The sequence below is a fragment of the Microcebus murinus genome, chromosome X, assembly GCF_040939455.1.
Source record: "Microcebus murinus isolate Inina chromosome X, M.murinus_Inina_mat1.0, whole genome shotgun sequence".
NCBI classification, from domain to species: domain Eukaryota; kingdom Metazoa; phylum Chordata; class Mammalia; order Primates; family Cheirogaleidae; genus Microcebus; species Microcebus murinus.
The window spans coordinates 47,192,471-47,264,559 of NC_134136.1; the positions used below are offsets into that span (position 1 = coordinate 47,192,471).

General features: G+C 42.1%; 2 protein-coding genes across 3 annotated transcripts; one reads left to right on the top strand and one right to left on the bottom strand.

Annotated features, from left to right (window-relative positions):
• The first annotated feature begins 1,514 nt into the window (after window positions 1-1,514).
• Window positions 1,515-9,380, top strand: ZBTB33 (zinc finger and BTB domain containing 33). Its single transcript, XM_012739075.3, has 2 exons — window positions 1,515-1,815; window positions 4,243-9,380. Exon 2 carries the CDS (start codon window positions 4,245-4,247, stop codon window positions 6,267-6,269), a length of 2,025 nt encoding a protein of 674 aa, XP_012594529.2. The 5' UTR covers window positions 1,515-1,815; window positions 4,243-4,244; the 3' UTR covers window positions 6,270-9,380.
• Window positions 9,381-9,432: 52 nt separating this feature from the next.
• TMEM255A (transmembrane protein 255A) lies at window positions 9,433-59,531 on the bottom strand. 2 transcript variants are annotated; one of them, XM_012739104.2, is made up of 10 exons: window positions 59,322-59,531; window positions 52,587-52,729; window positions 43,460-43,522; window positions 41,153-41,242; window positions 36,724-36,792; window positions 35,191-35,262; window positions 34,694-34,782; window positions 27,682-27,844; window positions 19,062-19,205; window positions 9,433-11,816 (listed from the first exon to the last, which is right to left on the bottom strand). In XM_012739104.2, exons 1-10 carry the CDS (start codon window positions 59,377-59,379, stop codon window positions 11,658-11,660), a joined length of 1,050 nt encoding a protein of 349 aa, XP_012594558.1. In that variant the 5' UTR covers window positions 59,380-59,531; the 3' UTR covers window positions 9,433-11,657. The 2 variants fall into 2 exon arrangements, with proteins under 2 accessions (XP_012594558.1, XP_012594560.1); XM_012739106.2 differs by lacking the exon at window positions 35,191-35,262.
• Window positions 59,532-72,089: the final 12,558 nt, after the last annotated feature.

Genomic DNA, 72,089 nt, shown 5'->3' on the forward strand with positions numbered 1-72,089 from the left:
TATTTACTAAAGTTTGTTTGTTTGTTTTTGCTACTAAATTTTTGGGAAAGATAACTCAGAAAAATGATCATTAATCTGCTAACTAGTTTTGTTAAGTTCTCATTTGCCAGGAAAATGCAAATCTACCTTAGTTTCTTTCATAACAGAGCACTACTATTTGCCATTAGATGTCTTTATATTAAGCAATGAAAATTTCAAAATTTTAAGTCCTAATCTAAAACCAATAGTGCAATAATTTGCACATAGTTTGTTTTCCCACAATACAAAATCTTGGAGGAGAGCTTAAGGAATTTTACATTTCTGTGTGAAAATATTGCTGTATTACACCACTTTGATGTTTTACTATGTGGCTTTACTTTATTGAGGAAAATGTAGAATAAATTAGGAATTGATAGATGATGACACCCATGTCTGATTTCGTGTTGAAGAAAATTAGATATTGTTAGATTTGTTTTCACTCTGTAATATCCTGATGGGCATTTTCAGCAAGATTTTTGTAGGAAAGAGGCACAGGAATTGAAAGGTAAATAGGTACAAATTTAAGTTTTTGGAAACTGATGAAATGTTATCCTATATATATCTTTAAAAAATAAAATGAAGGTAGTGAATTGGTTCCTTAGTTGAGTATGATTGACAGCCAACCTAAAGGGAAATATTTTGCTCTCCAAACACCCATCCTGGTGCTTCATTCATCAGGGCACTTAGTTGGAAGGGTATTACCAGAGGATTTTTAAAAATTATGTAACTTGCAATTTATTTATTCAGTCATTAAACAATCACTGAAAACCTACTGTGTGTCAGACACTAAAGCTCTCTGAGGATGAAATACTATGCAAATAATAATAAATTAACAACACTAGTATTACTATTATAATATTCATCTTTCAAGACACAGCTCAAATGACAGTTTGCTATTCTCTTCTCAGTGCTTCTACACCTTGTACAAATACTTTGTCCACGTTTGTGCATCTATCTAATGAGCTCCTTAAAAAGGTGGAGACCCTTGGCTTATTTATTTTCGTATTCCACAGGGCCTAACATAGGGTTCATACAGATCAAACAGGTGGTCGGTAAACTTTAGTTGAAATGAGGGAATTAACTGCACTATTCAAGTAAGAAGATAGTAGTTGTCCAAACAGTAGATGGTCTTTCATAAAAGTAGTTACTATAATGTATTTGTTGTTAGCCTAGAACCTGAATTATCGTAAAGAGCTAATAATAATTTTATTTGGTTATATGCATTCAGATATTTCAAGATAATTTATCATCTAAAACAGGCTAATAGACCAGATTCAAACTTGCAAAAGAAATGTAACCCGTCTAGTCTCTAGAAGTTTGTATGCCCTGGAGGCTTACACTGAATTTAGATGAAAGTGACTTGCTTCCTTTCCACACCAGCTGCTTGTGACTGCATTACCGGATCTCTCCCTTTCCTTTTTCCCACCCTTTCGCCCTCCGGAAAGAGCCGAACACTTAAGAGCTTCCCAGTCTTCCCCCGCCCCCTTGCGGAAAGAGCCGAAGGCAGAGTAGGGCGCCGAAGCGGACCCTCGAGCTCGGGCCCTTCCGGACCGACCCGGACTGCGCTCGGAAGAGGAGGGCGCCTTTGACTTCGGCGCTGCGCCCCCGCGCTGTGCCCTCTGTTGGCTGCGTGGGGCAGCTGTAGCAGCGGTGGCGGCAGCCGCGTCGACGTCGGCCAAGACTGGAGCGACGTTTAAAGAAGGGTCAGAATCGCCGGGGAGTGCAGCTTTTTCTTGTTGAGGGACTTCCACCCTTCCGCGCGGCCCGAGGAGGAGACGCGGCGGCGCCGGGAAGCAGGTGAGGACCCGGCCCCAATCAGGGAGGGGGCGAAGGAGCGCGCCTGCCTCCTCTGTCCCTGGGCCGCGCCTGCGTTTGCATTCGCCTCACTTGAACCAGGAAGCGGCGGAGTCGGAGGCTCCGCTCCTCCGGCTCTTTCTTTGTGTGGGCCCGGGAGTGAAGGAGGGGACGAACCTGGAGGGCCGCGGCGCGGTCCCCTTTGCCGTCAGAGGCCGAGGGGCTGCCGGTGCCCTGGGTAGGCCCCGGGGCGTGGGGAGCCCGCCACAGAGACCCCTTTTCCCTTGCCCTTCTGCCTGCCTTTTTGTGCTGCTTTTTCTCCTCCTAGCCCCTACTTTGATTTAGAGCTTTTCTGCCAGGCCCATCCTCCCCTTCCGTCCCCTTCCCGGGGCATAACAATGCCGCCTGCTTTGCCTCATCCCCCCACAACACCCCACCCTACCGTTGGCCACCTTCTACTTTCCCTGGCACCCCTTATTCCTCCCGCCTCACTGTGCTGTTTGTACCTCCGTCTGTATTTGCAAGAAGCAGGCTTTCGCGTGAATTGGGGTTAAAAACCTTGGTTGCAGCTGGCAGGGTGTAAATGGGGAAGAGGGAGGTGGAGGAAGGGAGATGAGGTTCAGCTGCCGCAGGGAGCCGCGTGTCGGTTTGTTTCACTCCCTCGCGGATGGCTTTTATCTCTTTTCCACCTTCACCAGCCCTTCCGAACCTGCCCTCGGTATAGGATTTATCTCACAATAATGTGGAATGACTTTACCATAGTCAAATCACAAATCTCGGGGGGTGGGTTCACATCGACTTTGCTGTCTCTGGGCCCACCCTGACTGGGAGGAGGGGGACACCTAAACAAAACGAAACCAAGTCCCAGCGTCACCTGGACACGTATATTTGACGCATTCCCACATTGGAGAAACCCATGTGCAAACCACAAAAATCGTGTTACAGTATTCAGAAAACCTCTCTTTCCACTTGAAAGTCACTTCTGTCGAAATCCCCATATTTCGGAAGCCCTGGGTTTTGGCATGCTGTCCAAAGGTCACCCTTCCTAATGAATGCCTTTATGGTAACCTGGAATTCCTTGGTACTGTTAACATGCAACACCTTCTAACAGATAATGTTTTAAATCCTTGTTTTTTAGATTTTTTTGCTTTTTGTTCTTAAGCTATAATTTTGAAAAATGTAAAAGGTATTTGAGACATATTGCCTTCCACGTGTATATAACTTAAGTACTGGGACAGTGATACTTTTTTGGTAACTTTAAAGGGAGAATATTAATAATGTTTCTTTACTAAAGATAATTAAAAACTAAAAGTTGTTAATATATATCCATATTTATATGTATTTAATCTATATGGGAGTGTTTTTTACAACTCTGGGATCACTGTTACTGGAATATCTTCTGTGAAGTGCAAAAAAAAAAGATATATGGGAGTGCTACACAGCAATGCAATTTACTGACATTCCCCCTTTTCTAGAGTATTGTCTGCTCTGTTTCAATAAGTTAATGTTTTCATTTTCACTAACTCATTTGGTGTGAAGAAAGTTCTCATACCACTGCACAATTCTTTACAAACAAAATGAAATGTTTCGTGTTTTCATGCAAATAAGCATTAAGAGATGGTAAACTTTCCTTTTCTTTTGTCTTATTTTTTCATGATAGCGTCTGTTGACTTCACTTGGCAGTCTATTTAACATATCACCTCTAGAGATTGATTGTAAAGGTAGAGAGGTGAGGAAAAGGGACAAGAGGATGAGGAGAGAGGAAGGGTAAGAAAGATGTTTAATAGTTTATCAAGATGAAGCCCTTCAATTTAAGAACAGAAAAATAATGGGATGATGAGAGGTAATAATTGTTAGTGTTTATAAATGTCATTGGTTGCAGGGAGTAACTTTTGCATCTGTTCTTAAATATTAAAATGTAGTCACAGTATATATTTCAAACTCAGTATTGTGCCTACCAAGCTTTTCTAACATTTAAATCATTCATTTATGGATGAAGTAATTTCTATGCACTCATGATGAAGATTTTCTTAAAAACAATTTTAAGACAGTTAAAAATCAACTCTTACCTCTTCTTGAGGAGAAAACCCCAAGTTGGGACTAAGAAAATTAATTCCAGTCTTTAAAAAAATCACGTATTGGAGATGCACGTATCTGAGCTTCAAAGGAAGGTGACTGGAGATCACTGTTCAAATCTATATAACAATTTAAAATTTGCTCGACTCTCTCAGAAGGAAGTCATGAGATTTGATAAATAGTCCAAAAGCCAGCCTGTATGAACAATTTCTATAAAAGCCAAAAAGTTACACCAAACTTTGGTTAAAATTTGAATAAACTATTTAATTATGCTGTGCTTAAATTCTGAATGATAAAGTACTTTTGTTTTTCCTCTCTAATCTTCTCCCATTTCCTTCTCCCTTTCTATTGTAGGCATGGAGAGTAGAAAACTGATTTCTGCTACAGACATTCAGTATTCTGGCAGCCTACTGAACTCCTTGAATGAGCAACGTGGCCATGGACTTTTCTGTGATGTTACTGTTATTGTGGAAGACCGAAAATTTCGGGCCCATAAGAATATTCTTTCTGCTTCTAGCACCTACTTCCATCAACTCTTCTCAGTTGCCGGGCAAGTTGTTGAACTGAGCTTTATAAGAGCAGAGATCTTTGCAGAAATTCTCAATTATATCTATAGTTCTAAGATTGTTCGTGTTAGATCAGATTTGCTTGATGAGTTAATTAAATCAGGGCAGTTATTAGGAGTGAAATTTATCGCAGAGCTTGGTGTCCCATTGTCACAGGTTAAAAGCATCTCAGGTACAGCTCAGGATGGTAATGCTGAAACCTTACCTCCTGATTCTAGTGACAAGAACCTTTTAATACAAAAATCAAAAGATGAAGCCCAAGATAATGGGGCTACTATAATGCCTATTATAACAGAGTCTTTTTCATTATCTGCTGAAGATTATGAAATGAAAAAGATCATTGTTACCGACTCAGATGATGATGATGATGATGATGTCATTTTCTGCTCTGAGATTCTGCCTGCAAAGGAGACTTTGCCAAGTAACAATGCAGTGACACAGGTCCAGCCTAACCCAGGCCCTGTTGATATTTCAGATGTTGCACCTTGCACTAGCAATAACTCTCCCCCTTTAACAAATATCACACCTACTCAGAAACTTCCTACTCCTGTGAATCAGGCAACTCTGAGCCAAACACAAGGAAATGAAAAATTGCTGGTATCTTCGGCTCCAACACATCTGACTCCCAACATTATTTTGTTAAATCAGACACCACTTACTACACCACCAAATGTCAGTTCTTCACCTCCAAATCATATGTCATCTTCAATCAATTTACTTGTGCAGAATCAGCAGACACCAAACAGTGCTATTTTAACAGGAAACAAGACCAATGAAGAGGAAGAGGAGGAAATTATAGATGATGATGATGACATTATTAGCTCCAGTCCAGACTCGGCAGTCAGTAATACATCTTTGGTCCCACAGGCTGATATCTCCCAAAATACCAGTTTTGATGGATCATTAATACAGAAAATGCAGATTCCTACACTCGTGCAAGAACCACTTTCCAATTCTTTAAAAATTTCAGATGTAATTACTAGAAACACTAATGATCCAGGCTTAGGATCAAAACATCTGATGGAGGGTCAGAAGATCATTACTTTAGATACAGCTACTGAAATTGAAGGCTTGTCAACTGGTTGCAAGGTTTATGCAAATATCGGTGAAGATACTTATGACATAGTGATCCCTGTCAAAGATGACCCTGATGAAGGGGAGACCAGACATGAAAATGAGACACCAAAAACGTCTGGCAGTGAGACGGCAAACAAACGTATGAAAGTAAAACATGATGATCACTATGAGTTAATAGTAGATGGAAGGGTCTATTATATCTGTATTGTATGCAAAAGGTCATATGTCTGTCTGACAAGCTTGCGGAGACATTTTAACATTCATTCTTGGGAGAAGAAGTATCCGTGTCGTTACTGTGAGAAGGTGTTTCCTCTTGCAGAATATCGTACAAAGCATGAAATTCATCACACAGGGGAGCGAAGGTATCAGTGTTTGGCTTGTGGCAAATCCTTCATCAACTATCAGTTTATGTCTTCACATATAAAGTCAGTTCATAGTCAGGATCCTTCTGGGGACTCGAAGCTTTATCGTTTACATCCATGCAGGTCTTTACAGATCAGACAATATGCATATCTTTCTGACAGGTCAAGCACTATGCCTGTAATGAAGGATGATGGTATTGGATATAAGGTTGATGCTGGAAAAGAACCTCCAGTAGGGACCACCACATCTACTCCTCAGAACAAGCCAATGACCTGGGAAGATATTTTTATTCAGCAGGAAAATGATTCGATTTTTAAACAGAATGTAACAGATGGCAGTACTGAGTTTGAATTTATAATACCAGAATCTTACTAAACTCCTTTGAAATACCAGAAAGTTTTGGTTTGGATTGAGGGACAGGGGTTTCAGAAGACCTGTAAAACAAGGTGTAAGAAAATTTGATCTGCCACATCATCTGAAGGTAGTCTAGTGGGATTATTTGTTGATAATATTTAGAAGCAAATTTTTCTGAAAGTTTGAGTAGAGATTGAGAAGTCCCCACCCAAGTATTTGTTTATATAGTTAGCTTTCAGCTCATTTAAGAGGCAAACAAAAATAAGCTTGGAGAGATAGTTTTCTGAATAGAATTTGAAGCAGTCTGAATGTTCTTTGAAAATAACTGGAGTTACTAGCATACTTTCCCCTTCCGTGTTAGCACTTTACTGCTGAATTCTCAATTTTTTAACATTGAGACTATAAATGTGTGTTGTGTCTTGTATATGGCATAAAAAGTAAACAAGAACTTCTAAAGTTGTTCTGGAAATTTTCAGAATAAGTCTTCACTTGGTTGTGTATTCTGCTAGTCCAAATGGATAACCACCTCCTACCGCCCTCCTTTCATGAAAATAGCCATGCAGACAAGTCTCTCATCTGAAGAATGAATCAGATTTAGCTAATTAGAATTAATCCTAGCTTTTATTGCCATAGTCTAAAAGACTTCGGTGGCTAGTCCACTGTATACCTTTGCAGTGGTCTCTGAGCAAAAAACTAATGGAAAAACAAATCTCTAATGCAGGCAGGAGATGAAAAATTCTGTCGCACTTATTTTTAATTTTGTACTCTTATGTGATAGAAGATGGAATAGCATGGAGATTTCTTTTTTGCTTCTTATGGTTAAAAATATTTCTAAAAAATTTTTCAAATTTTGAATCTAAAGGCCACCAAATTGATCTTTAATTATATATAAATCTTTGTAAATGATAGAATTCATAGGTGAGACCTTTACATATTTTAGGTGGGAGGCTACTGGCATATATTTTTAAATGTTATTATTACTTAGAATCTCCAATAGTAAGTCTTTATTTGAAATAGTTGAATCAGTGATCTAGTATTTTCCTTTCAACAAGATCTTTTAGGTTTTTACCCCTTCTAAAATAAGTTTTATTCCATCTTCAAATTGCTGCGATATTATAGCAATCACAAACTACATCTGGAATGTTATATAGGCTTGTCAGTTCCCGTTTATCTTGACAACAATATAACCTTTCTTCCTTTTAAAATGACACATATTTAAACATTTAGAAAATAAGGTTAAAACTTACTGAAGTGCTAGAACTAAAAGGAAGCAGGTTGGAATAAATATATAGCCTAGCATTTGTAACAGAATTGTTGAACTTCTGTAAATGATTTTTTTTAGCAAAAGAAAAAATTTAATAGCTATTGGAAAAGATTGTTGTGCATAGTTATTAGTCATTTGTAACCTTGCTTAAATATTTCTTAGTTCAGCATAGATATTTTCTTTCCCCTTAACTATGTATTTTTAAAAATAGTCTATTTCTTGACCTTGAACTTAAAGCTTTAATGATAATTTCTCATGTATACATCATTCTTCTGATGGTAAGCTCGATTTGAAGATAATGGTTTCAGTGTTTCTTAAGTTGATAGCTGAGGGTATCAGGCATCAGTATATGCAATAATATAAGGAGAAAGAAAAATAATATCTTTTGCTTACCAAGAGGTAGAGTGATGTGCATTTGTCTGTTTTCTCTAAGTCTAGACCTTTAAACCATTTTGTAAACTAACCCTTGGGAAATTTGAAATTACCTTATAACTTAAGACTGTGACCTCTGGAATCACCATATCTGTTCCTTTCTGTGTAGATATTGATGGCATTACTCTTTGACTATAGGGTGCACTCTGAATTGTTCTCAGTGGAAATTTGAGTTTCATTAATGTTATTTCACCAGTTAGATACAATTCTACCAATGTGAATGATATTGATGCCAGCAGAGCTTCCAGACATTTCAGACTCAACTGCTAGATAAGTTAGTTTGTCATAATAAAACTTTGTGGTTTCTACAAGCCTATTATGACAAACCAGGAATTCTATAATGGAAAACTATCCATTCTGAATAATATGGATATAATTATTTGCTGCTGCTGTGCTCTGTACATTCTGAATATAAAATTTAAACTCTGTGCCTATTAAAGGTATCTTCTGGAGTTTTTTGGGAGGAGGAAAACTGGAAAAATAAATTGTATTTTTGCCAGAAGACTCTTACTTGCATGTGTCTCAGGGTCTTCAGTTTTTCTAGAAGTTTCCATATTCAAAGTTTAGAGTTCATGTGAAATACTCCTTTGGGGTGAAAACTCTTTACTCTTGGTATTTATTGGAATGGAGATCTGTAGCAAGATGCTGTTTAATATTTACCATGGGGTTTTTCTATTTTATACTTAGCTTTCTGGCCATTGAATTTCCTTTTTTCTTTCAAATTGGCTTCAAATTTGTTCCTATGCTAAATTACCTGTAAATATTCTGGATAGGAACTATTTGAAATGGTAATTTGTTAAGAGAAATGACAAAATGAAAACATTCAAACTAAGCAAAGATTTTAAAATGCCATAGCAATTTTGCAAGGCTAACTTTAAAATATACCCTAAATGATTATTATGATCTTGGTAGTAATGATCCCCCATAAACAACCACTATGAAGGAATGATGGCACATTTTTTCCATTGTACCAAAAAGGTAAAACAAATGGTAAACATTGATCAAGGTATTTTGTATGTCAAGGCATGTATATTCTAAAGAATTAAATGCTAATTCAACAGCACTGGCTTCCTGCCCTCTGTCAGTCATACGAAACTTTGTTCATTTCCTCCAATACTGCAGTGTTCATACTTGTACAATCTCCGTCATGATTTTTAAGTTCTACTTTTCATTAACCATCGCCTAATATTAGTTCATAGAGCTTCTTATGGCAAAAATAAAATGTTTAATTCTGATTTTTGAGTGTGTTTTTTACAAGATTATCTTTCAGAAATTATATAGGCTTTTATATTTTTTTCCATCTTTATAGCACAAGACTAGAGCTGTATTTCTGATGACAGCATGGCAAAATTTCCCAGTAGATTTTATATGTTGGTTAATCACATCTCCTTGTATCTTGAACCATAAATAGTCAAAGTGAGTCAGCTGCTGTCAGTTGCTTTAGAGTATTTGCTATACTTTTGTAGATACCTTGAGGACACAAGTGGGTAAGGAGGGAGGATGGTTTTATTAATTTGAAACATCACAAAAGCAGTCTGGGTTTCCAACATGGCAGTGATACAGATTTTAAGCAATATTCAGTTTATACAGGTTCTGGGTTAATATTTTAATGTTTCATGCCCAGTTCAATATTTTAAAGCAGAATTAGGAGTAAAGCAGTAAATATTACAAAATGCAGTCAAGATATATGTTGGAAATACAAATTCCTTCATTACAGCAAATGTTTTGCAAAAGAGTAAAGCAGCAAATATTAATTTTTCTAAGGTAACATGCACTTTGTGTAATTCAATGTAATAAAAAAAGCTCTTCAAATTAAGTGTTACAAAATCTATACTGTTTCAAGTTATTTTGTAAAGTAAGAAAAATACATAGAAATGGGTCATAGAATCTTAACACTTTAAGAAATGTGATAAATTTAGGATATACTGTGTAATGGTGCCTTTAAAAAATTAAATATGCACATTCACTAACGCAAAAAGTCAAATGTAAATGGCAAAAAAATTCATTGAGTATTACAAGTTGATATTTGTATAGTACTTCAATTGATTAGTCCCTTTTTGAAATCCAATAGAATTTTAATATGCTTAGAAGTGTAAAAAATCATAGTAATTTTGTGTAACACAAAAGGATTAGAGAGTTTTTCAGATTTGAAATCTGGATAAGACAACATCCATGATGCTGAAAATTAAACTGAATATTTTGCAAACATTTACTGTGAGCAGTGAGTGCACATGTTGTGCCTTGATTCTTGATGGCTGGGTGTCTACAAGGTAGATGGGAGCACCAGCATTTGTCTGCTACCTCTAATCCATCAAGTTGGGAGGTAGCGAAATTGGCTGGAAAATTCTCCAGTATCTGTTCCGTGTTTGCAGAACTGTCTAATTAGGTACCGTCCTGTAGCCCCTGTATTTTTATATAAGTGTAGGATTATCAATCTTCCTTTAGATCAATTCTCAGGTTAACATCAGATCACAATGAAAGTGTTCATTCCGAAGTGAAGGGTGCAAAAGTGTTTTAAACTCATCGGGTTGATGGTTTAAACCTATAAATAATAATAATAAAAAAACTATACAAATACCTTCCACAATGTGCCAGATGGATTTTAAATATACTGTAACACTTAAGTATTTGTCAAGTGGGCTACATATGAGGTTTTGCAGACTTGAAGCGGCATTGTAACACTTTCATAATCTTGAATGCTGTCATGATTGGTCTCAACAGAAAAAAAGGGCCAGTAAGAGCAGTGGCATTAAAATACAGATGATTCTTTGGGGTAGGGTGCAGGATACGTGCAGTTTGCTGGGGTTGAAGCACAATATTTGAAGATTAAATAGTCACAAAGATTAGTAACAGCTCATATCACGACCCCAGAACCTAATCTAATATTTTTAAACTGTGAATTTCAACCATGAGATTTTTATCTTCTGTAGCAAATGTATTTTGTAATAACACAACATGTACACCACTTTCTCCCAAGTTATCAGCTGTATTACTGAGATCTACTTAAACATCTCATGTCGTTCTGTATTTCAGTGCTTCCAGAACAATCAATCCTGTCCCCCACTAAAGATGCACGGATATTGCACTTTTCCCTTTAGGAAGTACCAATAACAAAAGCTGAGCTGAATGGTCACAACAGCCACTTTTACAATACTCACAGAGAAGAAAGGAGTAAGAGAAATGGGCAGCTTTTTTCAACATCCAGACATAAGCAAACAAAATCTTAGCCAGAACTCTCTGTATTAAAACTAGTGTGTAACCCCATTAGCTAGGACATTTTTCTTAGGGACTGACTTCAGTGGTAGGGAAAGATAAGGCCTATAAACCAGGTGCTTCAACCAAGGTGCTAGGGAGGCAAACTGCCAAGGGCTTGATGACAACACTCCTTTACATAAAGTAAAACAGATGGCAACCACGCTTCTGCTGAATACAGAGGTGGAGCCTAGGGTAATGCAGGTCCAAACACGACAAGCTTGCTGGGCTGTCTCCCCAGCCTTGCGTAGAGAGAGTGAACTGTTGGAAGTGCTGGGTTTGGCCTATCCACCCTTGCTTTGCACTGGTAACAAGCTTCATCCCTATCTTTCCCTAGCTTGGCAGGCCATTGTAAAACTTTATGCATAAGAGTCACACTTCAAATTTTGTACCCCACACACTCCCACTATAGCAGAAATACAAAAGCCACAATAATCTCAATAGCCAGCAGGCATTCCTCTTTAGGGACTGTAAGGTGGTGGCTTTTCGAAAGGCGGATAGTAGGGGGGAGAGTAACGGGGCGGTGCACTCGAGGACCACATGTAGCTGGGCGAAGGAGAGGCAGACTGAGGCTCATCAGAAAGTCCAGAGGGAGGGGAGGATGGAAAGACACTGGAGTGCTGTGTGATAAAAAACAAAACAAAACAAACACATGAGTGTAGGCAGTGAGTTTGCAAGTCCCTGAACAGTCATTACTATTTAAAAATCGATATAGACAAGTTTGTTCTGTTTGGAACAATAAAGAGCTTCTAAACCTCACAAAGGGGCATGAACCATGTGGTCCTATGTTCCCTCAGTCAACAGGCTGCAAGCCTCATGCAGAGACATCTTAGAATCTTCCTTACCCTCCCCTTGAAGCCCGAATCCAGGCAGTTACCAAATCCTGTTGCTTCTACATCTGTGTTGTCTATTGAATCCACCACTCCCTTTTCTATGTTTATAACTCAAGCCTTCAATACCCTTGAGCTATGACAATAGCACCCCAACTAGTCTTCAAAAAGTAGTTTGGATCTTAAGAACATTTAATGAGGTTAAGCCACTGATCACTGGGAGAGTCTTTGCTAAAAGAATATACCACGGGGAGATAGTACAGTGGCCAGGAGCCCATGTCACAGATAACAAACTAAAATCAGAGAGGTTTGCTTGGATCTGGAGTCTTCTGGCTCCAAGTCCAAATTTTTCTATTCCACCTTAACTGCTGTTCCATCACCCCCAAGTGCAGGGTAGGTTGAAGAGCAAAGAGTAACAAAGGCATGGAGGTGAGAATACCAAGGTAAGAATGAGGAGCAATATGTCAGGTCACAGAGACACCGCAGATTCAATTTTACTTTCTGTTGTTTAACTTTAGTAGTCTTTGGGAAAAAAACAGATACAGATTTGATTTTATTTTGAGACACAGTCTCACTCTGTTGCCCGGGCTACAGTGCCGTGGCATCAGCCTAGCTCACAGCAACCTCAAACTCCTGGGCTCAAGTGATCCTCCTGCCTCAGCCTCCCGGGTAGCTGGGATTACAGGCACGTGCCACTATGCCTGGCTAATATATATATATATATATATATATATATATATATATATTTTTTTTTTTTTTTTTCAGTTTTCCAGCTCATTTCTTTCTAATTTTTTAGTAGAGATGGGGTCTCGTTCTTGCTCAGGCTTGTCTCAAACTCCTGACTTTGAGCGATCCACCCGCCTTGGCCTCCCAGAGTGCTAGGATTACAGGCATGAGCCACCGCATGCAGCCTAGATACAGATTTTTAAAAACACCCAGCCAGGCATAGTAGCTCACTCCTCTAATCCCAGCACTTTGGGAGGCCAAGGTGGGAGGATCACTTGAGGCCAGGAGTTTGAGACCAGCCTGAACAATATAGTGAGACCCCATCTCTACAAAAAAATGTTAAAAATTAGCTGGGCACGGTGGCACACGCCTGTAGTCCCAGCTACTCAGGAGGCTGAGGCAGGAGGATCACTTGAGCCCTGGAGTTCTAGGTTACAGTGAGCCATGATGGTGCCACTGCAATCCAGCCTAGGCTACAGAGTGAGGCCCTATTTCTAAAATAAATAAAAAGTAAAACATGCCCAGTGAATTGGCATTTTAGGAAGCATTTGTTCCTCTCTTCCCCAGGCCCATGTATATCCCTGACCCTATTGACTTCCCTGCTCAAGGAGAATTGGCCTGTTTTGTTCACTGATGTATCCCCCAGAGCTCAGAACAGTACTTGGCAAGTAGCGTGTACTCAATAAATCTTGAAAGAGTGAATACAAGTTCAGGTGTGAATATTGTTGCCTTGTTCTGGTGAGGCCTGAAGGCTGGAGGGTACTGCAGGGATGGTGAGAGGCAGGAGGCCAGTCTTAGGCTCTCGAATAATCATAAGGCAACCAATATTGTGAGAGAACTGCAATTATTCAGTTGTGTCTTGGCTCTAGGAGGAGCTGGTATACATATCTAAAGAAGAACATGGCAAAAGTTCTCAAGAGTTCAAGTGCTATTTGGAGGGAGGGCAGTGGAGAGGTCACACCTTTACTTTGTTGTGCTAGCCAGAGTTGGCGTATATCGTGTCACTTTCCCACGCCTGTAGCAACCTAGAGTCAGCCTTGACATGAGGTTTCTGGAGCCTAAGACCAGTTGGCTGATTCTTGTTAGCACCAGTCCTGACCTGTGCACTCCTGGGAAAAGGACTTCCAGGTTTCTAGGTCTTGCTTGAGACTCTGAAATAGCTGCCATCATCCCCCTCCTGTGCAATCCCATCCATTATTTCACTCTGAGTGATGGAATGGCAGAGTCATAGAACCTGGAGAGCCTTTAAAGGCAAAATAACTTGAGGCAGTGGACTCAAGACAATCTAGAGTCCTTCCTAAAATCTCAATTTTTCTTATCCTTCCATGAAGATACCCTTTGCTAAAATATCAGTACAAATAATGTCCTCATTTTCTATTTTACACCCCCGAACTCTACCTTCCTTCTTTCTCTCCTTCCTATTCTGTTGCTTTCCTCAACTATGAACTCCCTCCTCTTAACCAGAGAAGACAGCAAAAACCCACCAGGGCCAAGAATCTCTGTGCCCGGGCATGTGGCACTCTGCCTCTCTAAATCCCACTACAAGGATGGTGACAGGCAGCAGGCCAGTTTTAGGTGTTCCCAGCCACAGAGGGAGGGGCAAGTTTCCTGCAGTACAGCTAAAGGCAGTTCTGTCCTGAGAGGCATTAAAAGGCTTCTGTGGGCAGCAGCTGCTGTGGGTGGCAGTTGTACACTTTGATAATAAAAGCGGGTGGCACAACAGCCCTCGGTTTTCACTTCTCAGTTTCGTGTTTGGAAAGTCTAGGGGGAAGGCGGTGGGATGATTCTCACTTCCCTTTGAGGATGCTGGAAGTCTTAAGGATAAAATTGAAGGGTTCCTGGCAGAGCTCGGGAGCTAACTGGCTGCAGTCCACACACCCTTTGGGTTTGGAGGGGGAAAGGCCCACAGTACTAGTGTGTGGTTTCCTAGCAACAGGCAGGCACCTTGAGAAAGATTTGGCTTTGTTGCAGCTGGGGAGCTGAGCTGGCCTGGTATATTTTGGTTCCTGCCTGAGAGTCTGACTTTACTAATGCCATGGGCGGCCCAGGAGAACAGAGCTTTCAGTCCTTGCACACCACAAAGCATGAAGAGCATCTCAATAGCCTACTGCTGGGCCTAGACAGCTCCGGCTTCCTGAGCTGTTTCTTAGGAGCTGGGGTGGCCGATGGGCTGATGGTGCTCAAAAAGGAGCATCACCCTTTCAGGAACACAGACAGCTCTCCCCTCCCACCTTGGCCTGCCTCTTCTCTGCCTGATGGCTGACCCACACTCCTCAAGATCAATCTGCATTTCTGTCAGGGCATGCTTCTCTCTTCAGGAGCTTTGTGAGACAGTGACTCTAATAAGACTCTAGAACTGGCTGGTGATAATTACTGGTTACAGATGCTGTGTCCCAAGGGTAAAATTCAGGACCTGTTGGTTCTTAGAAATCCCCCTCTGTTCTGCCCCCGAAATCAAAGGCTGGGGAGATAGAGAGAAGAATAGATAAAAAGAAGAGGAAAAAAAAGGAAGGCAGGACCAAAGGAAAGGAGGAGAGGAAGGAAAGACTTGGGAGGAAAGGGGAGTGAGGGGAAAGTTGAGTGACAGCAGCAACAGCCTTCTAAGGCTCACAGCAACTTGTGCCATAAACTGCCTCCCCCAGGATTATAGCAATCCTTTTATTAAATGGTCCTAATTTATAATGAGTCATTTTTTTAGTGGCTAAGGTGAAACCTAGTGAATTAAAAAGAGCATAAACAGAGGCATTTGCATTTTGCATAGGTTGAGACTTTTATTTTAAGCTTAGAGTCAGCAATTTACCAAATGGACAGGAAAGGGATCAGTCCGTGTTTAGTATGAAGTAGGGGGACTGGCCCAGAATGCCAGACTGGGGAGTATGGTGGGAACCTTAAGCGATTTATAAAAAGCTACACTGGGTTTAATGTCCTGGCAGAAGTAGAAACCTGTGCTTTACACCCTACAGATTTTGGACTGTTTGGCTGAGTCCGAAGCGATAGTGGGGAAATGAGTGCGAAGGGCAAGAGAAGTGAGTGTTGGAGACACAGTAGTTTCAGCTTATATCCTTCCTGCTTTGGAGTTAAGCAAGGACATCCTGGAGTCCAATGCTTGAAAGAGTCCTATTTCTCTAAGCTCAGCACTCGAAACTTCCTCAGGGCCAGCTAACCAGACCTAAGTCCTTGCTCATGTCTGACCACAAGAAATGTTTCCCAAGCTTCCTAACTGGACAGCTACCCTATAAGGGCCTGACTTTTAAGGGTTAAAACAAATCATATAAGTCTTTTTCCTCATCCTTCTATTAGCTTCGGGGTCAAAAGGAAACAGAAATCATTAAACCCAAAGTCACAGAAATAGTCTTATTTAGAAATAACCCAAATGGGGAAGTTGTTCAGAAGAAAGTCTAGAAAGGTCAATTTCTGGCTGTAACTTAGGTCATTTTACAATCAGAAGAGCATGAGGTAGTGCTGGACTTTTTGGGGCAGGTTTGTGATTCTGGTGGTTTTATTGTCAGAGTGGGTGTGTGTTTGTTGATTGCTTTTTATTTATCTGGGAACACAAGCAGATGTTCCTTGGCCTCTTGGCTTTCTTGGGTAAAGACTGGCATTTTCTCCTATAAACTAGAAGGGACTAGAACTTGGTGAACAACAACAACAAAAAAGCTCAGTTGAAATGCTAAAACAAAACACCATTTACTTTGGGAGGCTGAGGTGTGAGGATCATTTGAGGCCAGGAATTTGAGAACAGCCTGGACAATATAGCAAGACCCCATCTCTACAAAAATTTTTAAAAAATTAACTGGGTGAGGTGGTATACACCTGTAGTCCCAGCTACTTGGGAGGCTGAGGCAGAAGGATTGCTTGAACCCAGGAGTTTGAGGCTGCAGTGAGCTATGATCAGGCCACTATACTCCAGCCTGGGTGATAGTATGAGACCCCATCTCTAACAACAACAAAACATCATTTAAGTTCAAAAGATAAATCACTTAAAAACATACTCCTCAAGATCTGTGTCATGCAGCTATAAAGTCTCCAAACAAGAAATACAAAAGACAGCTTGAGCCTAGGGAAAGAACTGGGAAGTGGATAAGTGGTGTCTAAGCAGCCCCTGAATTGGAGAATGCATGAAGGAAGGGAATCCCTGAAAAGTAGATTGGTTTAATAATTTAATGAGAGAGTAAAGAGACCCTTTCTGAGGTCTGTCATTAGGAAGCCCATAATTTAAACCAGTAGAAAGTATAAATATCCCAAAATTAACTGGGAAAAATACATACTGCACTCAGATTCATAGAATTCCGAAGAATCCCTGATATGAATCTCTAAAGTCAGACAGCACTGGATATAAACCCTTGTTCTTCCATTTACCATCTCTGTGACTTTGGGGAAGTCACTTAACCTCTCTATGATTCAGTCATCTCATTTTAAAACTGGCAATGACAAGAGCACTCTCAAAAGAGTAATGACTGAATGATGATATATGTAAAGCACTTAGCACAATGCTTAGTACCTAGTAAGTGCTCAATGAATAGTAGCTGTTATTAAAAAGTAGAGGCTTCTACAATCCTTAAAGTCCCTGCTATAAGTCCACAGTGTAAGTTTGGACTAGGTGGCTAAATCTGGAGCCCTTCGCTAGCTAAGGTACCCTGTTTCCATAGCATTCTGGGTAATAGTCTATTTGCTGTTTTGTCCCTACTGCTATCCCCTGAATCCCCACCCCCAAGTCCCTAGACTTATCTCTTAATGAGGGACTATCTCATTCAACCCCTAAATCCTCAGCTCCTAGCTCAGTGCCTGGCACAAGGGAACACATAGTAAACATTGAACAGAAACCAACAGCCCAAGTCACCATTGGCATTGTCAATCTCGTTTTCATTCCTAGGGTAGGGTTTGAGTGAGGAATGACTGACAGAGAGATGGCTCTATATCCTAAAGAGAGGTTTCCTAGAGTTTGTAGCAACCATCACCAAGGGTATTATTGTCCCTACTTAAAGGGTTTATTATAAAGTGTAAATTCCTAAAATCAATGTAATTTACTTCAATATAAAAATGAAATATCATTTTCCAATGTATACCACCTATTTGGGTAATGAGTTACCTGAGTTGCCTACCTGTGTATACAATGGGATTTAAAACAAATTCTAACATTATTTTTTCCAAGATTTAATGGATGCCTCTTTGAGCTAGTACTGTATTTTATAACAGTGAGCAAGTCCATATTCACACTATATGTATTATTATCACATTGTAGGGCCCTAGACCTCTCCAAACAGTATCTAAACCAAATACAACTTCACTTTATTCAACTTAATAGGGTTTTTAAGTTTCAATTATTTTGCTAATCTGAAGCTGAAATTAATGGTTGCCCAAGGGCTTTGTATTGTCAAACTGGCTGGTTAATTGGAAGCACCCCTAAACAGTCATGCTTTTATATGCCTTTGGAGCATTCATGGGCTCTTGATCAATAGAAAAATTCATTATGAGTTTCCCTTCCTTAAAAGGTATTTCCTTTGTTCCTTGAGTTTTTAATTAACCAGAGTTTAGTGTAACTCTACTCCTCTGTGGGCAAGAGTTTACAGTCATTGTACCTGCCTAAAGACCATTTCATTTGTTTTCCCAAAGTGCCTAGTTCAGTACTCTGCATACACCGAATTCCTTTTAGCTAAGTGCCTTTTTCAGTTCTGTTTTTCTGCACTTGAAGTCTCAACTCAAAAGGAAAAGGGGAAAGTGCAAATTTTGTAACAATATGACCTATGTGGTAACAGGGCAAAAAAGGAGAGAGGGTGTTAGAAAAAATATTTTTCTCTGTGCAGTCCTACTTAGGAAGTCTGGAGAAAAAGAAAGGGTCTCCTTCCTCATTACACGTTTGATTCAAACCCTTGTATGGTTCAGCATACCCTTATGCTAACGAACAGGGTTAGGCCTTCCCCATGGCAGAGGAAAGCCACTGTTGGAGAGAGGTCCATGTTGGTATACTAATGAGCTGCCATTCCCCAGACAACTTTCCTTCTTGTTGGTGTAGTTCAAGGCAATTTTGGACATGTTGATCCTACCTCCTCTCCCTTTTTCTTCCATCTCTCTGTTCCTTCTCCCCTTGGGCAATTCCCACTCACTCCATCTCTCCCATCATTGCCTGCCTATGTAGTCCTTAAGCTAGCATCCACAGACTGCTGAAGGCCATTAGGGATAAAAGAGCCTGGCTACTTCATATGTATCATGAATACAATGGAAAGATTCTATAACTGAATTTGTGTAGACAACAAGATAGCATGGGTGAGATCCAGGGTAATAGAGAGTTCTTTTTCTCTCAGAACATACCTGAAAGTCATAAGCAGAATATGGTGGCAGGTGAGGAGGGCTATGGTAGTAGGTATTGTAGGATGCCACTTGGGGACGAGCGTAGTAAGAAACGGTTGGATGGACATTTTCAACAGAACAGTTCAGTGCCGGGAGAGTTGGGTTCTGCAGAAAAACACAAATTAGAAGCAACATTAAATATTCATCACTAGGAGAATGGTTAAATAAATTCAGTACATCTATACTATGGAATACCATGTAGCTATTGATACACAATGATTGTATAGGACATATTTTTAATTTTTTAAAAAGCTACCATATTAAATTAATATAGCATGATCCCAATTTATGTTTAAAAATGACCCAATCAATTGTATATGTATGTATGTTTGTAAATGCAAAGAAATTAACCTGGAAAGATTCATAGCAAACTGTTAACAATGGTTATCTCTAGGGAGAGTAGTAGTATTAGGAGGTAACAGGGACTCTTAACTTTCTATTTAATACTGTATCTGCCAAAGTTGTTACAACTAATATGTATTGTGTCATTCCCCCCCCCAATTTTTTAATTTGAAAAATTCAAACCCATAGAAAAGCTGAAATTATTTATGTGATTTTTAAAAAACAACCACGAATTAAAAAGAAAAAATAAGACTCAAAATACAAAATATCAAATAGGCAAGGCTAAACAGGCTACTGCTCTTGCTGTGACAGAGTGTGTTCAATCACGAAGTTTGTAAAAGTTGTGAAAATTCTTGGAGATTGCAACCTTGCTAAGTAGAGCTGTCCTGCAGACATGAAAAGTATTCATTTCTCATCAGCCCTGCAGGATAGAGGCAAAATCCTAGCAGTGCATAGGAGCCATGAAAGACCAAGCAGGGTATATTGATCCTTTTTTTTCTTTTTGCAAACAAAACAGTGCAGAAAGAATTTTATAGCCTTTTTACAACATGGTGGCGTGTGTAGCCCTGGAAGGGTTAAAGCTAATCTTGTCCAGGATGGAGGCAGGGTGAAAGCACTGCTAAAGGTAGTCCCCACTGCTCACTAGTTTCCAAGTAGGACTGTGCTTTGTACCGCATGGGTCAAAGCGTGGGGTAAATGGTTTTTCCATCTTCCATGTCATTGATTTCTCCTCCACTCGTGTGGATAATTGAGAGCTGTCTGAAAAATTAATGTGTCTTCCTTCTGGCACATATTTACGCCACATTAACAGAGAGCAGAAGCTTCCTCTAAAGTGATGAAAATGTGTAAGCAGGCTTTGGCAGTGGCATAGGCAACCATGTTAGGGTGTTGGCAGGAGAAACTCCGTTAGAGCAAGTTTCAACACAATTCCGCTGCTCTCTTCCTTGGAGTGGGTTACTGTTTACATCTTTAGGAGGTTTGAAGAGCTACAAACCTCAGTCATTATAATGCAGCTCACAGACAACCAGAGAAATGTTTGTCAGCCTCTGTAATGTGTGGGAGAGGGCTGTGATTCTGACCATTCTAAGGGCTGGCTTGCTTTACAGAGGAAGAACACTCAGAAAAGCCCTTACCTCTCCACCAGAATTCTAAGAAGAAATTTCATTCCTGGGGAAGTATCAGAAATCATGTTCCCTTGGCCTTCTGTCAATTAAAAACACACCCTCCAGCTCTTGCAAAATGAAACCAGCTCTTCTATCTAAATAAACTAAGCCTAACTATGGAGAAATAATCATGCAATGATGTAAACTATATCTTTACAAATTTTTATGTCTTCAGCAAGGCAAGGGGTCCAAGATGATATTTGAAAGGAAGCTGGCTACTATAGAGAAAGAAACAGAAAAAAAAAAAAAAACATAAGAGGAAGATTGAATGAGCATAGGAAAGCCATTGAAAAGAAAAGAATAAAGGGTAGAGAATGTTGGAAAAACAAATAGGACAACAAGAGAGAAAGAGGAAGTGGGGGTGGGGTGAAGAGGTGGGCAGGGATGGGGCAAAAGAGATGGCCCAAAATAATGTTCTGGTTGTGTTTTAAGCCTATAATCTGATTTTACAATAAATGTGGGCTCTGTCTCTATTTGTGCACACATATAGGAGTTTGTGTATGTATTTCTGTTAAAATTCTGAGGCTTAACTTGTGAGACCCTCATTATTGATCAGTAGCATTCTAAGCCTCAGTAAAACAAAAGGTTACTAGGTAGCACAGGAAATGGTGAAAGCAATCTTGCCTGGACAAAACTGAGTCTATTCTGAGACAATGATTGCGGACTTGGGAAAGAATGCCACTTTTATTCCTCTCCAGTTTACTCCCAACCAGAGACACCAATTAGCAGAAAATGGCAAGATATATTCACTTTCTAAAGATTTATCTCAAATCCTCATATCTTTGGTCAACAAACACTTGATAAAACATTTTTTATAGACCTTTTTCACCAACTACCTCTGGTCAGGGAATGAAGACATCCTTTTTCATTTTAGGATCTCACAACTCTGGAAATGGTGGCTCCTAGCTAATTCTGTTGAAGGCTGCCAGCTCACAGCCCTTGGCTCCTGTCACACTCCCTGGAAATGGCTTCCATCAGCCAGCACCCCTGCCTGTGCCTCCCTACAGACCCCAGGGCACTCTACTCAGAGGGGAGACACACCTCAAGTTACCAACCACATTTGGACCTAGGCCAGCGATTTTACTTAGGCTCACCTGGTTGATGTTCCACGACTTTCTACAGCATGTTCTTATTTTAATAGAGTGATCTAAGTAATCTTTCCTCCTTCATGCCTCCATCTATACCCCTACTAGTGTTCTCTCTTCTCATGACTCAAATATCTTCTCCCCTGATCTTTACTTTCATCTTTCTTTTTCTCCACTGGTCCCTGATAGACTTCCCAGGCTGGCATTTGGTAAGGCTCCGTATCTCCCTTGCTTTCCTTCCTTACTGTTAAAGAAGCTCCCAACAGTTGGCAGTAACCTGTTTTTGTTAATTTATTTTTAATTAAAGCAACTAAATACGCTTGAAGCTCTTACTCCGGGGGGGGGGGGGGGAGGCATGGGCAATATATGTAACCTTAACACTTGGACCCCCATAATACGCTAAAATTAAATAAAAATATAATAATAATAATAATAAATAAAACATTCCAAGCCTTTAGAAAAAGCTTCATGTTTTTAGCCAATTACAATCCAAAGACTCTTTAAACCCACCTATAACCTATATGCCCCCGCTTCGAGATGTCCCACCTTTTGGGGCCAAACCAATGTATGCCTCCCACGTATTGATTGATGGCTTTACCTGTAACCCCTGTCTCTAAAATGTATAAAAACCAAATTGTAACCCAGCCACAACGAGTCCACTTGCCCAAGGCCTCTTGGCAGTGGCTCCGGGTCATGGTCCTCAAATTTGGCTCAGAATAAATCTCTTTAAAATTAAAAAAAAAATAAAGCAACTAAACAAAGGAGGTAATGTCTGTTGAAACACTTGTAGATCCAGAAAGGGCCATCCAAATGTTAGTCAGGGGCAGCTGGGATGGAGTAGAAAGAGCAAAAGCTCTGGCATCTGACAAATCTGGCCTCCAGTCCCAGTTCAGCTACTTAGGTCTGGGCAAGTCAGTTGACCCCTCTTGGTCTGTTTCCTCACCTGTTAAACAGGGACAATATCACCTACCTCCTGAGGTAGTAATAGTGAAGATGTAAGAAAGTAATTATGCAAAAGCACTTTGTAGAGAGTAAAGGGCCATTACTGTATCTATCAGGACAGACCATCAACAAACCCCCTTTTCCTCTAGAGATCAAAGATAACAGTTAAGAATCCAGAAGTAAACTTATACATCTGTGGTTAACTGATTTTTGACAAGAGTACTAGGATCATAAAATGGAAATAACAGTTTCTTCAACAAAACGTGCTGGGAAAACTAGATAAGTGTATGAAAAATAATTAAATTGGGCTTTTATTTATTACAAAAAATTGAGCAAAAATGGATCAAAGACCTAAACATAAGGGCTAAAACTACAAAACTCTTAGAAGAGAACATAGGGGAAAATCTCCATGACTTTGAATTTAGCAATAGATTTTTAGATATAACACCAAAAGGACAAGCAACAAAAGAAAAAATAAATTGGACTTCATCAAAATAAAAAACTTTAGTGCTCCAAGGGACATTATCAAGAAAATTAAAAGACAATGCATAGAATGGGAGAAAATATTTGTAAATCACATACTTGATACGGGCCTAGCATCCACTATATATAAAGAACTCTTATAACTCAACAACAACAACAACAAAAATTGATTAAAAAATGGGCAAAGAACTTGAATAGATATTTCTCCAAAGAAGATATACAAATTGCCAACACATACAAGAAAAGATGCCCAACACCACTGGTCATTAGGGAAATGCAAATAAAAACAATGAGATACCATTTTGTACCCACCAGAATGGCTATATATTTTTTTTAAAAGTGTTGGTGAGGATATGAAGAAATTGGAACCTTCAAATACTGCTGGCAGGAATGCAAAATGGCACAGCAACTGTGGAAAACAATTTGGCAGTCTCTCAAAAAGTTAAACATAGCGTTACCATATGACCCAGCAATTCCACCTATACATATATACCCAAAAGAACTGGAAACATGTAGTCAAACAAATACTTGTACACAAATGTTCACAGCAGCACTATTCTCAATAGCCAAAAGGTGGAAATAATCCAAATGTACATCAATGGATAAACAGATAAACATAATGTGGTGTATCCATACAATGGAATATTATTCCACCATAAAAAGAAACAAAGCATTAATATGTGCTACTGTGGAGAAAAATCTAACCCTACTCCCTCCCCCGCCGGCACCACTCTGTAACTTCCCGAAAACCGCTTGCCGTTAGTCCTTGGAATTTATTGACCAAGATTAGAAGTTCCCGATATTAGCCCATCCGGTACATGTTTGTGCAAGGTCAAAGCCCATGGAATTTCCCCCCACCCTGTGATCCCTAGCCACCTGCGTGTGGTTTCTGCCTATAAAATCCTAAGGAAAAAAAAAGGTCGGCGCGGCAGCTTCCCTAGCTTGGTGGTGCTGCTTGCCCCTGCGCTGCGCTGGAAATAAATCCTCTTGCTCTTGCATCAAGTCTCTGGACTCTGAGTCTTTTTGGGCGGTCGTCTCTCCCCCACACGGGCTGTACATTTCTGCGGCCTAACACTACAAGGTAGATGGATCTTTAAAAAATATGATAAGTAGGCCAGGCGAGGTGGCTTACGCCTGTAATCCTAGCACTCTGGAAGGCTGAGGCAGGCCGATTGTTCAAGGTCAGGAGTTCGAAACCAGCCTGAGCAAGATCGAGACCCCGTCTCTACTAAAAATAGAAAGAAATTAGCTGGACAACTAAAAATATATATAGAAAAAAATTAGCTGAGCATGGTGGTGCATGCCTGTAGTCCCAGCTACTCGGGAGGCTGAGGCAGGAGGATTGCCTGAGCCCAGGAGTTGGAGGTTGCTGTGAGCTAGGCTGACACCACGGCACTCTAGCCAGGGTAACAGAGTGAGACTCTGTCTCAAAAAAAAAAAAATGATAAGTAAAAGGAGCCAGACACAGAAGCTCATGTATGATTCCATTTACAAGAAATATCCAGAATAGGTAAATCCATACGGACAGAAAGCAGATTAGTGGTTGCTGGCGGATCAGGGGAGGGAGAATGGGAAATGACTGTTTATGGGTACAGGTTTCAGCTTATGAAAAAAGTTCTGGAATTAGCCAGAGGCAGTGCTTGCACAACATTCTGAATGTACTAAATGCCACAGAATTATACACTTTGAAGTGGTTAATTTTATGGTTTTTTTTGTTGTTGTTTTTGTTTTTTGGTTTTTTTTACAAAAAGGGGCACAATGAGGGCAAACGGATCTGAAGCTAAGGCTAAAAGCTTGGCAGGGCTGTATTCCTTAGTATGCCACCTTCCAATTCCTCCTTTCTTTCCAACTTCCAGAAATTTCTTGATAAAAGATGTCTAACCAGCCACCTTCTCTGTCTTCCCCACGTGCCCTTTGCCTTCAAATCTCAATTCCTTCTGTTACCATGGAAAATGATCTCATCAAATCCTTCATGCTGAGTTTAGTAACTCAAGGTACTAACACCTCTGTGGCATATTAGCCCTTTTCTTTGTTTAACACATGTATTTTGAAAGTGGAAAGTAAGGAGTCAAAAATGGTGGAAGTTTCAGCACCATGACCCACAGTAGGGTAAAATTGGAGCAGGGGTAAGCCATGTAGGAACCCTGAAAGACCTACCAAGTAGCCACCACCTGCTCCATTTCTGCATGAAGGCAGCTCTGCCACCTGAGCCTGAAAGCTCTAGGGACAATTTAGAAAACTCTATTTATTTATTTATTTATTTATTTATTTATTTATTTATTTATTTATTTTTTCTGAGACAAACTCTTGCTCTCTTGCCTGGGCTAGAGTGCCGGGGCGTCAGCCTAGCTCACAGCAACCTCAAACTCCTGGGCTCTAGCGATCCTCCTGCCTCAGCCTCCCGAGTAGCTGGGACTACAGGCACGTGCCACCATGCCCGGCTAATTTTTTCTCTATATATTTTTACTTGTCCAGCTAATTTCTTTCTATTTTTAGTAGAGACGGGATCCAGCTCTTGCTCAGGCTGGTCTCGAACTCCTGAGCTCAAATGATCCACCCTCCTCAGCCTTCCAGAGTGCTGGGATTACAGGTGTGAGCCACTCACCTGGCCTAGAGAACTCTTAGCACCCATCCTGGGGGCCTATCTCAACTCACCAACCCTTGGGACTTCTCTTCCAGCCGGAACTTCTCTTCCAGCCAGAGCTGCTGAGATTCTACACAAAGGCTGTACTTTCACCTGCCCTCTGGGGAAAGCCTCCAAGAACAAAGAGCATTCTTTACTCCAAAGAAGCCTCAACCCAGAAACAGCTTTTCTGCAGCTCTCTCACCTAAAAGCTTCCTCAGGCCCAAACTTATGGGAAATCCTTCTCTCTGTTAGGGCCCCACCTATGTTGATGCATCCATTACTCCTTAGTGCTTGGGCTCTGGAGTTGGGGAGGGGAGCAGGGATGCGGAAATGTATGTATGAGTGAGAGAGTGGAAAAAAGAGAGAAAGCGTACTTCCAGTCAGCCCAGTCCTGCTAGAGACAGGCTGCCCAAAACTACAGAGGTTATTCTTTTGCCATGTCTGCCCCATCTTTCATTTCCTATCACCTTTCCTTTTTATAGTCCAGGATCAAATTACAAACTGCCGTTCCAGTTCCTGTTTCCAGGTCCGGGACCCCAAAACCGGACAGAAAAAGCCAAGGGCCTAGGGGCTGTCTGCCTCATTTCTGAGGTCAAAGGAAAGTCCCTTTCTAGGCACAAAATAATTCCCTAAATACACATGGGACATTCCTTTAAAGCAGTGGTACTCAACCCTGGTTGCAGCTCAGAATCACCTGGGGGCTTAAAAAAAATTGATGTCTGGGCTTCAGTTTAGACCAATTAAATCAGAATATCTGGAGAAGGGGCCCAGGCATCTCGTTTATTGTTTGTTAGCATCTCAGGTGATTATTTTTTTATTTGTTTATTTTTTTGAGACAGAGTCTCACTTTGTTGCCCAGGCTAGAGTGAGTGCCGTGGCGTCAGCCTAGCTCACAGAAACCTCAATCTCCGGGGCTCAGCGATCCTCCTGCCTCAGCCTCCCGAGTAGCTGGGACTACAGGCATGCGCCACCATGCCCGGCTAATTTTTTGTATATATATTTTTAGTTGGTCAATTAATTTATTTCTATTTTTGGTAGAGACGGGGTCTCGCTCAGGCTGGTTTCGAACTCCTGACCTTGAGCAATCTGCCCACCTCGGCCTCCCAAAGTGCTAGGATTACAGGCATGAGCCACCACGCCCGGCCTCAGGTGATTCTTATATGAAGCCAGGTTGCTAACCATAGCTCCAAACTATTGTCTCCATAATTAGAGATCAAGGCTTATCAAATGAGCAAACAAATGCTCAGAAATGCTTTAAAACAAAAGGAGCCTATTATTACAGAGCACGTACTTATTGAGTCCTGGTTTTCCTTTACAGACGCACACACAGATATGGAAAGGATTTGGAAGGGAGGGATGAGAATGAGGGGAGGTTGAGGTTGAGGCTGAAGTTGAAAGCATGACCTGGCAAGTAGCTTAGCCTAGGGCTGGCTCTTCAAATGCAAAAAGAAAATAGCCCAGATGCTCTTTCTGGAGAAACTCCAGGATGAAATTCCTGGAGAAGGGGAGACTAGCATTAATCTTACCTATAGCTAAAATAACCTTTCCTTCTATCTCTTCCAAAATCTGTTAGGGGGAAAACTACCCTCAAAAAATTCCTACTAAAAGTGTGTGTGAGGGGGTTGTAGGAGGTATGAAAGACTATGTTTACATAACCAGTGGGAATGGGGGAATTAAGAACACTCCTCCTTCCTCCCACGTCACCCCCAGAATGTGCCTCAAGAACATAGGTAATTCGTGGGTTAACAAGAAATGTTTGCAGACTGATGACATAACCTGGATCCTTCAAGTTGAGATGTTTGAACGTAGCTGTATACTTGAAGCATTTGCTTTTTATTCCTTTCTTCAAAATATGGGCCCCTTTTGCCCCCAACCTCCTTGCCTTGCCCCCTACCCCCAATAGGGGCCACTGTGCAATGGAAAGTCACTTCCTTCCTTACCATGTCCTTAAATCCTCCAAGAACAGCGGCAGTGATGATTCCCAGGAACAGGCCGACGATGTTGAGGATGGTGGCAGACCAGAGCAGGTGGTAGAGGTGGATGATGTCCTGGCAGCTGCTGACATCGATGTATTCGTAGTACCCACCTGTGATCTCCACCCGGCTGGACAGGGAGGAACACACTCCAGTTAGTCCCCAGGGAGCAGACTATTCCTCCCTGCCCCCACCCCCTGCCACCCAGGGATTAGGCTACTGTGCAGATCAGCAAAAAGACAGGTAGGCAGATGAGGAGCTGTCATAAGGGACATCATAGTCATGCACTTAAGGAGCAAGACACTGTAATAAATCAAAGTATGATTGCTGTTTATAAAAAAAAAAAAAACTGCCAGAGGAACACCTGTAACCATCACTAACACTAATCCTAGATAGCATTTTTTGACACTTGCTATGTGTCAGATGCAGTGCTAAGCATTTTTACATGTATTAATTCATTAAATCTGTGTTGTCCAATATGGTAGCTACTAGCCACATATGGCTATTTAAATTTAAATAAAGTAAAATTCAAAATTCAGTCGATCAGTCTCACCAGACACATTTCAAGTGCTCAATAGCCACATATGATTAATGGTTACTGTACCCGACAAAGAAGCTTATAGAACATTCCCATCGCCACGGATAGTTCTATCTCACAGCGCTGCAAATCCTGACAGTATTCTATGAGGTAGGGACAATCACCATTCCCATTTATACAGACAAAGAAAGCAAATACAGAGAGATTGAGGAACTTGCTCAAGTCCTAAGTGGTAGACCTGGGATTGAATTTAGGCTTCAAAGGCTTCAGTGTCTCCCCTCTCCAAACGAAACAAAACAAAACAAAACAAAAATGTCCTGGTAAAGAACTAAAGCTGAATTCCTGCACAAAACCTGAACGCGACCTCCTTGGGGAGGCCTTCCCTGCCTGCTTTGTCCAAAGACATCCTGCCACCAGCCCAATCACTCTCTGCCACATTACCTGCTACGGACTGAATTGTGTCCCTTAAAATTCATATGTTGAAGTCCTAACCCCCAATGTGGCTGTATTTGTAGATAGAGTGCTTAGAAGATAATTAAGGTTAAATGAGGTTTTGAAAGTGGTATCCTAATCCACTAGGATTGGCAGTTCAAATTAGTTTACAACTTGACCACTGGAATTGATAATGAATCTAAAACACTGTAGTTCTTAAAGTCACACCACACACCCTGGCGTCAGGATAGTTATTACATGTGACTCCCCTGTGATAAGAACACCAAAAATGAAAAAGAAAAACAAATCAAAGGTTAATCTCCAAAATGAATAAGGGAGAGTTATTCATGTAAAAGAAAAGATTTGTAAACTTTACAGATGAATTTATCTCTGGATTCTTGTGCTTACAGGACAGACTGCATCAGAATCATCTGTGTGTCTATGTGTGCCTACCTGTGTGTGTCAGTGTGTTATCTGTGTCTGCCTGTGGGTGTCTCTGTGTATCTGTGTGTGTGTGCTTATGTCTTTGAGAAACAGAAGGTTAAGCATGCAGATTCCTAGGCCCAGCCTCAATGCTACTCAACCTGGCAGAATCTCTGGGGATGGGGCTCAGGAGTCTGTGGTAACAGATTTGCCAATGTTTGAGAGCCACTCTTTTCAGTAATAAGCTTCCACAGTGGAATTTTAAGGGTATTTCAGCTCATCAGAATTTGAATTGGATTTCCATATTTTCAAGAGCACATGAAGAGTGCATCCATAAGCATTCATTGAGGGTCTCTTATTAATCAGCACTATACTAGGCTTCGGGGATGGGGCAGGAAGGATAGATACACAGATTACTAACTGCCCCAAATGGCACACCTATCCAAGGACTATCCCCTGAAAAGGGCAGCCCTGTATGTAAGGATGAGCGTGGGACTGTAGGGACACCTTAGTGGCTTGGGAGTCAGCTTCTAAGGACCCTCAAATTATCTTTGCCTACCTCCTAAAACACCGAGGGTGGGCTAGTACTATATTATAGGCAGGCAGTATGCCATATAGCAGACTCTGGAGTCAGACTACATTCGAATCCTGGACCTATCATTTATGCACTGTGTGACCTCAAGCAACTTTCTTAACCTCTCTGAGCCCAGGGGAGTTAATGAGTGCAGGCATAAAAGTGGTACTCCAGCATATAAGAGCCCCCACCAAAACATGTAGCTACATTTTGTCCCTTCTAAGAGCCAGCCTCTGGCAACACAATTCAAACCTTTGAACCCTGTTCTTAAAGGTACCTAAGGCTTTAAAGGCATAGACCACAATATGGATATAGGTTAGTAGTTTGCTTTAAAATATCCAATCATTTTAGAGAATATATATTTGGTTTCAGTTTGAGTGGGTTCAGCAGCTATTGAAATTTTTTTTTTTTTAACGGAACCATGAAGCTAAAGAAAGTTACTTCTTAGACATGGCTCAGGGTTTAGCAAATTAATGTGGTTTGTTTCTGTTTGAGATTCATGATTCCATTTGTTTCTGTCTCTGAGCAGAGCTTCCTCTGAAATTGTATCTTTTGCATTCCCACCCCTCCCACCTCACAGCCTCATGACTCCCAGGCCCTCCTGCCAGACCCTACCACTGCCTGATTACTCTTCCTGAAACGCTTTTTAAACTATGTCAGTCATTTAATCAGAACCCTTTTGTGGCTTCCTGGGACCTTCAGGGGAGTGTCCAGTTCCTCAGTCTTCCACAATCCAGCCCCAGGCTGGAGTCCTCCAAAGCCCCACATTGGCCATGCTGGGCACTTATTCCAAACCTTTGCACGGATTCCTCCTCCGCATGGAAGGTATTGCCTTGTGTTCTTTGTCCTAATCTCTCCCACTTCTCAACGCTTCAATGGTGCCTTCCTCAGGGACCTCAGTGCCCATTAATTAGCTTTTTCCCTGGACTCCCACAGCCTCAGATGATCTATTCCACTTAGTTGGCACTTTGCATATGTCAATAATTCAGTTATTTATTTAATCCAGTATGTATTGAGAGCCTACTCAGTGCTGAGTACTGTGTTGGGTGCTGGAGCTACAATCAAGGCCAAGGCCAACATGATGTCTCTGTCGAAAGTGTAACCTTTTGAGGGCAGGGGTTATCTCTTACATTTCTTTGTGTTTCTCTCACCGCCTAGCACACTGGTAGAAACGTTAAAGGAAGTCAATAGATACTTGGTGAATGAGTAACTGAGTGCAAAGACTGATCATTGCATTGATTGTGAGATTGGTTACCCAATATGGGCTTTCACCCCCTGGCTCTCAATTTGCTGGGTGGGCCTGGAGAAGCAAATAACCTGTGTTTAGATCCCATTGAACAAAGTAGGAGGTAGAAGATCTTGGATAAAGCAGGAAAGCATCCTTCTGCTCTTCCATAGAGGCCTGGAACCACTCAGCAATCTTGGTGGACAGGCAGTGGCAATGGGCAGCGTCTGTGCACTTCTCTCCCACTGCATGTGTTCTATGTATCTATTAAGTCCTCCTCCCTGCAAACCCCTGGAAAACTGAGTCCCTTAAGGGCAAAACTATGTCTTATTGATACCCATTCTTTTAGAACAATCCCTGGCACATAGTAGGAGCTTAATAAAAGTTTGTCAAGGAAGGAATGAATGGAAGTAAGCTATCTTCTTTCATTTTATTACCAGCTGAGGCAGTTCACAAACCACTCCATTTCCTTTCATTTCCTTTAGGTTACACACTGAAAAGCAGTGATATTGACTTGACCTCTCCAAAGATGAGTGAGGAGATGAAAGCCTGAAGCACTCTGAAAGTCAGCAGCCGAGGAGCTGTGTCCTAGAGAAAGCCACCTTCCTGCACAAGGCTAAATGGAATAATCTATGTTTGCTATTAAAACCTCACCACCCCTGACGTCAAAGAAGGTCTGTGGGTTCGAGGGGACAGTAGAAACTCTGTTTCCGTAGCACCGTACAAATGACTGCCTGATGTTTTTGTTCCCACTTTTTTTTTCTTGGCCTCCTTTCCAGGAAATGGACTGGAGGAGCTGGCAATTGATTAAAAATAGGCTTCGTGTGAGGAAAACAAATACACATTTGGCAAAATTTAAGTCTCCAAGTCTCAGAATGCTTGCTGTTAGCTATATTTAGGCCTTGAGTTCAGGTCTCTTTGGCTCTGGGTGAAAAAGCCCTGGGTCAAGGAAAAACTTTTCCCTCTATTGTGGGACCATCACCTCTTAAGTCTCCTGGCCTGGGTTGACAGCCTGGTGGGACTGTTTCCTGATGAAAAGCTAGGCAAGTCATTTTCTCCTGGTTTTCTCCTTGGAATTTTAGCACTACAGACTTGGGCAAGGGCTGTGAGAAACACCTGGGGCTGGCCTCTGGACACTAGGTAGGGGCAGTATTCCCATGACCCCCCTCTCAGTTGCCTAGTCCAATATTTTATATTCCTGGTGAAAAGGGAGTTCTTCTTTTTGTTCCTTTTCAATAAATGTCACACCCTTTCCATCCCCTCTAAATTCATGACCAGCCTGGTGTTGGGCCCAGGAGATACAGATAAGATTAAGTCATGTTTCCCTGCCTTTAGGGAGCCCATAGTTTAGCACACTGCCTCATAAAATTCCTTTAGAGTGTTAAGGACCATACTGCTATAACTTGCTTTAAGAAAGTAAGAAAGTCAGTTATTATGAAGTTAAGATTGGCAGGAAGATAAATAGGGCTTGAGCTTTCACTTTCAAAAACAATTCACCTGAGGGCTCAGATAAATGGAATTTAAAGTAGGATTTTGTGTATTCAAACCTTTTTCAGAAACACACCCATTGCTGAGAGAAAGGTGTGTCTGCAAGGAAACACTTGGCAGCCCTCTCAGCCGGCCTGCTCTCTCCTTGGGGTTTCAGGCCTAGTTCTGGCCAGCTCCCAGCACCACCCCAGGAGGCCAGGAAATGGGAGAGGAGAGGGGAGCAGCAAGGGGAAGGGAGAAGGGTGGCAGGAGGACAGATAGAAGAAGGAGGAGATGAAAAGAGAGGAAAGGACAGAGCAGAGGAGGGAGGGATAAGGGGATAAGGAGGGGAAAGACAGCAAAATCACCCCAATCCCCCTAGGACCTATGTCATGTTCCTTTGATCAGTTTTGGAAGGATGGGCTCAGGAAGTACAATTATAGCCAGCTCTCAATCATCGCTGCTAAGGAGGGAAGTCCTTTACAAGTGATAGTTATTATTACAACATGAATAATTGAACCCCCCAGATAATCTCTAAACCTCATTTGAGCCTGTAAGTTTCTTTCTCCACTGCCAACCCTTTCAACGAAATAAGATGGGTGCTACAAAGAAGGTAAAGGGCTGGTGTGAGGTCTCTGCCTTCTCCTACCTGCCTCCACTCTGCCAGGTCTTAATCCTCAAACCAGAGAAACTGGCCCCCAAATACCAAGGGTAAGGAAAGTGAGTGAGAAGGGGGGTGCATCTACCTGGTGCCTCTGAATCTAGCTCCATCCAGCCCCCCTCTGCCAGCTTCTCCCTTACTCCATCCCTCCCTTGGCCCTCAGCTCTTTGCACTGAGAGTCTGAAGAAAATACGTGCAGGGACAGGCACTGGCTGACACACCCTGCATGGAGGAGGGGTGCTTCACTCACACTATGCATCGCCTTCTCACGCATCTCTGTCAATTCTGCCTTCAAGATTGCTTCGATAAATATTCCCTGCTTTCCACTGTCCACAAACCAATTTGATCGAGGCTCCATTTTCTGTGGTCTGCACGCTTGCAGTGCACACCTAGCTGCCTCCAGTCTCCAACCATGCAAGTCCATTCAGTGCCCTTCAGTGACTCCCAATAGCCTATAGCATCAAGTCCAAAGTTGTTTTTTATGACCATCGGGCTCTCTATCATCTGACCTCCGGCTACAGCTCTGCCCTCACGTCCTACCACATCTTCTATAACTATCTCCACCCCCTACGTCCTGACAACTGGCAGGGATATCCTCCCCACCTCTACCCCCTTTTGGTTTGTCTCCGAATTCCCTACTTCTCCTGTAAGTCTCAGCTTCCACATCACCTAAACTTTGACTCTGTCCCCCACCCCAGAAAACTCTGACTTTCATTCATTTGGTCCACCAGAGTCCCCACCACATCCACTGACCACACTGCACTTGTCACAATATATTGCAATCAATTGTTCACATGTCTATCTTCCCTACTAGTATGTGAGCTCCTCCCTAGCGATCTCTGTATTCCTAGCACCTAAATGATGTTTTGGCAATTGGGAGGCAGAAAGCCAGAGTGGTTGTAGCAAATCCAGCACCAAACCTGCTCCTGCCTCAGGGCCTTTGCACTTGCTGTTCCCTCTGCTTGAAATACTCTTTCCCCAGGTACATACTTGGTTTGCCCTCTTACTTCATTCAGGTCTCTTTACAAATGTCACCTTTTCAAAGAGGACTTTCCTGACTATCTAACATAACACACACACACACACACACACACACCCCACAACCTTGTCACTATCTACCCCTCCTGCTTCATTTTTTCCAGAGCTCTGATCATTATCTGGCAACATATTGTATATTTGTGTGTTTACTGTCTCCCCTACTAGAACATAAGCTCCATGGGGGCAAGCACTTTTGTATTGTTGACTGCTGAATCTTCAGTGTCTAGAATAGGGTCAGGCACAGAGAAGGTGCTCAATAAGTATTTGCTGAATGTTGTTGAACTTGGACATACAGCTGGATTTGAATCCTACCTCTACCATTTTCAAGTTCCCTGTGACCTTGGACTAGCTGTTGCATTTCTCTGAGTTTCATTCTCCTCATCTGTGAAATGGGGATAACTCTACCTACCTCATAGGTAAGAATTAAATAGATCACATGTGTGAAACTACCTAGCATGATGCCAGGCACACAGAAGGCAGGTAACGTGTGTCAGCTGAAGTCTGTTGACAGACCAATGTCTTCCATTCTCTGATCCTACCATGCACCTTTCCCCACCCTCAGCCCTTCTGGTGCCCATTGTGGTCAAACCATAATTCCTATGCCTAGGGCTCAATGCTTACTTGCCACAGTTGTAGAGGTCACAGCAGAAGCAGGTGTTGCCCCGGATGCGAGGTGTGCAGAATCCACGGCTGAGGTGAGGGCAGTTCACCTGAGGGTAGACAACAGTGAGGAGATGAGCTGGCATTGGATGGAAGGCAGGACCCTCTGGGATTGGAAATGCGAGTTAGTGACTGATGGAGACATTAAGGATGGCTGTGAAATGAACACACCAATGCACGAGAGGGATGGGGCTGGGCAGGGAACCGGCCAAACTTGTGTATGAGGCAAGTCACTGTGTAGCTGGGCTCATGTCCAGCCTCAGCCACAGCCCTCAGGGCCCCATCCCTGAAGGGTAGAGATGGAAGGGAGAAAGGATAGATGGAGACATATGGAAGAACAAACGCACTATAGGAAAAGAGGATACGAGGGCAGGGGAAATCAGGGCACAAGAGGAAAGAGGTTCAGGTGGGAAGGAAGACAGAGGGGCCGTCACATGCACTCTGAAGTACAATAGTACCTCTCTAGCTGCCTGGGTAAGGTTCCTCATAACCCCCGCGGAAGGAGAATTTTTGGTTGAGGAACTTATGACCTTATACAGGAAAAATAGGGTTAGGGGGACCAGGGTTACAAGTGAACCTATGGAAGTCATTATTAATATTTTTACAGTCACCAAGTTAACACAAGAAAGCCATTACGACGAAATCCAGAGTATAACAATGACATTGTACACGTTTTGGGTTTGCAAAAAGTTTTTAAAATGAAAACAAATTAATTTGCATTTACCATCTCTTGTTTGCAAGACATTTTCGAGGCTCTCTCCCCCATACAGATACAATGAAGTGCTTATAAATTTGTTTTGCTTTGTTATAGAGAACATGCATAGTAAATGGGCATTTTTTTCCTATATTGAGTCTTTTATCCAAATGCTTACTGCCCCTTTGATAAGCTATTAGCACATACACATTTCTATTCCTCCCTTCTAACCTGAGAACAGAGAAATGGGAAATTAGTGGCTGTTAAAAGAAAAAGGAGGCAAGTAGATGGCAGAGCCATAATAAAAGTATTGGCCATGAAGCCTTGAGAACAGGATCATTGCTCCGTCTAACTCCAAGGGTGCCATTCACATTGCATTTTTTGTAAAATGGCTTCCCTTGAAATTGTGCAATGCAGTGGCCATTTTACATCCACTTGCCTTCCTTTTCTCTTCCCAATCACAGGTTTACCATTTTTCTAACTATTCTCAGAGGGATCAACTTTCAATTCTAGGCTAATAGAGTATGAAATTGTCAAGGTTCCTGGAAGCATAGGTAGAGTCTCATATGACAGGATCACTGGGTTGTGGAGGGATTGTTGTGTACGTAAATGAAAGTGCTACAAAAATGACCTGGAGTTGTGCACCTCACTTCCTATTGCCTCTAGTTCTGCCTGAAGCAAGATGGTACGCGAGTAGAGCTGTGTGGGGCAGGAGAGAGATAGTCTTCCATGCCCACTCAAGCATTATTAGGCTGACCTCTTGCGGGTATCATGAGATAGGCCAGGCCAACAGTCTTGGTCTCCCTAAAGTGTCGAGTTGGACCAGGCTTCTCAATTACCCTCACTCAGCTCCCAGACCCCTCCTGCGTGTGGGAGTCAAGCTCTGTTTCCCTGGTCCAGGCCTAGTGCCTGGGTGGGGCTCCCATTGTTCTTGCAGCTAGGCACCTAGTTCAGGCAACTGAACCATCATCCACAGAGATGGGGGAGTGGCATGCCCTGTGGCCTCTGTACTCTTCATCTGTCCTCTTGGGATCAAAGCCACACACTGAGAGGCTGCCAGCTGGGGTCAGAGGGTCAGCCTGTGACCACAGAACAAAGTAAATTTGATTAGGCCTCATGAGGCTCCAACCTATGGCCATGGCCTCATTAGCACTGTGCTCTGACCCACTGTACAAATCAGCTATACACACCTAGTAGCAAACCTTAGGCCCGTGAAAAGGAATAAAAGAAAGGGACTTTAAAGCAGAACAGGGGACTTTCCCAGGAGTTAAAGACATGCAGCCTCATTCTGGCTCACCTCCTCAGCTTCCTTCTGGGATGTCTTAGGGACATAGTGGCACCGATTAGCATAGAGTGGTTTCAGATCCTGGAAAGGGAAACACCAAACCAAATGGATTTTGGCTTTGGAAAATAAAACAGCAAGTGCTCTGCTTGGTAATAAAAGATTTGAAAACACACACACACACACACACACGCACACACACACACACACGCACAACTTGGAGCAGGCAGTGGATTGAGTTAACTTCTGAGAATTACCTTTCTAGGGAGACTGAGACTCTGAGGATTAGACAAATATGCTCTAGTAACTGCTTTCTATTGGGCTACTTGGTTAATGAGAAATTAGGAAATTGATTGAGAAATTAGTTTCTTAAAATTTCCTCTCTGAGTTTCTCTTGCTTCTGTCTAGTCTTTGTCTTCCTGCAAACAGTCCTCAGGGACCAAGATTCAAAACTCCAGGTTATAGTGACATCACACTTTCAAATGAAGGGAGCCCAGCTCCAACAGTGAGGTCTCATTATCGCCTGAGGACAGGATGAGGACTGGCTGATTTGTACTCCCTACTGTCATTTCCATAGCTTTTTCAGAAGAAAGAGCTCAGGAAGCAAGCCCCAGGAGGATGGGCAGCTCCTGGGACTGGTATACATTTTAACTCAACTGAACTATGAGCCATTTTCACTCAACTACACAGATTAGATAAGGCCTGTGAACTCCAAAACACTGCAAAGGTCCCAAAAAACTAACATGGGGCTCAAGGACAGTTGATTTACCCTGCAGGCTTGGCCAGCTTCCTGGTGAGGGAGCTCTCAGGCATGGGGGTTGGGGTAGAACAGACAGACAGAAGCCAGGGCTGCCTGAAAGCTTGCAAGTAGGGGCTATTCACATCCCCCAAGTGGTAGGGGGCTTCTACCAAAGGCAGGTTAGGAAATGACTAGCACTTTATGCAAACTGACTTTAGGGGTTTGGCAGAAGTGCCCAGGCAGAGGGAATTTATGCATTGCCTCCCTCCCTTATGCCCCACTTCTCACACCATTTCTGGTAATCCTGGTGGCTGCTTTTTCCTCACACATGTAATTTAACATCTCCTGTACTTGGCACCCCAGTGCCTCCTGCCTTCTAGCCTGCTGCGCCATCAAGGACCTAGGACTTTCCATCAGCTACTTCTATATGAACCTCCTGGCTGCGCAGTGTTCTGAAAGTACATTGCCCTGTTAGTTTATCCTGGAGTCAGGCTGGAAAGGAATGCAGGTTCTCATGCTCACACCTGGCAGAACTTATTTTCCATGTTTGGGTAATGGCAGAAGTCATTATTCTCCTGTTGAAGAGGAGGCTTAATGTGATGGTCATAGCCCTCCTGACCTCCTGGTTTTGCAAAAAGCATTCAGCCACCAGCTACCCTAAATGAAGACAAACATGTGTGATGGTTGTCCATTTGCTGCCTCTGGTTGCTCTTCTTCATTAAGACCCCAGAATAGGAGTAAGAATAGGCAATTGGGAGGTGAGAATAGGTCACTAGGCCAGGGCTCAGCACCTCTTTAGTGTAAAAGGTCGCCAACTATGGAGCGAAGAGTTAGAAAGGGTAATTGCTTTATGTGGGGTGTCTACTGTTTGCAAGGCCCTCTTAGGGCATGTTCACACCCATTATTTAATTTCATCCCCATGCTAACTCTGAAAGGTAGGTTACTATTATATCCATTTAGAAAAGAAGGAAACTATGGCACAAGAAGGTAAAGTGGTTTTCTCAGCTAGTCAATGGCTATAGTAGGGACAGGGGAAAGGAAGGAAATATGAGACAAGAGAGAAGGAACAAGACACATATAGAGGAATGTGTGAGAAGGTAGGTCTTGAGAGGAAGTTCAGATTCACCTAAGCCAAAGGAACAGGGCAAGATGACATTAATGGGCCTCAAAAACTAGACAGGTTGGCTCTAACCCACACAAATTATGCTAGGGTCCAAATGTGCCTTTCATTTAAGTTGGCCAACAGATACCACCATAGATTAATAAAGCCTCCTTCCTCAAAATTTTTTGGGTATTAGTGAGGATTGGCAGATGTCTTAGGGCAGGTACAGTATAAGCAGAAAGATTTTCTCAAAGATTCATCCAGACTTATTTCAAATCTTTGAATCAAATGCTATACTACAGGTCACTAACAGCAGAAGGTACAGAGGGCCTGGACTCATAGGCATTAGAGGTCATTAGAGGAATCTTCCAGTAAATATAATTTGGATTTTTGCCCATTACCTTTGACTCAGGCCAATGATCAAAAACATTAGGTGTGTCAGAGAAATGCAAATCAAAACCATAATGAAATACTGCTTCATACCCACTAGAATGGCTGGTATTAAAAAGTCAGATAATAATGAGAGTTGGTGGGGATGTGGAGAAATCAGAACTCTTCCACACTGCTGGTGGGAATGTAAAATAGTGTAGCCACTTTGGAAAGCAGTCAGGTAGCTCCTCAAACAACTAAACATAGTTACCATATGACCTAGCAATTCCACTCCTAGGTGGAAAGGAAATGAAAATGAAAATATATGTTCATTCAGAAACTTGTACACAAATATTTATAGCAGTATTATTCATAACAGCCAAAAGGTAGAAACAACTCAAATGTCCACCAACTAGTATATGGACAAACAAAATATACCATATCCATATCCACATAATGGAATATTACTGGGCCACAAAAAAGAATGAAATATGGATATATGCTACAGCATGGGCAGATCTTGAAAATGTACTAAATGAAATAAGCCAATCAGAAAAGAACACATATGATTCCATTAATATGAAATGTCTAGAACAGGGTATCTACAGAAAAAGAAAGTAGATTAGTGGTTGCTTAGAGCTGGGGAAATGGGGGGAGAGGGAGGCGATAGCTAAAGGGTAGGGGGTTTCTTTCTAAGATGATGAAAATCTTCTAAAATGGACTGTGATGATTATTGCACATAACTGATATATACTAAATATATATCATATATGATAAAAAAACATCAAATTATATACTTTAAATGGGTGAATTGTATAGGATATGAAGTATATTCCAATAAAGCTGTTAAAAACCATTAGGAGTAGAGGAGGATGGTAAAGAAGGAAGCCATTTTAGCTGATGATGCCATCAAAATCTACCGCAGGCTTCTTAGCCACTAGGCCTCTGTTGCCATGGAGACTGCCTTGGAGTGAATACTGCTTGTCAAATGGGGATAGTAATGCCTGCCCTACATATCTCACAGGATTACTGTGAGTCTCAAATGAGATAATAGGTGTGAAGGCACATTGACAAACTAAAGGCACTACACAAAAACAAGGAATTATTGTTATTAGGATGGCTACTGTTGAATACAAAATAGCATGTGTACACTTTGATTGACTGCAACCATGCTACAAAAATAGGCATATATTCAGAGGGTAATATGCAAAAACAGTAATAATTGCCTAGCTAGGGTGGTAGAATTATGGATGTTCAAAGTTACCGATGTGTCATTTATCTTTTTAAAAAGAAACAGATGAAGAAAAAATGGATGTTCTCAACTAAAATCAGAAGGGATGGGTCTAATAGAGGGGCCTACATTTATAATCTTGGCCTTGAAAGAAAATCAGGTAAGGGTCCTCTCTCTTGCACCCCTTATTTTTCCCCCTGCCTAGAAATTATTTCCTGACACATCATTTCAGAGACTATTTGGGTGACAGCATTGACCATATGAGTTTCTCTAATCTTGGCAAATGGGGAACTGACTCTTCTGTCTGGGAAGAGGGTTCAAGAATGAGCTGGAATTGAAATATTGATGTCTCAAATCATGGTAACTCAGATCCAGCCATACCAATGACACTCCTTAGGATGACCCTAACAATTAGCCAGTAACCAAACTGGAATAAAATATCATTTGGTCCACAGAAAATTCTGATAATACATTTTTGCTCTAATTCAATTATTTTAGAAAACATGATTTCAAACTAGCTCATGGGATGTTTTCACTTTTAATATTGGTTCAGTTGGGGGAAAAAATGACTCTGAGTTTGTTGTGGGGGCTTAGTAAGTTGCTGTGGCTCGCTCTTGATTTTGGTTTGTGGGCCAGACCAGGACTACTTTCTGACTTCACTGAGCCCTAGGCTCTTTTGCCTTTGTGGGCCCCTACCTTCCTTAAAAAATATTGAAATGATATTTTATTTATCTTAATTATATTTTGTGACTGCATTGGTATAAAGACAAACCACTATGGCACTTAGAGTTTGAACCCCCGGCTTAGACCCAGTTCTCTAAATGCCTGTGTGTCCTCATCAGTGTCCTCATCTTGACTGTCAGTTCCTTGAGGAAAAGGACCCTGTCTTCTCCCTCTTGAGTATACCTTACAGCACTTAGCACAGCACCGAACACCAAGCACACATTCAATGAAGCCTTGTCGTATTACACATTTACTTTAACCCAGGGCTAAAAATACTCACAATGTGTCTGGCAGCAAAGACCCCGTCTACTATGGCACAACAAAAAGCTGCAATCACACCAAAGCTGATAAACACGATAGAGGCCACCAGCTGCAGGGAGGAACAAAAGAGTCCGTTAGCCTGCTATTCGCTGCTTCTAGAGAGTAGGAGATCCCCAAGAGACCGACAGCCAAAGCAGAACTCCAGTCTGCTGCCCCATGGGAGTGCTCTTTCTAGCTATGAAGGATGAGTGGGGTGGGTGGGGGGGCATGGTGGTGGCCAGGAGGTGGGGGGAAGCAGAGAAGGGGAGACTGGAGCACTTTTTACATTTTCAGGGCAAGAGGGTAAGCTAAGAAATTCACTCTGTGAACACAAAGGAAGAGGAGGCTTGCTGGTATCCAGCATGCTGTCTAGGAAGGAACTGTATTGTGTGGCCCTTCCATCCTCAGACTCAGAAAAATGTTGGACTTTTGACATCATGTAGTCCAGCCCTCTAGTTTATTTATATGGAAATAGAGGCACAGCAAGGGGAAGTGGTATGCCCAGGGTCTCCACCTAGTCTATGGAAGAGCCTGGTGCCCACCAACTCCCAGTCCAGTGTTCTCTCCACCCCTCCCACTGCTGCTCAAGGATAAAGTGGGCACTGAGGAAGACTAGGATGATACTGAGGTCCTGCACAACCCTACAGGGCCTTCTGCAACAGTGATGGAAGAAAACATTCAGCTTATTAAGACATAAATGTCAAGGACATTTTACAGGAGCTTGAAGTCTCTGAAACTGATCAACTCTGTGTGGTAGATACAAAACATTCAAGTAAGAAAAATGTTTGCTTGGACCAGACTGCTATATTCTCTAATTGTGTTAGATAACAGAAATTTTCCTAATGTTGATAATTTGTCTACTATTACAAAGATGATACTACAACCCAAGGTGAGGGGGAGGGTAGGTGTTTCAAGGTGTTTCTGGAGGCCAGGAGAGGTGCTACCTGAGCCTACCACTTGCCTGAGTTGACCCCCAGAGCTAGATGGAATCAGCATTTCACTTCCTTGAGGTTTTGGGGGGAAATGAGGGGGAAATAACATAGCATTGAGCTGCTCTCCAGGGAGAAGGAGGAAATCAAAGTCAGAGCCACCCTATGGTTCTCCCACCTCAGTAGGCTAGGAGGAAATACTTATCTCCTTTGGGAGTTGTTCAGAAACCTCTCTCCATAAATCTCACTTCACAGTACTACAGAGAATTGGTAAATAATGGATGAACGATGTCATTAAATTGGCATTATTAGCTATGCTATGATCAGCTCTACAATTAAAACTCCCCCATTATTTTGAATAATTTAAGTCCAAAGTGCAAACACAACTGGCAGGGAGGGGAGTCCAGGTGAAATGGAAGAAGAAAACTATTAGAACTCCCTTGAGGGTGATTCCCCACATTGCTAGGGGAAAACATATGGTTAGAGTTCTCTGTCCCTAGAGCTATTACGTTATCTGATTAAACTTGCTGTTAAATAGACCCCATTATCAAAGTTTCAATGCTACAGAGACTTGTACAGGGGAACCTAATCAGTCCACCATCTGACCACTCACCAGGCATCTTGATTTACAAGTCTATAAAACTGCCATGTGCTTGCAATTCGGTCTGTACCTTCTACCCTTGCCTTCGAAGAAGCCTTCTCAGATTGAACCAGGAAAATACAACAGCTTGCTCTTGTGAGCCCCTAGTAGACATAGAACTATCTAAGCTTCACCTTGTGTTATATGTTCATTCTTCTTTCATCCTTACAACACACTTAGCTTTGAGCTATGGGTAATGGAGATACTTTAGGATGGCTTCATAATTTCATTTTGTCTTTTTTATGCCTAAGTACATTTTTTTCTCTTAATCAAAGATGATAATTTCCTAAAAGGCAGGAACTCTCTGCAAAAAACTTTCCAAAAAGATTATGTATCAGAGAGGAAGATTGCAGAGGGCTGCAGTAGCAGAAATCACAGAAGCAAAGGCATTCTAGGCATGGACAGTAGTAGCCTGAATGGATAGGCTGGAGCATGCCTTTGGGAGTGAGGAAGAAAGTAAAGGGCAAGAGCCAGAATATTTTATCCCTGTCTTTAAGGAGACTAGCTAGGCCAGTGGGGGAGCATCAGGCAAGATGAGATCAAGTCTTATAGCACAGTGTCACTGTAAAACAAGTTCCTTGGAGTTTTAGGAGAACGGGCAAAGAGGCAGTTTCTTTTATGACCAAATTTGTGCACACTTAAGAGATGTGTTACTTATCCACATAAATGTTGAGCTTTTTCAGATTAAGAACTTGATTCTATAGGAATGAAAACTTACCATCTGCCGTTTGTTCTCAATAAGGTTTGATCCGATGATCCCAAGGAACGATCCAAAGCCGAGCTGCAAAGCAACATGGCATACATAGCATGTGGGAAGACAGTCAGGCTGACCATATAATCATTCCAGCTCCTGGATATGATTCAGGATAATGGAAAATAACTGAAGTATAAATGCTAAAGCCACATGCAGCTGTTACTTATACAAATACAGCATGTATAATAATTTTCTCCCACCATTTGCCAATTTCCCCTTGTAGCTATGAGTCACACCTGAAAAGAAATTCATGTGCCCAAAAATTAAAAGTAAAGGTCAACCATAGCTTTTCAGAGCCTGCCTATTTCAATTTCAATATCTATTACCTATCATGTGACTGGTGAGTCAGTAAGAGTCATATAATGGTGAAAAGTACACATTATATTCTGATCTTTATCTTTTTTTGAAAAAGACCTTCCACTCTGCTGCATAGATTACAAAATAAAGGTTTGCAATAGCAATTTTTGATGCATCTGGCATACAAATCAAACTCAGGAAGTACTTTAGAAATCAGCAAGCACCTTATCCCACACTAAAAAATAAAAATAAAAAATAACTTTTTTTTGAAAGCCTATATTTGTGGTTGACCCATTGCAATTTATGTTAGCACTTATTCACGTCTTCTTCCATCTCTGCTTCATTTATGGACAGAAAGCATTCATTAAAGGGTGAACAGAAATGGCAGTGTAAAACCCTGAAAAACAATTTCCCTGTCTAAGTGGCTGGGATTATGGCTTGGTATTGCAGATCCCACTGCCTTCTGAGCTCTGCCATTAGTGGACCGACTCTGCCAGTCTCAGCTGAAAATGATCGCTAACTGATAGCTGTTGATGAGGATGAAAATGGAAGAAGTAAAAAGTGGTGAGAATGGACCAATAAATCTTAACACAAGTTCAGTGATGTAGTTACATTTCTCTTTAGCCTCAGTAATGGTCTGGGTTTCAATCTGCATCCTTACTTTGGCTCACAGGGGCATCCTTATTTCGAGGGCCCCAAATAGTGCACCTAGGCTTGGAATTATAACAGACCCAAAGGCTGGACAGAGCTTGGTGGGGCAGTGTAGGGAGATTGGGCAGTTGTCTCAAGACCCCAAGAATGAAAGGGAGTGAGAGAAGGAATTAATGTAAATTTCCAAGGAGTCCTTCTGCAGGGCCACTCATCCAGCAAGCCCTCTTGAGAAATAGAAGCTGAAGTGGATGGAGGATATATCCTGTGCCATCCAAGACTCTACTGAGAACGTCCTCATTCAAAAGTTAAGCTATGCCTGCCTTCCAGCTGGTCTTATTTCAAATATAACTAAAATATGTTGTCGTAAAGTATGCTAATTAAATCTTGGTTATCACACTAAACTGGCTTCCATCCCCAGCTCTTCCACTTACATCTGTCCAATCTTGAACAAACAAATTAAGCTCTCTAAACCTTGATTTCCCTATGTGTAAAACAGGGACCACAGTAGTGGCCACCCTATAGGCTTTTGTGAGGATAACCAGGATGATACATTCAAAGAACTTTGCATAGTGCCTGGCATACAGTAAGTATTCAGTAAATATTATTTTGTTCTAGTGATTATTATTGCTATTTTTAAAGCCATTTAACTTCTGAGCCACTCTAACTTGATTTGAGCTGGAAAATCCTATCATTATTTGCTCTACTTCATAAGAGAGTTTCCCTGCTCTATCTTATCTCCCCCTCTGATATGTTCCATGGCTTTTATTTTTTAGAAGGAAGTCCATGAATAGTCTGTGTGTATGGCACTCTGGGCCACTTGTGGAGATTGAGAGAAATTCAGAGGCAGCTTCCTACAGGGAAAATAGGTCCTTTTACCAAACAGTCCATCAGCTTCCACAGATATTCACAGAATGTCTCCTGAACCCTGATAGCAGTCTTTGCCCCAAGACGGGAAGCAATGACACTCTTTGTTCTTGACACTCTCAAATAACTCTCTGATGGCGGTGACCAGAAGAGGGGGGTAAATCCTTGTGGAATTGACTGGAAAGACAAGGCACTCCAGAACTGGAAATCCCAGGCCAGATAGTTATTTCATCCACTTCCCTCCCCTTCTCTTCCACTCCAATGCATTCAGTTTTCTGCCATTCACTGAATACCTTTATGTCAAATGAATAAGAAGACATGGCCCCTGTCCACCATGAGTTTGCAGTCTAGTAAAGGAATGACAGACTGTGAGTTAAGGACTACAGATGAGACAAAGTGGTATAGGAGCAGGGAATAGTTCATTCTGGATTATATACCTGGCTCTGCTACTTATAAATGGTGCCACCTTGGGCCAGGTCCTTAACCACTCTGTGCTTTGGTTTCTTCATCTATAAAATGGGAATCATAATAGTACCTTCTACACAGGGTTGCTGTGAGAATTAAATGAGATAAAGTATGTACTATGACTTGCATAAGGTAGTCTGCTACATAAATGGTAGCTCTAAGCTTTCATAGAGAAGGAGACATTTTTATATGGGCTCACATGATGGGTAGAGTTCAGCAGGCAGAAAACTAATATCTATTGTGTTATGGCTGGAAGAATTCCCTCACCTGCATGATAGGTTGATGAACTCACCAGTGTCACTAAAACTATCTTACAACTGAAAAACATTTTAAGTTAAAGAAGCACTTGCCCCCCATTTTGGTCACAGTAATGCTATGGATTTTGGTGGAGTTGATACCATTCCCATTTGATAGATACGAAAATGGAGGCCTAGAGAAGTATAAGGACATATTCTGTCTCACAGCAAGTTAATAGCAGGGCCAGAACTAGCCCTCAGGTCTCCTCACTAACAGCTGATGTTTTTTTAGCCACATTGTGCTGAATCTGGGGCCAGTGTTAGTAGAAGAGTGACCTTCAAGTAACAAGGGCCTCATTGTTGCCTCTTAGGGAAGAAGTTCTCTGGATGGATGGAGTGAGGAGGTCTATTTGAGGTAAAGCTGAGGAGTCGAAAATAAAGAAGGGAAAAACCAAAAGAGTTTCCTGAAAATTGGCAGCTACTTATAATCAACTGTTTGCTTCTGAGACCTCAGAAAGGTAAGCTCTGTGGTCTCCCATCAAGAGCTTCATGGAATCATGTAAGTTTCAGACCTTTGGACCTCCATCTTGATTCCCCATTACCTGAACAAATAACCAGTTTGCTGTTTTGGCTGCCCTCCACTTGTGGAAGCAAAAAGACAAATCATTAGAAATCAAAGTCAGAGTCAGGAGCTCTTTTGGGGTTGGACCCTATCACTTATGCCTATTCCCATCCACTGCCCCAGACACCCAGGGCTGAGGCCCAGAAGGATTAGTCATTTAGTAAATACTAATTGGACATCTACTCTGTGGCAAGCACTGTGTTCAATCTGTGATTTGGAGGCCAGTAAGTGGAATGTGGTGTGATCAAGACCAATGAGACTCAGGCTCAAAGAGCTCATACTATAATTAGGTAAACTGGTCCATAATTCCTCTCCATAATCCCCAGATCCGAAAAGCTCTGAAAACCAGAAGAGTTTTTTGTAGCTAACTTGGTGGCAAGTTAGCTTGACCTTGAACTGATGTGAGGTTATTTTAATCTTTATCCCACTTAGTGTAAAAATTCATGTTTTATTATAAAAATTCATGTTTTATTATAAAGATGCTTGATTGTGGAGTTCTTCTGAAGCCCCTGCTGGGGTGTTAGATAATATATAATATGCACTGCATAATTTTTCTAAAATAACAAAAAAATCTAAATTCTGAATCACATCTGGCTCAAGGGTTCAGATAAGGGATTATGGGCCTATAGGAGCAAAGCTAAATGAGAATATAGCCCAACAAATGCCACAAAGCAGGATGTGAGTATTTTCCAGCGACCATGAGTAGGAGGAATCTATGGTGGGGAGTTCAAAGATGGTAGACACCACTGTGGATGCCAGTAGTTGAGAAATGTTGCTGCTGTGTCTTTCAGTTGGGATTGGACAGAGCATTTAAACAGAGAGAGAGCAGGGAGAACATTCCAGGCATGCAGGCGGGGCTAGGGGGAATAATGTGAGTGACAGCACCAAGGCAGAAAAGCCCAAGTCATGTTTATGGGACTGTGAATTGATAATTTTGGCAAAAGGGAAGTAATGGGAGACCAGGCTAAGGGCATCTGCACAGAGCTTTAAATGGCATGATAAGGGGGCAAGAGGGAGCCAAGGAAAGTTAGAACCTTATAGCATTATAAAAGTCTTATCCAGCAAATCAAGATTCAAGTGTCATCTTTTTTTTTTTTTTTTTTTTTTTTTTTTTGTGAGACAGAGTCTTGGTCTGTTGCTCAGGCTAAAGTGCCGTGGCATCAACCTAGCTCATAGCAACCTCAAGCTCCTGGGCTCAAGTGATCCTCCTGCCTCAGCCTCCTGAGTAGCTGCAACTATAGGCATGTGCCACCACGCCCAGCTAATTTTTTTCTATTTTTTTTAGTAGAGACGGGGTCTCACTCTCACTCAGGCTGGTGTCAAACTCCTGAGCTCAAGCGATCATCCTGCCTTGGCCTCCCAGAGTGCTAGGATTACAGGCGTGAGCCATCACTCTGGGCCCAAATCTCATCTTTGAAATATACCTACTAAGCTAGGAAGTTATATTTTAGAATGAGCTTAGATTTTAGAAACCTTTCAACAAGAGGTGTTGAAAATGTTTCTGCCTAATTCACAATAAATCATAAAATCCCACTATCCAGAGTTCCTTATATTTCCTTAGCATTCAAGTTCATCACACTTTTTTGGGACTAATCAAGAGTCTTTACATGTGAAGCTCAAGTCACACTGGCCCTGAGAAGGTTTCTGAACTATTGATTGTTTTGAATGATCTCCGTTGTCCCTGTCTGCTAATATCCCATGGTAACTCTGATATGATTTTCAACGAACTAATCCTCCTCAGGAAACAGGGCAGAAACTCCTGGTTTCTTTTCTGAAAGAAAACTCACGCTAATATGGGCCCTAACAGTACAACAGCTGAGGAGGGGGTGCAAGAATGAAAGGCTTTCCCCACTGCCCAGGGGGCCAACTCCATCTTGTGGGTTGCTTGGGAAACACATTTAGATGCCCCTTTATCCTCCATCTAAGCAATCTCTCTCACCTGCCTTTTTCAGCTTCAGGCAACAAACAAGGCTCTTGGATTTTTAGGTCTTTAGGGCAGAAGGCTCAGGAGAACCTTTCTGGAATGGAATATGTCTTGAATATTCAAAGACAGTACAATTCTTATGCCAGTTTGTCTGTCTTTGTTGGGTTTAGTTTTCTAAAACTTTACAGTTCAGCCTGTACAGATTAGCACACCTTTAAAGATGCATGTGTGCATATGTCTCTTAGAATGATGATACCACATTTAGCTCAGGTAGAGTAGCTAACATGCTATAATAATGCACCTCATTATACAAGGGCATCTCATTTGGCAAAATAAAGATGCCTCTGAAAAGTGTCACATGATTTAGAGTTATGTAAATTCAGTTATATTTTAAATGCCTGAGACCACAATATTTAAATGTTTGTATGTTGTCTTCTATTAATCTAATAACTTCTCCCTAATTTGTCTGTTTTGAAATTTGTAATTCTCATGTATTATGAACACATTTAACTAGAGTCCAAAATAGCAGAATTCCAAATAACCTGAAATTTTTTCACAGTTCTATACAATGGTAATTTATAGTCAAAGTGACCAATTTGACAGTGCAAAATCTTAAAATGTCACATTATGCTACTTCTGGTTTTACTGCTAAGCGTATTTTATTGTATTTCAATTCTCCAGGTGGTTGCTGGTCCATTGGAATTAGACTGCCCTGGGGTGCTTATTAAAATGTTGATTCAACATGTATTATGTTTTCACTCAAACTTTAGTTCATGAAATTCAGATTCCTGGGGCCCACACAGACCTACTGAATCAGAATCTGTAGGGGTAGGAAGTAGAGATCTGCATTTTTCACAGGTTTGCCAGGTCATTCTTATTCACACCAGGCTGGTGGAAGCACTGGCTTAGAGTTTCTATAGTAACTCCCTAATAACCAAACTATTCAATTAGTGAAAGTACCCCATTCCCAGACAAATCTGGATTCTCAGGCATGTACTGTTTCAGAGGTATGAGTCGTAATTATATTTGTTACAACATGATCTGACCTATAAACTCAAGTGGGTTTTTTTGCTTTTCAATCCCTATCTTCCCCCCCTTCACTTTCAATACTTAAAACACATTTTAAAGAAACAATCTCCAGGACTATGAGAGTACATTTTTAAAGGTTAAACCATAGGGGCACACTGTCCGTTAGCAATGGCTCTCCTAGTAACACTTCCATCTTAGCTCTTAGTGAAACGCGCACACACACAGACACACGCCCCCACTGCTTCAACTTCCAGTGCTAGCTGAACATCAGGTACTTGAATAACAGCAATATGCGCCCTCCTTCCTTTGTTAATGTATTCCAACCTAGCCACCCACAGTCAGATATTCTACAGAGAAGGTTCATAGCCACTGTTCATGAATAGGAGTTTGTACTCTTAAATGACATAGAAAATACCTTCCCCTCACCCACAGAGACTCTGAATCTTGGCTTCTGCATTTGCTCATCAGTCAGAAATATTTTACTAATGCAGCTACCTGAAACACACAAAGTCATACAGACCCTATAAATTGCTTTTCGAAGCCACGAAAATGCTATTTTACCCCCTCCTTTCCTCCCTGCCCCCCCTGCTTGTGTTTAAAAATAAAAACCAATTCTGCTGATGACTGGTTTTCTTGCCTCACCACAGGAAGTGGACTGGGTGAGTTCTCACATCACATGTTTAACAGAGGGCACCAAACAGTGTCTGTGGGTCACCTGCCCTCAGCTGGGGGGAGCCCAGCCTGCCCTAGAGCTGTGGAAGCAATTCCCCTGGTAGCCTTCAGCTCCAGGGAGGTGCAGCCCACGTCAGCACCCAGCCTCTGCAAAGGCTCTTGAGGAGGCTGGCTGTGAAATGGAATCGGTGACCTAGGCAACAGGCTCCAGGCTTGGTCACTCACAGCACTGGCTTGTTCAAGACATCATCTTTAATCCTTTCCCCTCCCTTTGCTTCTCTCTCCAACCCCTGCCTCTCAAAAAAGAAGAGAGAGAGAGAGAGAGAGAGAGAGAACAAAACAAGAAAAAATACATTTGATCTTTTTGCCCTAAAAAAATTTATACACACACACACACACACACACACACCTCATCCCAAACTTTCTTCTGCTCTCTAGCAATTACAATTGGGCAAGCCATTTAACTGATATTAAAAACATGATCCAACTCTAGAGTTAGGTTTTTGAATTTAACAGCAGTGTAGTAGACCCAAATGTGACTTTTTTATGCAACAAGTTCAGCAGTCTCCAAAGGAGATTGCATGCACCCTGGGAATGGGAAAAACAATCCACTGGAATATGAAAAGAAGGGATTAGAACTCCTATTTCCTATTTATTGTTTACCTAAAATAAGAAACAAATTAAGCATTACCAATATTCAATAAACAGACTGTCACTGGTACCGTCCATTGGTGTGAATGTCAGATGATCAGGTGAGTGTAGCAAAGGGTTGGCAGTGGGGCATTTTATCTGTGTCCAGATTGTATTATACTGTTTTAATTCAACTAGTCCCAACAACATGGACAAGATGTTTGGAAATCTTCCTTTTGAGAAACCACGAATTGAAGATTACTCTAATAATATAAGCACATGTACACAACAAGAAAATGGCAGAGTCAATGAGTATCTACTCTAACTCCCAGGGTGAGTGTTTTGTCAGCCGCATTTGTGAGATGGATGTTAAAAACCATGATTCTGGCCAGGTGTGGTGGCTCATGCCTGTAATACTAGCACTTTGGGAGGCCAAGGCAAGAGGACTTCAGACTAGCCTGTGCAACATAGTGAGACCCCATCTCTACAAAAATTAGAAAAATTAGCCGGGCATGGTGGCATGTGCCTATAGTCCCAGCTACTCAGGAGGCTGAGGCAGGAGGATCGCTTGAGCTCAGGAGTTTGAGGTTGCTGTGAGCTGTGATGATGCTACTACCCAGGGAACAAAGTGAGACCTTGTCTAAAAAAAAAAAAAAAAAAAAACAGAAAAAATTCCATGATTCTAATGAGAATCTAATTATATCTGATAAGTCAGCCAAAAATATTCACAATTATCTAGTGGGTCATTTGAAATAAGGATTTGGCCAGGCATGGTGGCTCACACCTGTAATCCTAGCACTCTGGGAGGCTGATGTGGGAGGATCGCTTGAGCTCAGGAGTTTGACACCAGCCTGAGTGAGAGTGAGACCCCGTCTCTACTAAAAATAGAAAAAATTAGCTGGGTGTGGTGGCAGGCACCTGTAATCCCAGCTACTCGGGAGGCTGAAGCAGGAGGATTGCTTGAGCCCAGGAGTTTGAGGTTGCCGTGAGCTAGAGATGCCATGGCGCTCTAGCCCAGATGACAGAGTCAGACTCTTGTCTCAAAAAAAAAAAAAAATGAAATAAGGATTTGTAGCCACTATCTTTAATGACAAGCTTCATACGAAGTACATATCATCCTGTGACATCTATTAGTGTTTACATGAATATATTAAAAATTATTTCATTTTAATCTATTTTTTGAATTTCCTTGTTTATATAAGTTTTATGAATGTGAATATAACTTATAAATGAACAAATATACACATTTTAGGAGCATAGCTTACATATCTTTTTCCTGATAGGAGTGCAGGATCACTTTAGAGATCAGTGCTGTTGGTCATAAAATGTCAAGCTGCCAGGGTCCTCAGACTTCAGGGGAGATCAGGTAACCTCTATTACATATAAGAAAGCAGGTGCCCAGAGAGAAAGGACTTTGGCCTAAGGTGAATACTGCTAGTTAGTAACATATCCTAAACCAGAAACCCGAGGTCCTAAAGAGTGAGATGACTTGCTCAGGATCACTCTACTAGGAAGGGATGGCACTGTGATTCTTTTGATCAATGGGCCCAGAGTTGCCTCTCTATATAAATGTAGAGAGACATAAAGGAGGAAATCTGAGCACACACTAGACACTCAAACAGAATTGAAAGCCATCAGAGTAGAGCCTGAATTTCTGTAGCCAGCAAACTACCGAGACCTACCAATGCCTTCTATACTTACAATAACTCCTGGGTAATAACCTCCAACGGTCACATTCTGGGTCCTGGTGGTTGCAGCAAGGCCCACCGTGAGAATTAACACGGACACAATAAGCAAAGTCACGGTGACATAGATGGAGTTTCGTTTCCTCCGATTGAAGGCTCCTAAAAGCACACAGAGAATATGAAATTGTTCATTTCGGCTAAGGTAGGGACTGTATTGAAGAAAAAACCACTAGGAAGGTTTTCCTTTCCTATTCCTACTGGTAACTGGGGTTATCTTTAGGGAGTGGGATTAGGGGAAGGGATGGAGTTTTAGTTTTTGCAATCATCAAGTGACACTTCTATAAAAAAAAATATTTCCGGTTTGAAAAATAAACAACAGAAGAAATTTCACCAGTTACATAAAAACAAAACAAATTTTTGTGCTTCTGGCACTCTATAAAAGATGTGTCATACTCAGTAGTGTTTTTTAGGCCAAATTATAAGGCATATGATAAATGGGAAGTGTATGCGTGGGGGTATTAAATGAAAATATTTTAAAGCCAATATGCAGCTAAGAAGGTTTTTTCATAAGCTCAAGATATGAAATTTCATTTTCAGTGTAAATATCAGAACGGAGCCAGGTTACTGGGAATTTTTTTCATTTATTTCTGACATTTGCCACCTCATGTATAAACTTTAAAATGGTGTGTTGGCAAGATTTGTCACATAACAAATGTGTGTAATAAAGTAAGTGTTTGGAGGCCATTAGTCCACAAAGATATGGATCGGGGGAGGTAGATGGGGAGGATTATAACTTACACACATTTAGGCTTAGGCGAGGGTGACATAAATATAAATGATGAGAAACCCATTCTCCTACTCAGGGCTTATCAGACATGATAGCGCAAACCAATATTTTTTTCAAAAACAGGCTTATTAAGTCAGATAGAAAAATGGTATCTAGGCTCACTTTTCAATTTAATTTTCTTTAAAGGAACCAAGCACCATTCCACACTCTGCAGGCTTTTCTCTGACATGAGGAGGGGGCCCTCAACAGGAAATAACAGGGCAGAATTACTACCTAGGAGTTCTTGGAAAAAATAAGCACACGGGGAATGCTATGGAAGTCCAGTTCTCTAGAGAAGTGTGGTGAAGCAGTCGGGAGCCCTATGATGGGGTTGCCCACCCAGGTGGCTTGACTGTCATTTATGGTCCCAAAGAGACCACTTGGGTCTGATCATAAGACCCTGTCATTCTGGGAGGCCGCACTGCAGCCTCAGAAATCAGTCGCCAAGAGAAGCCGCCCAGACTGCACCACTGGGAGGGAGGGGAGAGGGGATGGAAGAAGGGGGAGAGAGAAAACCAAGCAAGACCCAAGAGGCCTGGCAGTGGGTGGTGAGAGGGAGGGGCTGTGGCCAGCCTTGCAGCCCCCTGCAGATATGCCCTCCTGTATGGAAGAAAAGCGTAAGGGTGCCACTCTGGGTTAGCCCCACCGTCCATCTTGTCTTCCCCAGCGCGGTCCCCGCTGAAGGCTCCAAGGGAGGTGGGAGGGGCTGGCGGTCTCCTCTGACGTCAGCCTTGAAAGTGAGGGATGTGACTCATCAGGGTCATTTCTAATATGGGACTATTCTAAGACTATTTTACATTGAAATGTAGAAGTGGTTTGAGCGCATATAGGCACTCGCATACTAACGCACCACGTCTCACCCTGGGAGGAGAGGTAAGGAGAGTTGGGAGATGAGGCTTCTCTCCAGTGAGACCTGGAATCCAGCATCCATGGGGAAAAACATGAAGGCTCACTGGAGACACCTGTGACATCAGGGCCCTCTGCGTTAGAGGGTTATTAGGAATGCAAATGGCAAGCTGACTGGTGGTAAACACAATGAGCAAAGCCGGGAAATTCCTACTGCCGGGTGCTGGGAAGGGAATGGGGGCAGGGGCAGAATTTATTTCTTTTGTTTACCTGAAGGTTAGTTATCCTTCCTCTGGGTTTCGAGGGGCCCTAAAGGAGTCTCTAAATCAGAATGCCTAAGTCTATTTGATGACAGATGCTTCTCAGCGAATCTGTGAGTGGGTTTACAGAGGGGCTCTAACATAAACTTACCCACATCGCCTCCCGTTCCTTTCTCCTTTGGCACTCACATGATGTCTAGCCCTCCCTGCCCCTGATTAGGAAAAGAATGTGAGGGAACATCTGGATACACCAAGGGTATCTTTGTGCCCCACCAGTGTCTAACACCTTACCCAGAAAACACATAGAGACTAAACTGGAGGAGTGTGTGTGTATGCATGATCTTTCTAATTGTTTGGTTTGTTTCACTTGCCTACTCCACTGCTTCCCCACCAACTGGCCTTTAATCTTATTCACAGCTCTTGGGTCTTCTTTGCAAATATCACTTGAACTTTTAAAAGCACAGGAGCCAGGTCAGAAAAGTGACTCAGCAAACCACATGGTGTCATTTGAAAATCTATTCCTTTTTTTTTTTTCCTGCTTTAGAACCTGAATTGAAAAATCAGTGGGTTGAGAAACGCAGACAAAGATCCCGCAGCCCCACAGGGGTCTTACCTCCAGATAGGATTTGCTTCTGATAAAATTCCTAAGAAAGCTCTCTTATCATTGGGTTGAGTATCTATTATCTGTCCCAATCACAACCCCCCCCCACACTCCATCACTTCTTATTTTACATTATAAGGACTTTAATTGTGTAAAATAAGATTATTTCTAGTTGCACTTGGGGTAGTTGACTGTTTTAAGGAACCCACCCCCAGTGAATCCTTTTGAAACTTAAGAATCACCCTTCAATTATCTTTAGTGTCAATTCAACTTGATAAAATTCGTATCTACTTAAAGCAAGACATACCTGTTCTTTGAAGGTGTGGCCCAGGCTCCTAAAAAGCTCGTCATTGTGTCTGCTTGAGACATTTTCCTGGTGGCTGTTTTATTTTAGAAGGGAGATGTAGAGCCCTGTTCTTATTGAGGGCTTACCTTAGATATTCCTGTGAGTACAGGACCATCTTACTCCAATTTTATTTAGTAAACTGACACATCAAAAAACTCAGACACAGTGAGGTACTTAAATAAAGCAGCAGATACTTGAAAACAGTGCCTATCACAGTGTTGGATACCTAGTGAGCAGTCAGTACTTGTTGAATAAACAAGAAGCAGCACCTCAGAATTGTTTCCCTTCTAATCAAAAAGGTTGTGGGAGGAATTGTGTGAATAAATATGGGCTGTGCTCATAGAATTGATTTCTAAAAATAGGGTATGCCTGAGGCCCCCCACCCCCAAATTAAAGCCTTCTGGCCAATGAGTGTCACAACTCCAATATCTGTCATAAATCTGTCTACTTGGCACCCAGTATATTTCTGTTTAAACAACCACCACCCCTGCAACCAACCACAGTGAGAGAGTCTGAAATCTCGTCGTTGGTTTTGCCTGCCCCCCCTCAGCAGCCTCCCTGCAGAACTACTGCAGTCTTCCCTCTCTGCAGTGCCCCACCTCCACCCCACATTCATGAGGACCAGGATGCTCAGCTGTAGAAGCACCCAATTATTTGCTGTCTCGGCCTTTCCAAAAACAATCAGCTTTTCTCTCCTTCGAGTTTCCCCCTAATCGGAGCCCCCACCTGCATTGCGGTCTTTGAATCTGGGTCCCTCCCTTCCTTTGAAACCTGCTGAAAACTCACCTCCTCCAAGAAGCTTTTCTTGATCAAATTCACTCTAATCACTCATTATTTCATGTCCCTAAGTTCCTAGACACCTTACTCAATGTGTGTATTAATTGTGACTGCTACCATGACAATTGTAACTGTGAGTCTGGCCCACAATCCGTACGATGCCTACCAGTTCTAGGGTTATGTATCTGTCAGGAGCCAAGATGTCATTTGCTAGAAGGGAGGATGTTGTCTGCGCTCACTTGTGTTTTACCTTGTACGTGTTCTTGATTAACCTCCCCTCCCCCGAGATAACAGGTAGGCTATGTGATCTTTATTAGGGTACAGCAAAGATGGGGACCCAGTATCCTGTCCTGTACATTGTGTTGTTGATGACTGGCTAATTCTCCGGGGATGATCATTTGAACTGATTAAGATTTGCCTTACCTGAGTCAGTTTTGCCACACAGGGTGGGTTCCAAAAGTCCCAGCCTTGAGCATCCCTGGAGATGGGTGGCTACCCACGCAAGAGTCTCAAGGCCCTGCCAATCTCCCAAACGTTTCCTTAAAGGCTTCCCAACTTCAGACAATTCTTTGAATGGAGACATCCAAGGCCAAGGCCGCCACTGAATTACAAATGTGTTATTTGGGTGGGAAGCAATGCCTCGCTGCAGTAGAGGTGCCTCAGCGCCTGGGGGCGGTGTTAGCAAAAGGGAGAAGGGGGTTGCTTCGAGGGGATGGAGGGGCCCCGGTGTCAAATTACCATCTTCCTAATTGCCAAGCCTTAGACTTACCACTCCATATCCAGGCAGCCAGCGAGGGTAGAATGCAAGCACCTTGGTGCACCGTGTGTCTGTGTGTTTTAAATTTTATCGTTTTGGCTGTGGTGTCTTAAGTGTAAAGGAAATCCCCTCAGAAATGCTGCCCTCAGAGGTTGAAACACTGACCCACCCACCCACTCTTCCCCTCCCCCCATGCAAGAAAAGGTGGCGTTGCCAGAGCTGAGTTAAGTGGGAGTAGCTCCTAAGTAGCCTAGATGCTGATTCAGTACTGGGCTGTGCGGGACTTGCGCCAGGGAACTCCGGGGAGACTCCCCTGTCCAAACTGTGGAAACCCAGGGTTACCACTCGACTCAGGAATTTGCTAGTGCCCTCGGTCTGCCGACTTTAAAAAGCGGAATGCGTGGCGCCGACTCCGCGTCTACACGGGATTTATGATTCCTTTCCCGCAGTGTCGAGACAGGGCTGGGCAAAGCCCACTCAGCTTCTTGTTGCGCAGACCTTTTGAGAAACGTAAGATTGGCTGAGGACCCCTGGGAGCCCACGAAAAGAACTCTCTTCATCTTGTTCCCCAACACACAGAGCAGTGTGCCAAGTAGCAACCCTTTAAGCTCTGGACCACCAACCTGCCCACTCCCCTCACGCAGACGGGACCGGGGAGGGCAGGCTCGGTTTGCAGGTGGTTGCTGCCCGCAGCGGGAACGGGCGCTGCGGAACCTTCGCACTCTTCACCCAGCCCTCCCTGGCGCAACAGCTTGGCGTCGGGGAGCCAGGGCTGTGTTGGCGCCACAGCTGGCCAAGGTAAGGAGTGCAATGTGTGCCTGTGCGTGTGCGTCTGTCTCTGTGTGTGTGTGAGTGTGTGTGCGTGTGTGTAGAGCGAGCGCGCGCGAGCGAGCTGGGAGTTAGGGGGGAGTCTGGTACTGCTGGGCTATGGATTCGGACTCGAATCCTTGACCCCATTTGTATCCCGTTGCAAATAACTACGCCCTTAAAAATGAAAAAGAGCGAATTCGTATGCCGAATTCGCAAAACCATTGAAAATACGGATCTTTACACCATCCAGGAGATAACACTTTCTGGGGTACCTTCGACGAACGAATTTTGTTGTGATTGAGTCTTTTGCAGGCAGTAGGGAGCTCATATGGGGGCTCAATCTTCTCCCCGCCCCCTCCCTTCCAGAGATGTTCTCGCAAATTCATCGAAGAAGATCTGAACAGACTGGATGGCAGGAATTGCGGGACAGAGGAATTTTGTAGAATGTAAAGTATGTTGGAAAGAGAATTCGATTTGGTTGAAGTGTATCCGAGGCGAATTTTAAGATTAGGTGGGATCTTGATTTGACAATCCCCTCCCACTCTCCTGGGCTCCAAATTAATTTCTCCGCCCAGTGAAATCATAGGGCTTGGGAAGGTGCCTAACAGCTGAGGGGACTGGGTTTGTTTTTTGTTTGTAACTACCAAAAAGCAGCTCCTAGGGGCAGCCAAGTCGGTGCCCAAAGGAAGCTGACCCCCAGTTTTGGTGAGGAAAGGTGTTGAGAGGTGCCCCTCCCCCTCCATTCCGCCCAGAGAGGAAAAGCGCGACTTCAGAAGATGCGCGGGCTCGCGCTAGATCTTTCTTTCTCGCGCTCTCATTCATGCCCCCCCTTTTTTTCACATTCATGCACATTCCGTGCGTTTGGAGCAGGATAGGAATCAAATTCAAGAAATGTTGATCCTGACACTGCAGGGTTGGGCTGTCTTGACTGATTCCTCAGGAATTCCCCTCCCAACAGCCCTCCTCCCTTCTTCTCCCCCCTACCCCCGCCCATCCCCCAGGGTTGCGCAAATCCCCCCCCATCAGCGAGGTGCAAGTCAGCTCCCCCCTCCCCACTGCAGCTCTGAATTTCGGGGCAGCTTCAAGAGAGTTGGGAGGGGACAAGGACCCCGTTTCTTCTAATTATCGTTAGTCGGGAGCTCTTCGAAGTGACGAGGACTTTGCAAAGAGGGAGTGTCGAATGGAAAGCGAAGGCGCAGGTTGCAGGAAAGTGTTTTGATCCTCAGACAGCTGGGATTTACCACCGCCTGCAAGTCTGTAGACACACGCACACAAACACGCACACACCCGCACTCCGGGGCAGGGATACTCAGACGCAAGCTTGGCTCCAATCTCCGCGCGTCGCCCCCGCCGCAGCCGGGCGACTCCCTTGGGGCTCTGGTCCACCACCCAGACGCCGGGACAAGCGGAGCCCCCTAGTCCCGCTTCCCGCTCTCTGGCTTTTGGGGCGACCGAGGCGCTCGCAGTCAAGAGGCCAGCGCACTCACCCCTTGCTGCCGCCGCCCGGAGGAAGAGCGGCTAGACTTACCCATAGAATCGGGCAGGGACATGTCGCTGGACCGCTGCTGAGTCAGGGACTGATGCATGGTGAAAGATGCCGGGTTGCCCCAGTCACCAAAGCTGCTTCAAGCGCCCCTGGCTCAGGGCAACCCGCGGAGCATCCTACTCCGCGGCTGCCTCTCCCGGTCCCTCTGAGAGCTGCGAGAGACTGCCTCTGGTTGAGAGCTGCAGCCCAAGTACCGCCTCCCCCTCCCTTCCCTCTTCTCCCTCCCTCCTCTTCTGCCTCCCTCTGCTCTGGGAGGCAGCAGCATTGGCGGTCCGTGGAGCCGCGTGCGCTTGCGCAAGACCCCCCTCCTCCCTCCCCCTCGGTCTCCCCATCCTAGTTATCCACCTCCCAGCCTCCCAAGCCAGACAGGGAGCCGTTTTAGCCCCTTGGGGCCAGGGCTGCGCAGAGAAAGAGGGGAAGGCTTCAGCCTGGGGCCAACCGGCCTTCTTGTAGTTTCTAGAGGGTCTTGGGCAATCATCCTGTTCTAGGATTTATAATTGGGGAGGGGGACACAGTCAGAGGTTCAGAGCTGAGGAACACACACACACACACACACACACACACACACACACACACTCACTTGTGCAGGTCTGGTCTTAGTGCTTCCAGAATGACATAATGGAGCTGGAGATGATCCAGAGAAGGGCCACTCTATAATCAAGGGGATGGGGGGGGGAGTGGCGGGGACTGCCATATGAAGATAGATTAAACAAATGCAGACTCTTTAGTTTACAACGATGAAGGCTGGGAAGGGATGTGACCAGAGTGTATAAAATTATGCAGAAACGGAGAGAGGGAACACAGCCTTATTCACCAGATCTGAGAATTCTAGAACCAACAGCCCCCTTAGAGCTAGAAGGAGATTTGCTAAAGCAAATGTGACTCTCTATCAGCACCCCAGTTCGTACTGTTGTTCAAGGTGCTTTTATATCAAGGAGCTCATTTTGTCATCATAGCAGCCATGCAAGGGAGGAAGAGGAGTTATCAGTTACCCCATTTTACAGGTGAGGAAAGTGAATCTCAGAGAAGGGATGAAAATTTTTTCTGTCCACTCAGTAAGTAGCAGAAGTGGAATTAGAATCTAGATCTTTTGGACTCCCAGGTTAATGCTCTTCTTGCTATGGCAGCTGAAAAAAACTATTACTCTATATAGCATATTGAAAACCTAAAGAATTCGTTAGCCCCAAAAGGTGCAACAGGATGAAAACACAAGTAGCTCTGGAAAGAATGAAAATAAAGTCATGGCTGACAGATCCACTGTGGATTGCTAAGGTAGACTGGGGATGAGGTGGTAATGTCCCTGATCTTTGAAGACAGCCAAGTCCTTCTCCAACCTATTCTTCCAGACCCCATTAGGATATTGGGCTAGAAGCACCATGTTGTTGACTCAGAAGGGTGGTTTGGATGTCCTCAGAACAGCTGCAGAACAAGATGAGGCCTCCTTGGAGTGACCCCAAGACATCTGCCTGGTGGCCAGGGGAGGAGGAGGGTGAGGAAAGGGATAACGGTGGGCTCCAGCTCCCTCTGGAAACTCAGCCCTGTGGGCCTGACATATCTCAGAGAATATACCTGTTTGGAGATTTCCATTCCATCCCAGTGAGGAGCTCCTAGGTTCTGCTTGCCAGGTCTCCTTCCAGCCACCTCCTCCTGATGGTTGCTGCAACCCTCTCTCCATCCCCTCTACCACCCAAAAGCCCAAACCAAATCAAATATAAAGCTCTCCCGAGAGTCGATGGGATGAAGGAGAGAATTTAGTTCTTTCCAGATCTGCCTTGCTAATCTACTGTAAGGCTTTGTTTCCTTACTAGTGAGCTGAGGGCTCTTACCCTTTTCCATCTTCCAAAGGAAGAAAAGATGCTTCTTGAAGGTTAAAAAGGAAGCCCTTTCTAAAGAACTTGGGCACCCCAGGGGCCAGGTTGAATGCTGTGTCAGGTATTATTAGCAGCCCTACACTATAGATGTGGTTTAGAAATCTGTGATATATGTCCTAGATAGAAACAAGATGCCCACTATAGTAGAGGTGTGTGTCTTAAGCATGCTTGGCTTATGTGTCAGAGTCCCTGTAAGCTCCACAAAGGCAGAGAGAAATCCCATCTCTGTACTCTTGCAATGATTGTCTTTCAGTCCTGTTTACTTCTCTTCCTCCTCCTACTCTAAATATCTCATATTTAATGTGAACAACTCCTGCAGCCAGCACTGATTTCTCAGGAGTGCTTCCTAATTAACATATTTTGTTTCTGTAAAAGTAGCCTTGAAGAAAAGAGGTTTTTACACAGGCTGGAAAAGACTGTTTAACACCTTCTTTAGAGATGTTTGGCTCCCCTGTAGCAACCATACCGTTAGAGATCCCTAAAGAAGCCAAGTAGAAACTTGTTACCATGCTGTTTTCAATGGAAAGATTGAGGCCTTTTCAGTTCAGAGAGAAACACTCTACCCATCAAATGATGCAGAGTGCATATGTAATTTGACCTTTATAATCAAAGCCACACACTAGTGAAGTACTCTTAATGGGGGTGAGCTTTGCTTTCTGCAACATCTGTATTCCTGAATCCTGCATGAAAATTAAGCATTATTTTTACAAGTACGAGAGGAGCTGGCTATTTAAAAGAACTACGTGCTGTATATTTCTTTCGTTCTGTCTCTTGGGGTGCCTTATGGGACTTGGAACACAGCAGGCACTCAGTCAAGTTAAAAATGACTTTGAGACCAGTAGCATTGACAATAGCAGCAGCTGCGGCAGCTTGGAGAGTAGTAGCAGTCTTCTCCCCAGAGATGGTGTACTTGTTTGGATAAAGGATCCCGGATAAGGGGAAGGACTAGAATGGGAAAGAGGGTGAAAAAAAATCCACATTTCAGCCAAGCCCGGTGCATAGACCTCTTTTCCTCCAAAAGAAAGTTTATTTTAACTCAGAATGAGCTGTATGATTAAAAAACAAGAGACAACTTTTCATGGGCTCCATTCATATCAAAACACATGTGGATTTTGTACATAAAAAGGCTCGTAGTAAAATTTACCAACAGGCAATCCACCTAGATGAAGGAATAGGTCTTTCATGCAAGTGATGGCTACTATAAAAGTGCTTGGTTAGCTTCTGATAAAAAAGAAATTATTAAAATGGCTTAAAATAAATCCTTTTCATTGCAAGCTTAATCAAGCATACAGAGTTGCCCTGGGTTGCAAACCGTTTTATAGTATCAGGAAACATTTGCCAATGGGGTTGCAGCCTATTTCTCTCCATCTTCTTCAAACCAATGATGAGGGCCCTCCACAGAAGCTTTTAGACCACCAGAAAAATGCCAGATGGCACTCTTTCTCTAACACATTGACCTTAGGAATGTCCATAGCACTCAGTCACCTCCATAGTTTGATGACCAATTTGACTAATTAAATTACCACAGTACTTTCTTGATTCCAAATTTGGGAATGTGGGCTAGAGGTTTCATGTCTGCATGTAAACACACACATACATGCACATTTAAAATGGTGGGCACACAAGTATTTACAAATGCACATACATATACACATCCCAGCCATTATCTCTCTGCCCTGGTTATCACCACCCACTTCTCAGTTCTCAGACTTAAATTACCAAGGACAGAGAGGAGCTTCTGAATAATGGAGTATCTCAAAGAGTCCAGACATCCTTAATTGAGGGTAGAGTTGTGCCCACCAGAGTACCTTAGGTCAATGCTTAGTATTTAGTTCTTGCACCACAAACAGCTGAATGTTTGCTGAGGAGAAACAATGTTGAGGGTGTTATATCACCCACAAACCTTGACTGTTTCCCACTTTAGTGGGTCATTTTCTTTGGGTAGCAGGAAAATAACCACAGTACCAGGAAACAGCGCTGGTACTTGTCTTTATTTTGTAATTGTTTTCTTTCTATTTCGTGACCTGCTTTGGTTACCAAACACTATATCATAAGTGTTTTCCACATACCAATAAGAAATCTTTGAAAATGTGATTTTAAGTGGATGAACATCATTTATTTAACATTCCATTGTTATTTTAGAGGTTTCCAATTTTTCAACATTGTCAATAACACAATGAACTAAATCTTCGCAGTTTTTTCACCATTAGATACAATACTACGGTGAAATTATTGGTGCAAAAGTTCCAAACACATATTTTTGATTAAACATTTTTTATCAACATACATGTGATAAAGTTACATGCCCATGAATTTTCATACACACACACACACACACACACACACACATATACCCTTGTAAACCACCACCCAGATCAAGATATTGAACCTTTCCAACATCCCAGATGGCTCCATTGAGCACCCTTCCCAGTCTATAACACTCCCAAAGGTAACTACTATTCTGATTTTTATCATGAAGTCCAAATATATTTAAGGTTTCAAATATGTATTGCTAAGGTGTCCTCCAAAATATTTGCAGCAAAGTACATTCTCCCCATCAGCATGCAAAGGTGTCTGGATCCCAACACCCCCTTGGTTTTATCTTGAAAAGGAGATGAAGACATGCCTAGTGACAATTACCAACAAGAAGGGCCAGTCAATAAGTGAGTTCAGTTGGGCTCAAAGCATCCAGTAGGAACCATGTATCTAGGAGCCACAAGCTGGAGGTAGTTCCAGCAGGCAGACAACACTGTGTCACAATCCGCAAGTACAGTCATTCACCACATAATGACATTTCAGTCAATGATGGATCACATATAATGCAGTGGTCCCATAAAATTATAATAGATCTGAAAAATTTCTATTACCTGGTGACATCATAGCATTGTAACGTCATAGCACAATGCATTATTCACGTGTTGGTCGTGATGCTGGTGTAAACAAACCTACTACTCTGCCAGTTGCATAAAATTACAGCACCAGCCGGGCACTGTGGCTCATGCCTATAATCCAGCACTTTGGGAGGCTGAGGCAGGAGGATCACTTAAGCCCAGGAGTTCAAGGCTGCAGTGAGATATGATCATGCCACTACACTCCAGCCTGGGTGACAGATTGAGACTTTGTCTCAAAAAACAAAACAAAAAACAAACAAAAAAAACCCCTCAAACATAAATATAGCACCTACATTTATGGACAGTACATAATACTTGGTAACGACAATAAGCAACTATGTTACTGGTTTATGTATTTACTATATAATACTTTTATCATTATTTTAGAGTATACTCCTTCTACTTATATAAAAAAGAGTTAACTGTAAAACAGCTTCCGGCAGATCTTTCAGGAGGTATTCTAGAAGAAGGCATTGTTATCATAGGAGACGACAGCTCCATGCATGTTATTGCTTCTGAAGATCTTCCAGTGGGGCAAGATGCAGAGGTGGAAGAGAATAATATTAATGATCCTGACCCTGTGTAGGCTAATGTATGTGTTCGTGTCTTAGTTTTTACCAAAAAATTTAAAAAGTAAAAAATAAAAATAAAAAAACTTAAAAATAGAGAAAAGCTTACAGAATAAGGATTAAATAGAGAGAAAATATTTTTTATATAGCTATACAATGTGTGTTTTGAGCTAAATGTTAAGAGTGAAAAAGTTTTAAAAATTTATAAAGCCAAAAAAGTTACAGTAAGCTAAGGGTATTTTATTATTGAAGAAAAGTATTTTTATAAGTTTGGTTAACCTAGATGTTTATAATGTCTACGGCAGTGTATAGTAGGCCTTCACATTCACTCACCACTCACTCACTGACTAACCCAGAGCAACTTCCAGTCCTGCAAGCTACACTCATGGTAAGTACCCTATATAGGTGTATCATTTTTTATCTTTTGTTTTGTTTTTTTTTTTACTGTACCTTTTTATGTTTACATATGTTTAGACACACAAACACTTACCACTGTGTTACAATTGCCTACAATATTCAATACAGTAGCATGCCGTACAGGTTTGTAGCCCAGGAGCAATAGGCTACCAAGCGTCCTCAAACTACGGCCCATGGGCCACATCTGGGTGTTTTTGCCCATTTGTTTTTTTACTTCAAAATAAGATATGCGCAGTGTGCATAGAAATTTGTTCATAGTTTTTCTTAAACTATAGTCCAGCCCTCCAACGGTCTGAGGGACAGTGAACTGGCCCCCCTGTTTAAAAAGTTTGAGGACCCCTGGGCTAGACCATGTAGCCTTGGTGTGTAGTAGGCTGTCCCATCTATGTTTGCATAAGTACACTCTGTGATGTTTACACAATGACGAAATCTCTTAATGACACATTTCTCAGAAGGTATTCCTGTCCTTAAGTGATACATGACTATATCTTAAAAACCTCCAGCTTCTCAGATGTTTTCATTATTGTATTCATTATTGTTCTCTGTTGCATATACCCAAAGTCTTCTTTACATTTAGCTTCCAAAATTTCTATAATGATCACCTACTTAATTATGCCTGGTACATAGTTGGCATTTAAATACTTGTTGAATATATGACACTTTTTATTCATACTTTATTCTACCTACTTTTAAAATAATACATGACAGTGTAAAAAAAATACCAAATCTGCAGAGGTGCTTGATGCAGCAAATTACCCCCTCCTCCACAATTCTACTCCCCAGAGATAACAACAGTTTATAGGTTGGAATGCATTTTTCCAGATTTTTTTCTCCATGCCTACTTTTACTTTTGTTTGTTTATTTTTTTTTTATTTCAAAATATTAAGGGGGCACATATGTTTTAGGTTACATGGATTGGTTTTGTAATGCTTGAATCCTGGCTATAGGTGTGTCCATCACCCACCTAGTGTTCATAGTATCCATTAGGCTGATTTATTTCCCTCCCCTCCTCCCCCCCACCCCAGTTGCTTTCCACTGAGTTTTACTTCCCTCTGTGCACTTGTGTGCTCATCGGTTAGTTCCAAGTTAATAGTGAGTGCATGTGGTGTTTGTTTTTCCATTCTTGTGATACTTCACTTAGGAAAATGGTCTCCAAGTCCAAAATCAATAGATGCTGACATGGATGCAGAGAGAAAGGGACGCTTATACACTGTTGGTGGGACTGCAAATTAGTACAACCTTTATGGAAAATAGTATGGGGATTCCTCAAAGAACTATTATAAAAGTAGACTTATCATTCATTCCAGCAATTCTACTATTATTTACCCAAAGGAAAAGAAGTCATTTTATCAAAAAGACCTGTACTCGAATGTTTATTGCAGCACAATTCACAATTGTTTATTTGTTTTTGAGAGTTAAACACTCCTTTTAAAAAGTAAACTTTTAAAATAATAGACATTTTTATTAAACATTGTAAGTTGCATTTAATAGCTTTCAAATACACCACATCAAAGTCCTTCTTCATGCTGGTCACATTACAAATGCTAAAGAAGAATTAATAATATAATAATAAAAAAAAGTCCTTCTTCAATCAAACTCAATAGTGGTTAATTCTTGCATAATAAAACTCCCTCCAACTTATATTATGATACCTGTTTAACTATTATGGCAGAGAATAGAAATTACATCTCCATTTTGAACACTATTGTGTGATGAAGAACATTAGGAGAATTACATAAAAATAAATATAAAGAGATGATTCTGATTTCACAGTACATTGTTTGGAAACATTAACAAAAACATCAAAATGATACAGGTATACATACTTCTACTAAATTCTTGATAGGAACATTCTGAAAACAAACTGTTCTCTACTATAGAAAAGAGGTAGTTTTTTTTTAAGGTCAGTCTTTTTGTTCCACATAATTTCACATTTTCCTCATTTGAACGCATAAACAGCAACAGAAAACCATAATGCATGGAGCAATGAATACACTGGGGACACAGTGATATTCAAAAAGGCTAGATAATGCTTTTTTTCAATTTTGAATAAATGTAACAGAGGTTAATAACCACAAAATGTTAGAGTGAGATCAGTCAATGAATAAACATAAGTAATATATTTTATACAGTAAACTATTGAAGGAAAACATCCATACAGAAAAAAAAAATCACCATACCTATTACTTTTAAATCAGGGGGGGGAAATTGGCAAGCTGTGATGGTGATCGTCCTTCAGCTCACAGGAACTGGGTTGGGGCATCATTTGGGGAATCACACAGTTTAGATGTCCTGGTTTACCTGCCAGAGATGGCAGTTGGTAGGCATAGTAGAATGGGATTCAGTTAAGCTGCATTGGCCCTGTTTTTTCCCTCTAATTAATTACAGAGCTCAGTATATCTTTTTCCCTTATCCCCATCAAAAAAACATTCATTAAGCACCTAATTAGATGTGACATTGTCCAACTGCTTGGTTCAGGTTTGCACTGGAGAAGATTTCTGTGTTTAGTAGTTCCTAGGAATCAATAGATTTGCTACCAGTTCAAACTGCTCTACAGAGCCTTTAAAAATGTTTACACTCTGTGACCCAGTAATTCCACTTCTGGGAATCTGTACTAAGGAAAGAGAAATCTAGACTAAGGTTAATGTGCAAGGATGTCCATGGCAATATTATTTATAAGTAAGAAAAAAATTGGAAAAAATCCTGAAGTGACCAAAATAAGGGCAATGATTAATTAGATGATACTTGCAGTCATATCATGCATATGTTATATAGCTATTAAAATCATGCTTCCAAATATTTAAGAACACAGAAATATATGTAATAATGAGTGAAAAAGTAGGCTAAGAACTGCATATATAGTTGGATCCGAATTTTGTTTAATATTGCATACATATGCGGAAAAATAACTAGAAGTACACAAATATTCACTGTAATTATCACTGAGTAGTGATATTACAGGAGATTGCTTTCTTTTTTATACTTTTCTGTATCTTTCAAATATATTCAATGAGCACATATTATTAAAAACACAAAAAACCCTCCAAATTCTATTTTATAAATGAATTAATAAACAGGTGAATGTTTCATAAATTGTACTCTGTTTGCTCTGGAGTATGTGCCTGGGGCTACTCAGGACCCACCTACTTTGCTGCTCTCTTTGTGTCTCTCTCTGTCTCTCTCTCCCCACCCCCACCTCCCCACCCCCCACCTCCGGCACACACACACACACACACACACACACACACACACACACACACACACACACGGCTCTGCTTTCAGTCTTTCTTCCTTGCCTGGATGCAAGTTTTAGGCAACGTGTCACCTCTCTCAAGGGAATTTGTGCTTCTCTTTCATTGTGTGATTAAACCTTGTTGGTGCTGGCAGGTAGGCAGGCAAGTACTTTTTCTGGTCTGACTCTGTCTATGCCCCCGAAATTACACCAGTAGGGGGCTGTCTACTCTGTGGATTGGAATAGCTTTCTGGGAAACTGACCTGTCTGGGAAGATAAAAGGAACTCTGTCTAGGTGGGAGGGGAGGAAATTTGGGGGCAAGACAAAATAAATAAAATCAGCAACTGTTTATTAGAGAGGATTCCTTTGGTAAGGTTGTATTTTAGTGTGTTACTGTTTAAAAAAATGCAGTTCCATTGGACCTGTAAGAAGTTCTATTGAAAGTGAAATGCACCTGAATCCATACCCGTTGATCAACTCTGCTCAGGAAACAAGAATCCTGCTATATGAGAAGGGAGTTGCTCAAAAAAGGCTGCCTTTCTTTAACAAACACCCAACAATTACAAAAGTAAAATATGCACATAAATTTCAACCAGTACAGAATTGTATAAATTAAAAAGTGATAGTCTTTCCCTCCCTAATCTCATTCTTCCGAGGTAACCTCTTTTAAAAGTATGGTTATATTTTCCCAGACTTTCCTGTTTTTCCTATCCATATACAAGTATATGCACACACAGAGTTATACACATAGATAGTGAACAAAAATGGAAGCAAACTACAAATATTATTCTGCAACTTACTTTTTAAAAACCCCAATACTATTTCATGGACATATTTTCCATGTCAGTCTATATAGGTTTATCTAATTTTTTTAGCTGCTACATAACATTCCATTGTATGAAAGTTTCAGACTTATTTAACCAACCCCCCATGGTTGGACATTTAATTTAGTTCCAGTTTTTCATAGTTACAATTAATGTTGCAATAAACATCCCTGTACATATACCATGGAATCAATTTAAAGGAACATCTTCTTTCCATCAGCTGTGCATTACCTAACCGTTTGCAATTAGTTTCCTGGGCTCTGGAGAACAGTTTTTAATGGCTATGCCAAATGTTCTGTAGCGTCCCGAATGGTCCAAGGCATCCCTTCCAATTAAGTTGCAGTCCACTACACACTGCATTTTAAATTACATTATGCTTTAAGGACAGGGCACTGTCTTACATTATTGATACAGTGTTATAATGTGCTTAGTCCTAATGCCCTGTACTTGAATGGGCACCGCCTGACGTGAGGGGACAATCAGAGGCTGCTAGTACACGTCACCAATGGCAGCCCATCCCAGGGTAACACAAATATGTGACTGTCCCTCCTCCAGGTGACATCCATCACTTCTTCACCACTTCTGGAAAAAAGGCCCAACTAGAGATAAGGCACTTTATTTGCCACCTACCAGCTTGGGAGGAAGGAAGGGGGGAGCACTTACACTAACATCTGAATTGGTAAAGGAGACCAGGCTGCTTTCAGCCCCTCTCCTATCTTGTCTGCTTCCCCTTACCCCAGTGCTCATTGTCTCCAGCATGCCCTCTGGCTGTTTTCAGGCCCTTTCTTAGACATCCTACTTGGAGGTGACCCCCTTAGCCATTGCCTGCCCCCACATCAGAACATATTTCTTTTTAGAATTCTCAGTTGCCAGTATTCATTTGTGTTAGCATGACAGGAAATGCTTAAGGTTTGTCATCAGAAGACCATTTTCTAGCCCGAGGTGTTTGACCCAGTCAATCTCTGAGGCTCCATTTTGACATCTATAAAATGGGGATTATAATAATATCTTCTTCACAGGGTTGATGTAAAGATGAAATGAGGCAACATACGGGAAACTACATTGAGAGCAAGGAAACGTGCTCTGTGATTGTAAGATGCCATTATTATTTATGAATTCATTCTTCTAGATAAACCAGTTTTATTTTATTTTGTTTAAACAGGAAATTTCTGGAGACTACAATGCTTTCACCAAGAGGTGTGCTTATTACTGTAAAAATGTCAGGCAGTGGAGCGGGCTAGTGGGGAAGCTATTAATATTTTGAGATGGGGGCAACCTTCCAGACCTTAAAATTCATAAATGTAGGGGGTTGATGGTATCACCAAGACAGAAGGTTGACCACAGAGTCCCCCAGGCAAAAATATCAGAAAGTTCTCAGTTACTTTGCTATCTCCAGGCGAGAGGAAGATCGGTTGGAAGGGGGCGAGGGCAGCATGGATTTCTGTGGGCTGGCCTGAGGATCTGTCCTCCCTAGGGAGATGTGTTCTAGCAACTGTTTGGTGTATTTTTAAAGGTCAGAGAGGCTTTGGCTCTATAGGATGGAGTGGCTGTGACACCTGATTAATGTCTGTGCAGTACTTTCCAGAATGAAATTTAATCAGCAGAATGATTGCAGCAAGCAGCTGCCTGGAGGAAAATGATCCTGTTCTAATGGTGGCTTGTTTGATGTGTTGGCATTGTAGTGGGGCACGTACATTATTAGTCCAGCCCAGGGGGCCCCGCCTAGGATACTGGATCAACTAGTAAGGAAATGCAGCAAGCAGCAGCAGCCCCTCCATGGCTCTGTGTAGGGTCATCACTGTCAGCTTGTCAGTTCCTCCCCACTCCAAGGACCTTTACTGTCAGCCTCTCTCCTGCCCCTAGGGTCTTCCTTGTCAGCTCCTTTAACCCCCTCCTATCATTATCCATTCCCTGAGTCCCTTCAGATCCATCACTCTTAATGTCCCCTCCCTCTGGCCTCAAGGCCTTCACTGACAGCTTCCTGCCAACACACTCACACATATACACATGCATGCATATATCCCTCTACCCTTCCATAGGTGTTCTCAAGGCTTAAATGAAATGAAAAATGGCCTTTCTTCACAGAATCACCGGAGTCTCCTGGTCTAATTAACCCTTCTTGGCCTACTTTTCCATCAGTAGCACAGAGGTTATTACACTGACTTGCAAAAATTCTGAGGTCAGTATTATACTCGCTAATATATAGGAAATACAGCAGAGACCTATGTGATTGCCATGCTCTACCACTCAAATGACACTGGGTCCATTCATTCAAGCTGACTATACTGGGCCTTCCTTACCAGGATATGTTGTGTAAGACATTTTGCCAGTAGTAGAGATAGTTTGGATAGCTAGTCACAATTCTTGCTGGTCTTTGAAATTTTTCCACCAAATCCCTCCAGAGTGTACCCCAGAGTCCCTGTAGGGATCTGACCCAGGGTGAGGGCCCTGTTTGGAACTATTAAGGACATACCTTGCAGTGGAAAGGATAGCCTTTCAGGACCAAAAGGACCAAAATGGATAGAGCGGCAATAACTCTTTATAATTTTTTAAATTTTAATTTATTTTTTATTTTGTAGAGATGGGGTCTTGCTATGTTGCTTAGGATGGTCTTGAACTCCTCCTTTCTAAACTCAAAGAAAGGGCTGAGCAGCCTATTGGTCCATCGGCAGTTGAGAGAACTTCAAGATTCCTAAGCTTTGCTTGGTACCACCCCTGGGCTAAGAACACCATTAAGAAAGTAAAATCTGACAACTTTCAGGATGGGAGAAAATTTTTGAAAATTATATATCTGATAAGGAAATTTCTCTCTCTCTCTCTCTCTCTCTCTCTCTCTCTCTTCATATATATAGAGAGAGAGAGAGAAAGAGACACACACACACATATAATCAATCTCTCTTTATATTCTCTATATACATATATATTTCTATATATTATATATGTAA

What these genes read in the sequence shown, in the direction of transcription:
- ZBTB33 (XM_012739075.3), top strand. Translation starts at nt 4,245, where the DNA reads ATGGAGAGTAGAAAACTGATTTCTGCTACAGACATTCAGTATTCTGGC.
- TMEM255A (XM_012739104.2), bottom strand. Translation starts at nt 59,379, where the DNA reads ATGCATCAGTCCCTGACTCAGCAGCGGTCCAGCGACATGTCCCTGCCC. An exon ending in TCTTTGCTGCCAGACACATT is followed by an intron (nt 36,793 to 41,152) that starts GTGAGTATTTTT and finishes TTCCCTTTCCAG; the next exon opens with GATCTGAAACCACTCTATGC. An exon ending in GACCTCTACAACTGTGGCAA is followed by an intron (nt 27,845 to 34,693) that starts GTAAGCATTGAG and finishes CTCCCTGTCCAG; the next exon opens with CCGGGTGGAGATCACAGGTG.